The following is a 54,309-nucleotide window of genomic DNA, read 5'->3' as shown; positions in this document are numbered from 1 at the left end:
ATGATTGGATTGTTTTTTTCCTTGGTGTTGAGTTTAAGAAGTTCTTTACAGATTTTGGATACTAGCCCTTTATCTGATACGTCATTTGCAAATATCTTCTCCCACTCCGCGGGTTGTCTTTTAGTTCTGTTGTTTCTTTTGCTGTGCAGAAGGTTTTTATCTTGATGAAGTCCCAATAGTTCATTTTGCCTTTTGTTTCCCTTGCCTTCATAGATGTATCTTACAAGAAGTTGCCGTGGCCAAGTTCAAAAGAGGTGTTGTGTTGCCTGTGTTCTCCTCTAGGATTTTGATAGAATCTTGTCTCACATTTAGATCTTTCATCCATTTTGAGTTCATCTTTGTGTGTGGTGTAAGAGAATGGTCTAGTTTCATTCTTCTGCACGTGGCTGTCCAATTTTCCCAGCACCATTGGGTTGAATAGACTGTCCTTTTTCCAGTGGATTGTCTTTCCTGCTTTGTTGAATATTAGTTGACCCTAGAGTTGAGGGACAATTTCTGGATTCTCTATTCTGTTCCATTGATCTATGTGTCTGTTTTTGTGCCAGTACCACCCAGTCTTGATGATCACAGCTTGGTAGTACAACCTGCAATCTGGCATTGTGATGCCCCCAGCTCTGGTTTTCTTTTTCAATATTCCCCAGGCTATTTGGGGTCTTTTCTGATTCCACACAAATGTCAAGATGATTTTTGCCAACTCTCTGAAGAAAGTCCATGGTATTTTGATAGGGATTCCATTAAATGTGCCAATTGCCCTGGGTATCATTGACATTTTCACAATATTAATTCTTCCAATCAATGAACATGGAATCCTATAAATGACCTTATGTTCCTGGGCTCTCCTACAGGAGACCTCATCCTTTGGTCACATAAATTCACTTGCATCCCTTGCCCCATGGTGCCTGATGAGTCAGGCCGATCATGATTGTTGTGCCCAAGATTGCGAATCCGAGAAACCACCAAGGAGCCAACACCGATGCAAGTACACAAGGGTTTATTTACAAGTTCGAGCGTGGGTCCAAGTATACTCCACACAACAGAGCAGGAGCTTGGACCCTGAAGTGGGTTACAGCTGGGTTTTTCATGGGCTGGTCTAGGGAATTTTCAGAAGGGGTGGAGGAATGTTTTTTTCCCATTCCAATATGAGGGGAAAGGGTGGGGGAGTTTCTTAAGATCTGATAAGGGATTCTCTGAGCTCTGTAGTCTTTCTGATATGGGACTTCCTGCCAAGGGCGTTCTGAGCTTTGTTCTCATTCTAATATGGGGCTTAACTGAAGGAAGGTAAAGTTCAGCTCTTCTTCACAGGGCCTGAGATGGCTGTATTTGTGCTAATGCTGAACTTGAGGTGAATGGCCTTAATTTTCTCGGACTCCACAATGATCAGTTGCAGTTAAGTTTCCTGCCTCACCCTTGCTTCTCTCTGTTCCAGTACCTGGGGCCCCGTTTGCAAGCATGACCCCACAATAAGCGAAGGCCCTCAGGCGGGGGGAAAAGCCAATGCAGAAAGCCAGAAAACAGAAAGTGGAGCTGGTTAGGCTTAGGCCAACATTCCCTTCCTTTAGGGAAGGGGGATTGAGCAAACCTTTCTCCAGAAGCCTGTCAACCTGAGTCTTTAAGACCAGCAGCCTCGCTATCTGCCTTTAACTGGCTGACAAGTACCTGGTTTTGCTTTTTGTTACAAGAAGCGGTTACCGAAGGGAGAGATGTCACCCAGGAAAGAAAGGATAGAATCCACATTTACTCACCCTTTAAGGGGAGTGGCCCCCGGTTTGGGCACCAAAATGATACAGGAGAGCTTGGTTCTTGTCTCAAGGAGTCAAGGAATGAATCTAGAACAGAGGACACAGAGTGAGCAAAGTGATAGAAGTTTTTTAAGCAGACATGCAGAGAAAGTTCTCAGAATTGAGACGGCCCCCCTGACAGGGGTGCCACTGAGGGCTTTTTATGGTCTTTTATAGGAAACTGCTCAGGGAACTTGGTAAATTTCTTGTCAGTATCTGGATGGATATTTAGAACAAAAGTGGTGGATTTGTAACTATCGTAATAACAAGATGTTCTTATAAATATCATGAGCAAGGTGTTCCTTTGTCTCTGGTTGATCCCTCCTCCATAATATTTCTCTACATCTGGGATATCTGTGAGCCTGGTCAGGTAGCCCATGAGCTTGCGATTCTTGTGATGTCTTGGTTTGAGCAGGGACTGTATTGAAAACATCTTAATGACCTATTTCTTTTTAGTCTGGTGAGTTTCTGTGATTACTTAGTAGCCATGCAAGGGGGGATAGTCCCTAGCATTTTGGAGTTAGGGAGCCACGTTTATTTCTTCTGTTTTTGCTGTCTTATGTCTGTTTTCTTGGGATGGGTAGGAGCCTGACTCTGGGGCCTTTCCTTGATCTTTCCCTGCTTAGGCCCCCATCTGCCACTAATTCGTTCCTACATCAATTCCATGGAGGTCAATTTGCAAATAACAGCATCAATCAAATTGAGTAAAATTAGTAAATAGGGAATATGTTGCCTTTGAGAACCCAAAAAGACAAAAAGATTTTCGACTTCTGTGCTGAGAAGGTTAACAACTGTTTCTTGACAGTGTCAGGGACGGTTTACCAAATAATTTTCAGGTACTTTAACTGAAAATGATGTGGTGGGACTTGCATTGTGTATGGAACATTGAGGACCCATCCTCCTTTTGTGAGCTCTGGGATTCATATCTTCATAACGAGTGTGTCAGAAGACTCTCTTTGGAGGAGGTATGTCATCAATATAATGTCATACCTGTGCGTGTCAAGAAAGTTGGGTCCAGTTAAGGGCTTGCCCTCAAAGATTGTATGTGATGGATCCCAAAGCTGTTGAGGTACCCATGAGGTACCCCCATGGGTAAAGGTGTATTGTATCCCTTGGGAGGTGAAGACAAACTATGGCTGAGAGGCATTGAAATAGACAACGAACAGAATTTATTAGCCAAATCTGTAATCTCAGAATATTTCTTTGTTACTGATGGGATGGACTTGGAAATTTCAATAATGTTTGGTAATGGAGCCTTAGGGAATGGGACCTCAGAATTAAGGTTGCAGTAGTCCACCATGAGGTGCCTGCCTTCTTTCCAAGTTTATTAACAGGCAAAGTTTAATAGGTAAATTTAAGTTTTTAAACGGAGCAGTAGTAGGGATAATCACTTCTTCAATCATTAGGTTTTCCCAAAGTTTCAATCATTGAAGGAAGGCGTAATACCAGCCTTGGACCCAGAACCCTGAGACCAAAACCTGAGCTGAGATAACAGTCGGACCCTGAACTGACTGAGCCACCCAGGTGCCCGAAGGAAGTCCTATTTTATTTTTAATTTTTATTTTGCACTGGGCTATATTAACTGTTTTAATAGATGAGGGGCATCCATGGGGATTCACTTTTGTCAAGCCAATTTGTTACTACCAAAGTCTTTTTTTATTATTATTATTTTTAAGGTAAGCTCCATGCCCAGCATCAGGCCCGAACTCACGACCTTGAGATCAAGAGTCACATACATGCTCTACCAAGTGAGCCAACCAGGTGCCCCTGTAATTACCAAAGTCTTTTATTTTTTTTTTAAGATTTTTAAAATTTATTTTTTCATGACAGACACAGAGAGAGAGAGACAGAGAGAGAGCAGTAGAGACACAGGCAGAGGGAGAAGCAGGCTCCGTGCAGGGAGCCCGATGTGTGACTCCATCCCAGGTCTCCAGGATCATGCCCTGGGTCCAATGCGGTGCAAAACCACTGAGCCACCGGGCTGCCCCCAAAGTCTTAATTTTAATTTATTACTCACTTGGGCAGAGCTTTCTCACCCAATGTGGGATATTTTGAGGCAATGGGTGCTATGACTGTGAAGATTTACGCAGGACAGTAATAGTTTGGATGATTAAGGTAAAACTTACCTATTTGTCCTCCACTTCATATTCAGTAACTCTACTAAAGGGTTATAATGAGTACCTTGGTTAAATTTTTGGGGTCTCCAGATACAACTATAACTTGAGCCTCAGGATTAAGGCTGTGAAGCTTTACCAACTGACACATTTAAGGCAAATATTAAAGAATCAAAAAAAAAAAAAGAATCTGTGTTAATAGCGGCACAAAGCCAATGTGTGTCTTTTTGTTATTGTGCCCAAGATGGCGTATCCGAGAAACCACCTAGAAGCCAACACTGATGCAAGCGCATGAGGGTTTATTTGCAAACTAGAGCTTGGGCCAAGTATACCCGACACAGTGGAGCAGGAACTTGTACCCCGAGCGTAAGAGGCGTAGCAGTTTTATAGGGGCCAGTGGCCAATGGGATTGTAACACACACAGACTTGCACAGTCATGTCGGTCCACACGCAGGTGGCCAATTGAATTACAGTTTACCCTACAGTGACCATTTGAACTAGCCTATCACTCTGGTCAGAATTGGCGCGCGGGATTGGCAAGCAAAAGGCGGGGTTTACATTCTTTGCGGTTTAGGGGTTCCGCATTCCTATATGAGCCCGTTTCCAGTAAGGGTGTGCTCAGTGGCTTTACTAGGGTGGGGGGAGTGCAATAAGTAGGTCTTGTGGGGGTCATACATGAGATGGCGGGTGTAGCACAAAATGGAGTTAGCCCTGCTCTGCTTGTCCAGGGGTAGGGGATTTTTGTTAAATTCCTTGGGTCCCACAGTTATCATATGAAATTTTTAGTAGATTTTGAATTTCCAATTGGATCAAGTGGTGGATCCTTATTTTAGCTTTGCTTCAGTTCCTCACTGTCAGGTTTCTTCCTTCCTCTAGACACTCAGTATACACTTCAGTGATTCTCCTACATTTCTTCTCATCTGTATAAATTTCTTTCTCCAAAAATTTTCCAGTTAGCACCCTCAGGGTTAGGAGCCTCCCTCATGGTATGATGGCTTTATAGTGCTTAAGGACCCTGGGCTTCCAATTAGTTTGAATCAACCCCTTCACTGTGCTACAGGCATGCCGTAAGTGTTTTTTCCCTATAGCCCCGACAATAGGGATCTTTGTTACAACAGAGGAAAAGGTAGCAGAAGGGTGCTGGACCCCTAACCCAATGGTCAATGGATCAAGACCATCCTGTGCTACAATCCTGCTTTTTCTGCCAATGCCATTTTTTCTTCTCTTTTCTCTTTGTACAAAGATTATGTTGGGTTTCTGGCCACATAAAGTCATAGCTTTCAGTTTCTGTCTCTGTCCAGTCATTCCTACTGCAACTCTTCTGGGTAGTTATGGGAAAAGTTCAGGAACCCAGTAGCCAGGCTCATAGGTGGGTGTCTATTCCTCAAGAGAAGGCTAGTCAATCTCCCACAGAATGGAGTTCACATCCAGTAAGGTCATTTTGTCTATGGTATATTTATTACCTAAGCACTTATCTCTTAATTTCTTTCTAAGCACTGCTGTAGCTGTGCCCCACAGCAGGGCTCTTGAACAACATGTTTGAACTGCAAAGGTCCACTTAACGCAAGGGTGGATTTTCTCTTTTTGGACAGATACAGTACAATAGTATAAATGTGATTTTTCTTAATGATTTTATTTTCTCTAGCTCTATTTTAACAATACAGTATATAAGACTTGTAACATACCAAATGTGTGTTAATCGACTATTAGGTTATTAGTAGTTACATTTTGGGAAATCCAAATGTATATGTAGATTTTTGCCTGTGTGAAGGTTTGGTGATGAGAGGGTTAAATTTTTCAGCCTCATCCCTAACCTTCTAGGAGGGGAGAGGCATCAGAGATTGAGCTCAATCACCATGGCCACTGATTCAGCCAATCACGCCTGTGTAATGAAACCTCCATAAAACCCCTCAAAACAAGTTCTAGAGAGTTTCTGGTTGGTGGGCACATGGATGTGTTGGTAGGGTGGCACCCTGGAGGAGCCCTGGAAGTTCTGTGGCACCCACCCTCTACAGTGTCCTATGCATCACTTCCCTTTGGCTGTGTCTGAGGTAGATCCTTTATAACCAGTCATTGTAAGTAAAGTGCATTCCTAAGGTGAGTCGTAATCATACCTGAGGGGTCAGGGGAGCCCCCACATTTGCAGTTGGCAGAAGCACAGGTAGCCTGAGCACCCCCCCCCATTCCTATCTGGCATCTGAAGTGCACATAGTCTTGTGGGACTGAGCCATTTAACCTGTGTGGAATGTGATGGTAACTCCAGCTAGGCGGTGTCATTAAATTGAATTTTTAGATACCCAGTTAGTGTCAGAATTGGTTGGTGTGGAAAACAACACATATTTGGTATCCGAGGAAAAAAACCACATTCTTCTCATCTTACTATTTTTATTCTGTTTGTTCCTTCCATTTTTCTATTCCTGTTTTCCCTTTCCTGCTGTCTTTTCCTTTCCTGGGTTCACTGTTAGAGGCGCCACTTGCCCAGGATGGGGAAGGGGCAGGAGGAGTGAGCTGGCTGAGGTCTCAGGCAACAGAGATGCTGACTTCCGGTTCTCCTGTCTCCCCCAGGACCTTGGAACCCTTCCCCCCATGGTGCCGCACATCAGAGGCTATTTTGTTGAGTTCCTCAGACTTTCTGACTCTGTGAGCCTTTTCGATCTGAACAATAGGCTTTTCTTCTCCCTGACAGGTGCTATTAAATTCAGTTTCTAGAAAGTACTTCTACCCCTGCCTAAACGAATTTAACAAACATTTTTAAGGACCTGAGCGATAGGTAGCCATCTCCCCGTGATATGCAGGGAGTGTTAAGTCCGCAGAGACCTGCTCCCAGCACCACTGAAGACAGACGACCCTGCTGTGAGTCCTGTTGGTCTTTGTTGGTGCCACCAATTCTTCTACCTACTGCTCACTTATACAAAAGATCTCTATCTTAAAGGGTTAATAGAAAAAGAAACTGAGGGACACCTGGGTGGCTCAGTCAGTTAAGTGCCCTCCTCTTGATTTTGGCTCAGGTCATGACCTCAGGGTCATGAGATCAGATCTTATGTTAGTTAGGCACCGAGCTGGGTGTGGTGCCTGCTTGGGATTCTCTGCCTCTCCCTCTCCCTCTGCCCTTCACCCTCTGGTCATGCTGTCTCTCTCAAAAAAATAAAAAATAAAATAAAATGAAGATTTTTTTAAAAAAGATCAAAACAAACTGAGGGCAGACCCCTCCTATTTGGATTGGTGGAGTTATTTTAAGTTTCATTCCAATCTCCTGATAGTGACCAACCCCTGCGTTTTATGGAATATAGGCTATTTATGGGAGTTGTGAAGTAGGCCACTGTGTAGACAGGCCTCAGCTCCTGTGACATCATGGAATAGCATGAACTTTGAACCAGGTTTTGGATGCTGTCACTTACCACCTTCGTGCCAGGAGCATCTTGAGGTCAGCACATTCCCCTAAAGGGACTGCATAGATCCAGAGCAGCAGGGAACTGCACAGAACAGGATGCAGAAGAAACCAGAAGTAGAACCATGAAAAGACGGGACAATCCGGTGAAAACGATGGACATGTATTTAGCCACCCAGGATCAGGGTGATGTCCAGAGTAAAAGAGTCTGTGGCTAGGAGTACGCAGTGGACTTGGTGGATAAGAGGTTTACATGTGCATTGCAGGTCATTGTTACCTGAACTAGGATAGTCTGTGACCTGGCTTGTGAATTCAGTCATTTGAGAAGTAGTTCAAGTGATCTTATAAAACCAACTTGAAGAATCAGTTCCCCTCACTTTTATGAGGAGAAGACAATAACAAGTGGCTCTCAGAAAACAGCTGGAAAAAAAAAAAGAAAAGATAACAGCTGGAGCCTGGATACACAGTGGCATCGTGCCCCGACAAAGCTGAACAGAGTGTCTGCTACTTTGGCACCCCAGTCCTGCATGAGACCCCCAGGACACCACAACATTCTATGATGGGATCAGGGTCTTCAAGGTCCACACCATCCCTATTCCTCTTGCACCTGAACTCTTCTGGTCCCAAGCTTCTCAGAAGGCTTCCCTTCAAAGTCACCGGAGGAATGGTCCCCTGAGTCCACACAAAGCACTACTGGAATGCCAGGCGCTGCAGCCTCTCAGGCGGGGAGCCTGCTTCTCCCTCTCCCTCCCGTCTCCTCTACCCCCCACTCCTGTGTGCAGATACTCTCCCTCTCAAATAAATAAGATCTTAGAAAAAAAAAGAAAAAAGACTGGAGGACTCTATTTCAGGGTGGTCTTGGGAGTTAGCCTTTTGAGTTCTCAAACATATTTAATGGGAATATGGGAGGGGAACAGTCGATGAGCATTAAGCACAAACTCAGTATCCATTGCTGTTCCCCAAAATTAGTACCATAATAACTTGTAAGTTATTTTAACAACCAAGAAGGATCACAGTTCTCAATCTACATATCGCAGTCCTTCTTTGTTGCAGGGAGGAGATCATTGGGCCACAACAGGTTAGAGTTAGATATAAGCAGATGCCCATATCTTTAGGTCCAGAACACCAACTAGGGACCCAGAGCCTTAGGGGTCCTTGAACCTGAAGAAAGGAATAAGAGAAACTGGGAGGCTCCGTGGTTTCTGCTTATACCAGAAGCTGTGGCTCAGGGTGCAAGTGAGTGTGGCAAGTCAATCCCAGGGCTTTGGAGGGCAGCTGAGAGAGAAGACACACAGATCACTGGGCTGGGCCAGGTTCCACCTGCTCTGGGGTCTGAGTCCGAGGGGGCCGACCCATCTCTGAGGACTGTCCCTAAACTCAGTTCAGTGACAGGGCAACTATTTCCTGTTGAGGGAAAGAAGCTTAAGTTGACTTGCATCTAACTTGGGTTTACAACCTCCAGATGACATTAATTCATTCAAGCATATATTGAGTTCCTGCTATGTGTCAAGCTCTGTTCTAGAAGTTAGGGATATGGCAGTGAACAAACATCAGAGAACCTGCCATTCTAATGGAGGAAGGCAGACAATCTAGGAGGAAGTAAGATAATTTTAGGTAGTGATAACTGCTACCAGAAAACAAAACACATAATAGGGGAGAGATTTGGGGAGGAAGAACTCTGGTTAGGGAGATTCCCTAACTGGTTAGGGAAGTGATTTCCAATGGACCACCTGTGAGCAAGAATTTGTTCTCATTGCTAGGACAATAAGGGGATAGAATAGCCCCTTCTAGGAGAGGTATGTCTCTAATTATATATACACAATTGATAATATGATTTAAAGATTACTTATTTGGTTAGTTTGGTTCATTTTAATAATTTCCAAGAGCCTCAGTAATTTTCCATAGACTGACTAAGTTGAATTTCTGGACTGCAAATGTTGAAAGTCAGACTCCAGAATGGAGTACCCATCCCAAAGTGCTGCCGATGGACTCCTGACCAGAACATCGTCCAGCAACTAGGATGGCCCTATTACCTATTACAACATCATCCTGACCCACAATTTCACAAATGGTGAGTTAAAATTTGAACTGTGAGTACTTCTGTATTCCTAGTCTTAACCCTTTATTAATTTATAATCACAAAGTTGGAGATATTCTCACTTGTGTGCTATATGATCTTGAAGTACAGGAATTGAATAAAACGGTTGGAAAACCTATACATAGGACCCAGATATGCACAATTAATAACTTAATTGTTTTATTTGTATTAATATAATTTAATATTAAATAGTAATGATTCAATACTAATGGCGATCATATAATGACTACTTACTCCATGGCAGGCAGGAGGCTAAGGAAACAATGTGCCTCAGCACATCTAATCCTCAGAACTGCCCTTTGAGTTCAGTAGCATCCCCAGGGTGAAAAGAGTATGCAATGTTAAGAACCCCTAGCTCCAATTACTAGCTGCATGACCTCAAGCAGAGCATTCCTCAGCTCTGAAATGGGAATTAAGATGCTATATACCACATAAATTGTATGTGTGTGAAGATTAAATGAGATAATGGTTATAAACTAATATTGAACGTGCTTAATGGGAGCTTTTAGAGTTACTGTTGTAAGTCTAAAATGTTCTTACTGAGTAGAAATTTGGTAGTCATTCAGTTCCATTTTCTTTTTGCTCTCCATGTTTTTATATGACCAGTCTGGAAGGCTTCTGGCTGAATGTATGCCTGCTTACAATTTATCACAAAAAGAGCCTCGTGTGCACTTCCAGCCATTCCCCCAATCCCTGAAGCCGAAGGGAAGTAAGTATACGTAAGCCAGCTGGAAGGACTGTGTGAGCTAATGAGAATGTTTATAGCAGTGTGTGAAGAGTGAAAACAATAACATTTTGCTGTTTTTTCTTTAAGGTTTGTTTGGAGCATATATATCTGTTTTAAAAAGATTATTTATTTATCTATCTATTTATCTATCAGTCAGAGAAAGAATAGTAGGGGGAGCAGCAGGCAGGCCCAACACAGGACTGGATCCCAGGACCCTGGCATAATGACCTGAGCCAAAGGCAAACATTTTAATTGACAGCTTCCCAGATGCCCCTGGAGCATATATATCTTAATAGATTCAAACACACTACAGAGAGAACAAATTTTTTTGCTACACATAACTTTATTTTTCCTTTGGGTTAAGAAGCTTTATTACAAATTTGACAGCATGACCAAAACAAATAACACATGGATAATTACCATAAAGCTTTATGGATCTAAAAATATTTGCCATGAAAAATAAGTCACTGTGTATCTCTCGTTTTAAGAATCACAATGAGGAGCACCTGGGTGTCTCGGTTGAGCATCCAACTCTTGATTTTGACTCAGAGCATGATCTCAGGGTCATGAGGTCAAATCCCACATCAGGCTCCACATTCAGTGCAGAGACTGCTTGTCCCTCTCCCTCCTCAACTTGTGTTCTCTCTCTCTAAAAGAAATAAGTAAACTCTTTAAAAAAGAAAAAATCATAATGATACCACAATTTAGATTTATTGCCCACCTTTACAATTAAATATTAAAACCTTTTGGGGGATCCATGGGTGGCGCAGCGGTTTGGCGCCTGCCTTTGGCCCAGGGCGCGATCCTGGAGACCTGGGATCGAATCCCACATCGGGCTCCCGGTGCATGGAGCCTGCTTCTCCCTCTGCCTGTGTCTCTGCCTCTCTCTCTCTCTCTCTCTCTCTCTCTCTCTCTCTGTCTCTCATGAATAAATAAATAAGATCTTAAAAAATATATATCCAGCAATTTTACTTCTGGGTATATACCCCAAAGAATTGAAAGGAGGGTCTTGAAGAATTTGTACAGCTGTATTCATAAGCACATTTATTCACAATAGTTAAGAGGCGGAAGGAACTCAAGTGTCCATCAATGGATGAACGGATAAACACGATGTAATATATAAGTACAGCAGAATTTTATTTCAGTCTTTAAAAGGAAGGTAATTCCTAACACATTGTAAGCATGGATGAACCTTGGGGACATTATGCTAAATGAAATAAGCTAGTCACTGAAGGACAAATACTATATGATTCCACTTGTATGGATCCACTTATACCCCTTGAGTTGGAGCAAGGTTATTTTAAACTGAAGTCATTTATGACACAGCAAATGCAGAAGCCTTTCTGGGTCTCATGTATCTGACTAAAGGCTTATCCTTCTGAGAGAGAAGCTGCCATAAATCCCTCTTTGGGGTAGTTTCACTCTCAGCCTGGACCACTTGCATCTGAGAAGTGGCAAACATGACAATATCATACTTTCCATTTGTTTTCCTAAAAGCTCCTTAGTCTTTTCCAGAGAAGCTCTTTCTTTGCTTTCCATCGCTTTCCCCTGTTCAGTTGGTATATAAACGTCTATCTCCAGCTCTTTAGGGAGCCTCTTCATCTGAATGCTCCTGCGTGAGTGTGTAAATTAATCTTGTCTTTTCTCCTGTAAATCTGTCAGTTAATTTTTTTTTAATTTTTTTATTTATTTATGATAGGCACACAGTGAGAGAGAGAGACGCAGAGACACAGGCAGAGGGAGAAGCAGGCTCCATGCACCGGGAGCCTGACGTGGGATTCGATCCCGGGTCTCCAGGATCGCGCCCTGGGCCAAAGGCAGGTGCCAAACCGCTGCGCCACCCAGGGATCCCAAATCTGTCAGTTAATTAATAGTCTCTAGATCACTGCATCTGAATTGGTAGGAAGTGTTTCCTCCTAGCACACTTACAAAGATATGTAGAGCGGTCCAATTTATAAAGACAGAAAGTTGAAGGGTGGTTTCCCAGGAGCTTAGGTGATAGAGGAATGGAGGGTTATTATTTACTGGGTACAATTTCAATTTAGTAGGATGAAAGAGTTCTGGGGATGGATGGTGGTGATGGGTGCACAATAATGTGCTTAATGCCACTGACCCGCATATTTTAAAAAATGGTTAAGATGGCAATTTTATGTATATTTTACATAAATATACATAATATAAATATATTTTTCCAATAAAAATAGATTATTTAAAAATGATAAAATCATGACTCATGCAGATACAAAAACGAACAAGTGTTAAAGATTTATTTAACCGGCTAGTGAGGAGAAGTCAATTGAATAGGACAGAATGTACATGTCCAGAGACAAGAATTATTTTGCATTGCTATCACTTGTCTTCTGAAGTAGCTTAAAAACCATGAAAGACTAGGAAATAGTGAAGACTAGACTGAACAAGTAAGATATGAGCAATGCATAGTTTTTCACGGAAGTATCCTCTTTCCACCTATCACAGGATAGGGTCTGTCATTCAGCCAGCTCATTCACCCCAGACCACACTAGATTCAAGTCAAAGTCCAACACAGATCAAAATTGACAGAGCTATTTCACTAAAAAAAAAAAATCCCAAACACAAATTCACAAAACGGTCTCTAAAAGAAAATTACAGACGAATCTCATTGATAAATACTGGTGCAATGGCATTGATAGTCATAATAGCATGTGACTAAGTGAGAAATACTAGAAATGCAAGGATAGTCCAATATGAGGAAATCTTTTAATAAAACTCACCATATTGGGGATCTCTGGGTGGCTCAGCAGTTTAGCGCCTGCCTTCGGCCCAGGGCTTGATCCTGGAGACCCAGGATCGAACCCGTATCGGGCTCCCTGCATGGAGCCTGCTTCTCCCTCCGCCTGTCACTCTCTCTCTCTCTCTCTCTCTCTCTGACATGAATAAATAAAGTCTTTAAAAAAGACAAAACCAAACCTCACCATATTGACACAAAAGAGAGGAAGAGATCCCACATGATCATCTCCATAAAGGAGAAAAAGATGTAAAGGAAGCATATACTCAATAACCTGAAATTTGGATAAAGGCATTTAACAAAATTTATTTCTGGGTTATTTATAGTTTGAAATTCAAAATAACTGTCAATAAGAGACTTCTGACGGAATATCAGTATTTAAAATGATAATCTATTTTTAATAAAATGAGATAATTTAGGCAGGCTATTGATTTTTTTTTAAACATAAAAATTTTCCTGTAGGGACACCCGGATGGCTCAGGAGTGGAGTGTCTTCTGCCTTCGGGTCACGGCATGATCCCGGGGTCAGAGATGGAGTCCCACATTGGGTTCCTTACAGGAAGCCTGCTTCTCCCTCTGCCTATGTCTCTGCCTCTCTGTGTATGTGTCTCTCAAGAATAAATAAAGTAAAAAATATTATTATTATTATTATTTTTTTTTTTACCATGTAAGTGACTTTAGCACTCCTAAGACTCAGATGCTTGGTGGAGATGGGCACTTGGGACAAGGGCAAGAGCTGGCTGGTTGCTGGCTTGCTGCAAGACCAACTGGCCATCATCACCAGAGGGGACACAGGTATCAGAAAGGCCATCATGACCAAGATCTTGCAGCTGGGGTGTAATGTGGTCATTGCGTCACGTAACTTTGATTGACTAAAATCTACTGCAGATGAACTGAGCCCACCAGGCTCAGGTCACTCCCATAAAATGCAACATCTGCAAAGAAAAGGCGGTGAACAATTTGGTCAAATCCACCTTAGATATTTATGGTAAGATCAATTTTTTGTAAACAATGGAGGAGGTCAGTTCAGGTCTCCTGCAAAACACATCAGTGCAAAGGGATGGCATGCTGTGATCGAAACCAAATTGATGAGCACCTTCTACATGTGGAGAGCAGTTTACAACTCCTGGATGAAAGAGCATGGAGGATCCATTCTGAATAATATTATCCTTGTTTAAAATGGATTTCCAGGACTTGTGTATAGTGCAGCTGCCAGAGCAGGTGTTTACAATCTCACCAAATCCTTGGCTGTAGAATAGGCCAGAACGGAGTAAGGAGCAACTGTGTTGCCCCTGGCGTCATTTATTCCCTGACTGCTATTGACAACTATGGCTCTTTGGCAAAAGACGTATTTGGACGGTTAAGAAAATTCCAGCGAAGCAAATTGGAGTTCCTGAGAGATCTCCCTATTGGTCTGCTTCCTGCTGTCTCCTGTAGCTTCTCTTATCACTGGAAAATTGGTGGATGGGGATGGGGCCAGTCTTTGTATATGGGAGTATTTGATATACAACTGGCCTTAGCGAGCGGGGGATATTTCTGTTGTCAAAAGGATGAGGGAGTCTTTCAGGAATAAAGCCAAGCTATGGAAACTACATATGTTTTTTATCCCCAAATGTCTTAGTATCTCCAGAATGGCCTTTGGTACTTTAGAGTTATAATAATTTGTACGGAAAAATCACTTTCTGCCTTTTGAATGTTATCAGTTATGCCCAAGCAGAAACTATTCCTGAAATAAATGCATTCTTAAGCCCCAACCAATGTTGTTTAGCCTGTGTTTAAAGACTTTTTTATGAATGAAATTAACATACTTTATTTATTATTTTTTAAAGACTTTATTTATTTATTCATGAGAGACACACAGAGAGAGAGGCAGAGACACAGGCAGAGGGAGAAGCAGGCTCCATGCCGGGAGCCCAATGTGGGACTCGAACCAAGGATTCCAGGATCACGCCCTGGGCCGAAGGCAGGCACTCAACGGCTGAGCCACCCAGGTGTCCCTCTAGAAAATGATTTTTTCACGCTATACGTCCACCTACCAAAAAGTCCTATTCATTGTGCATCATGGATACATCAGGGATTGGCATCTCAGTAATCAGTATGGGCCTTACCCTCACTGGGTGTTTTATTGGTAGTGGATTTTTTTCTTTCCTATGTGATGCATCTTACAAATTCTTTTTTTTTTTAAAGATTTTATTTATTTATTCATAGACACAGAGAGAGAGGCAGAGACACAGGCAGAGGGAGAGGGAGAAGCAGGCTCCATGCAGGGTGCCCGACGCGGGACTCGATCCCGGGCTTCCAGGATCACACCCCAGGCTGCAGGCGGCGCCAAACCGCTGCGCCACCGGGGCTGCCCGCATCTTACAAATTCATCTCTCTCAAAGCTATCCGATGTTTGTGAAGAGAGGAGCATTTTATTTTAAAGATTTTATTTATTCATGAGAGACACGGGGTGGGGGGGAGAGAGAGAGGCAGAGACACAGGCAGAGGGAGAAGCAGGCTCCATGCAGGGAGCCCGACGTGGGACTCGATCCGGGGAATCCGGGATCATGCCCTGGGCCCAAGGCAGGCGCTCAACCCCTGAGCCACCCAGGTGTCCCTGAGACAGAGAAGCATTGCGGAGGGTTTGTTGCTGCTGGATTTGTGGGAAAGCTCTGAGAGTGGAGGTTGGAGGACGAAGAGTTAGCTGCCAGATTCTCCTGCTGCCTAAACCTTAACTGTGACAGGCAGTTTCCCTCACTTTGCTGAGCCACCTTTCACTGGAATCTTCTCCAAAGAAGCTCGTCTTTTTGTCTTAGCTATCTGTAGTCAACAATCTGGATACTGAAGACTAGATCCTTCTTTTTTTTTAAGATTTTATTTATTTATTCATGATAGACAGAGAGAGAGGCAGAGACACAGGCAGAGGGAGAAGCATGCTCTATGCAGGGAGCCCGATGCGGGACCCGATCCTGGGACTCCAGGATGGCGCCCTGGGCTGAAGGTAGGCGCCAAACCCCTGAGCCATGCAGGGATCCCCTGAAGACTAGATCCTTCAATAATACAGTGAGCTCTTGGGAGAGCTTCCTTTATTTATGTTCATCAGTTGGTTTTTGTTCTTGGGTCAATATTACTTTATGCAAATATCTGGTAAAGTTAGTATCTTTTAGCATTCTCTTATTTTGTTGTTTCTTCTAGATTAAAGTTATAATTATTTAGACAGATTACCAAAAATATTCTGATTATAACAATAAGTTAAGAATTTATATCTTTTCAATATTTGCTTTCTGCCCATTGACAAGTCTTTAGTTTTGTTAATTTTATTCCATTACATCAATAATTTGCTATTCTTAATTTTATTTCACATATTTATTATTAATGTCATCCCTAGTGATAGCCTGGTTAGGGTGTGGTTTCTTTCACGTGTCTAAGTTACTTTGCCATTGTACATTTACTATTCAGTTCTTGCTGGATATACTCAACATTCCCATCCAGTCACATCAATAAAAATATTCTTATTATATTAGCCTTTAAAAAATTTTTTTCTTTTAGCTTTCTATTGGTAAAAAAGGTAGAATCATGACTCTCATATAGAGTTATAAAGTGAATATGTGAGGCAGATGTTCTAGCCAATTCAAAAGAAGAATCCAAACAGTGCAGTTATATGACATAAAGGGATGGTGAGATGAATTATGAATAAAGATAAAACTGCTTTTCCACAGGTGGAAATTAGTGGAAAGTCACTACCAGGCTAGATAGAATTATATATCTATCAGTTACCTACAACATACAAGGAGTTACAAAATCGCACAAAGATAATGAACAGGAATCTGAGCTGATAATCTAGAATCTGATAATCTAAAAGGATATACATTATAAAGGATGCATAGTTTTCCACTGAAATACATGGGTTTTTTTCTATCTCTTTTTCTTTTAATTGCTATTGAGAGCACCAGCATTACATGTCATATTGCATTGGCCACAGCTTTCCCAATGTTGATAGTGTGTATGCTTGTCCTAATTCAAACATCAACAAAATACTGATAGTGCTGCTCGTTCTGTCTTTGTTTCTCTTGGTTCTCATGATATGATCCGTGTCCATAGGTATAGTCACTTTGCCATTTCTAATTCTGATTAGTTCTTTTTCTCTTCTTTACAGTCTGCCTATTTTTCTCCTAATGCTGTTTTTCTGCTAATTATTTTATCTTCAAGTGCTCGTAATTATGCCCTTTCTTCTGCTGCCTTTGTGGTTGATTTTATTCTTATTAAATGAATTGTAGAGTTTAATATGTTCAGTGTTCTTTAGTAATTGAAGAATCTGACTATGAATTTGCCTCTAACTAAAAACTTTACTTTACAGCAATGTCCACAATAGCCAAACTGTGGCAGGAGCCTCGGTGTCCATCGACAGACGAATGGATAAAGAAGACGTGGTCTATGTATACAATGGAATATTACTCAGCCATTAGAAACAATGAATACTCACCATTTGCTTCAACATGAATAGAACTGGAGGGTATTACACTGAGTGAAGTAAGTCATTTGGAGAAGGACAAACGTTATATGGTTTCATTCATTCGGGAAATATAAAAAATAGTGAAAGGGATTATAGGGGAAAGGAGAGAAAATGAGTGGGAAATATCATAGAGGGTGACAGCACATGAGAGACACCTAACTCTGGGAAACAAACAAGGGGTAGTGGAAGGGGCGGGGGGACGGGGGGACTGGGTGATGGGCACAGAGGGGGGCGCTTGACGGGATGAGCACTGGATGTTATACTATATGTTGGCAAATTGAACTCCAATTACAAAATAAACAAAACAAATAACTTTGCTTTAGTCTCAAGAACTTTGATGTGTCCCTCGTGCCAAAAGGGAAAGAACACTTTCTTCCCCTGCTTTTCTTTCCAGCATTTCCTTTTGAAAATTTGTGATCCTAATCTTCTTTGTTCTTTTCACACATATGTAATCTTTTAAAAAGCTGAACAAGCCTTTTGCCAGTTTTGCATTCTAGGTGTGTCTTTCTGGAGCCACCTCTGTGAAAGGTGAACACAGAGGAGTGTGGGGTTCTGTCTCCCTAACTCTGTGGAAGTTTTGTCCAAGCACTTGGCTCCAAGTTTTAATTTTTCCTTTGGACTAAGACAGTTGTATGTATGTAATGGATTGTTTCTGCCTAGCTATCTAAAAGGGTGAGATTTCTTTATCATTCCAATTTCTTTAGCTGAATGCCTGTGATATGCATCATGGTCTGGTTTAATGCTTAATAACAAAACTTTCATTCTTGTCTACATTTTGTGAAGGGGTTGTACTGGGTTGACAGGAGATTTTTTTAAAGAGTTATTTATTTATGATAGACAGAGAGAGAGAGAGAGGCAGAGACACAGGAGGAGGGAGAAGCAGGCTCCATGCTGGGAACCTGACGTGGGACTCGATCCCGGGACTCCAGGATCCCACCCTGGGCCAAAGGCAGGTGCTAAACCGCTGAGCCACCCAGGGATCCCCTGACAGGAGATTTTATTTAATTATTTCTCCCCCCGCAAAAAAAAATTTTATTTCTCCCAACAGTGTACTTTTTTAATTACTTTATTTATTTATTTATTTATTTATTTATTTATTTATTTATTTATTTATGAGAGCCCAAGAGGGTGGTGGGGAGGGGCAGAAGAAGAGGGAAAGAGGGTCTCAAGCAAACTATATGCAGAGCGCAGAGCCTGGAGCCCTCTGCAGGGCTCAATCCCACAACCCCTGGGAGAAACCAAGAGTTGGACGCTCAACTGACTGCACCACCATGCAGCCCCCCAGCAGTGTCTTTTTGCTGTCTTAACAATCTGTGTGTTATGGTTGTTATTATCTAAAACTTATAAGAAAGTTAAAAGTCAATTTAAGTGATTGTCACGTTATATATACTCTGGTCCAAAATTTTGAAATCTTTTAAAGACATCTTGAGAAACATTTGTTGCTTTTATTTATTTATTTATTTATTTATTTATTTATTTATTTATTTTGTTGTTGTTGTTGCTTTTATTAAGGACCATCTAGTACACTTGTGATTGGGACCTTATAATCATGACGATTACATTTTTCCAATGGTTGTTACTGATACATACTAGCACCACTGATGTCTATATGTCAATCTTATGTGACACAACCTGGCTGAACTCTATTATTCTGTAGGTTTGTCTAGGATTGTCTTGGATTTCCTGTGTAAAGAGTCATATGATCTACATTTATTAGCACTTTTGTTTCTTCTTTTTCTGTTCTCATACAACCTTTTTCCTTGTAAAAGTGTGACAGGATGTCCAGTACAGTGTTGAATAGAAGCGGCGATATGACATCTGAGTTAGTCCAGGCCCCACAGGAACCAGATGCTAAGATAGGAAAATGTGCAAGGATTTTACTAGGGGAGTTGTCTATGAAGGAAAATGAGGAAGGAGCCAAGGAAGGCTTGGAGAGCTACAGATGGACATAGGCGATGAGGCAATTAGGGAGGCAAGGTGAGGTGGAAGTGTGCCAGATCCACCAGGCACTCTCAAGCAGGTTCAGCAAAGTCCTTGGCAAGTCCTCAAACCAAAGTGTCTCCCAGGAGCTAGTCTGTTGCACGCAGTCCTTGGTGCAGAGCAACACATGTGAGGTGTGGCCCTTGCTCCAGGCTGCCAGGGATTCTTGTGGGCAACAGGGTGGGCCCTGGATCAGTGACACTCCCTGAATTGGACGTGCAGGGTGCATCAGGTGTGCAGGATGTGAATGGTGGCTCTTATTTGACTTTAAAGGCAGTGTATATAGAACACCACTACTAAATATCAGGTTCAGGAATTTTCTTCCTATCCCTTACTTGATTTTCCTGTCGCCATTGACACAGTTAAATAATTAATGACATTAACCCTTCTTAAGAGAACGATTTGTCAGTGTTTCATTGTTTAGGACTTTTACATCCAGCTTCAAAAGTGAGGGGATCCCTGGGTGGCTCAGCGGTTTGGCAACTGCCTTTGGCCCAGGGCGTGATCCTGGAGTCCTGGGATTGAGTCCCGTGTCGGGCTCCTGGCATGGAGCCTGCTTCTGCGCCTCTCTCTCTCTCTCTCTCTCTCTGTCTCTCATGAATGAATGAATGAATGAATGAATGAATAAATAAATAAATAAATATCTTTATAAAAAAGTGAGATTGGCCAATAATTGCCAATATTCACTGTTCCTTAAAAAGGGACATATTATATTTCTCAGTTTTCTTGCCAACGCCATAATAGCATCATAGGAGTGGATTTCATAGCTTGGTGAGATTACGAATGAATGTTTCCTGTCTCTGACTTCTATAGATTCTAGTTTTGTACTGTCCAAAAATGTAGCATGTAGCTACATGTAGCTATTAATTGAAATTAATTGAAATTAAATAAAACTAAAAATTGAGTTAGTCCCATGAGCCACATTTCAAGTGGTCTGTTGTCACATGTGTCTCATGGCTTTCACATCAGACAGCACGGGTCTAGAAAATCTCTGTCACAGCACAAAGATCTGCTCTGTAGCCTGGGTGGCCTTGGAGGGTAATGGGATGGGGCTACACTTCCCTAGGAAGTGTAGGAAGAAAGCCTAGGAAGCCTAGGAAGAAAGGAGGGTTTAGGCCGTGGAAAGAGTATAAGTGACCTGAAATTAACCTGATGCTTCATGAGTGAAGAAAGAAAACCTCCGGTTAAGGACCATCCTGCTAAAAGATAAAAGGGTCAACCAGGAAATTAAGGAAGAATTAAAAAGATTCATGGAAACTAATGAGAATGAAGATACAACCGTTCAAAATCTTTGGGATGCAGCAAAAGCAGTCCTAAGGGGGAAATACATCGCAATACAAGCATCCATTCAAAAACTGGAAAGAACTCAAATACAAAAGCTAACCTTACACATAAAGGAGCTAGAGAAAAAACAGCAAATAGATCCTACACCCAAGAGAAGAAGGGAGTTAATAAAGATTCGAGCAGAACTCAACGAAATCGAGACCAGAAGAACTGTGGAACAGATCAACAAAACCAGGAGTTGGTTCTTTGAAAGAATTAACAAGATAGATAAACCATTAGCCAGCCTTATTAAAAAGAAGAGAGAGAAGACTCAAATTAATAAAATCATGAATGAGAAAGGAGAGATCACTACCAACACCAAGGAAATACAAACGATTTTAAAAACATATTATGAACAGCTATACGCCAATAAATTAGGCAATCTAGAAGAAATGGACGCATTCCTGGAAAGCCACAAACTACCAAAACTGGAACAGGAAGAAATAGAAAACCTGAACAGGCCAATAACCAGGGAGGAAATTGAAGCAGTCATCAGAAACCTCCCAAGACACAAGAGTCCAGGGCCAGATGGCTTCCCAGGGGAATTTTATCAAACGTTTAAAGAAGAAACCATACCTATTCTCCTAAAGCTGTTTGGAAAGATAGAAAGAGATGGAGTACTTCCAAATTCGTTCTATGAGGCCAGCATCACGTTAATTCCAAAACCAGACAAAGACCCCACCAAAAAGGAGAATTACAGACCAATATCCCTGATGAACATGGATGCAAAAATTCCCAACAAGATACTGGCCAATAGGATCCAACAGTACATTAAAAAAATTATTCACCATGACCAAGTAGGATTTATCCCTGGGACACAAGGCTGGTTCAACACCCGTAAAACAATCAATGTGATTCATCATATCAGCAAGAGAAAAACCAAGAACCATATGATCCTCTCATTGGATGCAGAGAAAGCATTTGACAAAATACAGCATCCGTTCCTGATCAAAACTCTTCAGAGTGTAGGGATAGAGGGAACATTCCTCGACATCTTAAAAGCCATCTATGAAAAGCCCACAGCAAATATCATTCTCAATGGGGAAGCACTGGGAGCCTTTCCCCTAAGATCAGGAACAAGACAGGGATGTCCACTCTCACCACTGCTGTTCAACATAGTACTGGAAGTCCTAGCCTCAGCAATCAGACAACAAAAAGACATTAAAGGCATTCAAATTGGCAAAGAAGAAGTCAAACTCTCCCTCTTCGCCGATGACATGATACTCTACATAGAAAACCCAAAAGTCTCCACCCCAAGATTGCTAGAACTCATACAGCAATTCGGTAGCGTGGCAGGATACAAAATCAATGCCCAGAAGTCAGTGGCATTTCTATACACTAACAATGAGACTGAAGAAAGAGAAATTAAGGAGTCAATCCCATTTACAATTGCACCCAAAAGCATAAGATACCTAGGAATAAACCTAACCAAAGATGTAAAGGATCTATACCCTCAAAACTATAGAACACTTCTGAAAGAAATTGAGGAAGACACAAAGAGATGGAAAAATATTCCATGCTCATGGATTGGCAGAATTAATATTGTGAAAGTGTCAATGTTACCCAGGGCAATATACACGTTTAATGCAATCCCTATCAAAATACCATGGACTTTCTTCAGAGAGTTAGAACAAATTATTTTAAGATTTGTGTGGAATCAGAAAAGACCCCGAATAGCCAGGGGAATTTTAAAAAAGAAAACCATAGCTGGGGGCATCACAATGCCAGATTTCAGGTTGTACTACAAAGCTGTGGTCATCAAGACAGTGTGGTACTGGCAGAAAAACAGACACATAGATCAGTGGAACAGAATAGAGAATCCAGAAGTGGACCCTGAACTTTATGGGCAACTAATATTCGATAAAGGAGGAAAGACTATCCACTGGAAGAAAGACAGTCTCTTCAATAAATGGTGCTGGGAAAATTGGACATCCACATGCAGAAGAATGAAACTAGACCACTCTCTTTCACCATACACAAAGATAAACTCAAAATGGATGAGAGATCTAAATGTGAGACATGATTCCATCAAAATCCTAGAGAAGAACACAGGCAACACCCTTTTTGAACTCGACCATAGTAACTTCTTGCAAGATACATCCACGAAGGCAAAAGAAACAAAAGCAAAAATGAACTATTGGGACTTCATCAAGATAAGAAGCTTTTGCACAGCAAAGGATACAGTCAACAAAACTCAAAGACAACCTACAGAATGGGAGAAGATATTTGCAAATGACATATCAGATAAAGGGCTAGTTTCCAAGATCTATAAAGAACTTATTAAACTCAACACCAAAGAAACAAACAATCCAATCATGAAATGGGCAAAAGACATGAACAGAAATCTCACAGAGGAAGACATAGACATGGCCAACATGCACATGAGAAAATGCTCTGCATCACTTGCCATCAGGGAAATACAAATCAAAACCACAATGAGATACCACCTCACACCGGTGAGAATGGGGCAAATTAACAAGGCAGGAAACAACAAATGTTGGAGGGGATGCGGAGAAAAGGGAACCCTCTTACACTGTTGGTGGGAATGGGAACTGGTGCAGCCACTCTGGAAAGCTGTGTGGAGGTTCCTCAAAGAGTTAAAAATAGACCTGCCCTACGACCCAGCAATTGCACTATTGGGGATTTACCCCAAAGATACAGATGCAGTGAAACGCCGGGACACCTGCACCCCGATGTTTATAGCAGCAATGGCCACGATAGCCAAACTGTAGAAGGAGCCTCGGTGTCCAACGAAAGATGAATGGATAAAGAAGATGTGGTCTATGTATACAATGGAATATTACTCAGCTATTAGAAATGACAAATACCCACCATTTGCTTCAACGTGGATGGAACTGGAGGGTATTATGCTGAGTGAAGTAAGTCAGTCGGAGAAGGACAAACATTATATGTTCTCATTCATTTGGGGAATATAAATAATAGTGAAAGGGAATATAAGGGAAGGGAGAAGAAATGTGTGGGAAATATCAGAAAGGGAGACAGAACGTAAAGACTGCTAACTCTGGGAAACGAACTAGGGGTGTTGGAAGGGGAGGAGGGCGGGGGGTGGGAGTGAATGGGTGTCGGGCACTGGGGGTTATTCTGTATGTTAGTAAATTGAACACCAATAAAAAATTAAAAAATAAAATAAAATAAAATAAAATGGTAAGAAAAAGGTCAAATTGTCTCGAAGGGTGCCGTTCAGATATGGCTCTCTGTGCTTCTAGTAGAGAAAGACCCTTAAATCTAGTGTGTCTTTGTCCTGCCTGAGAGGAAAGATATTTTCTTTCCAATAGAAAAAATACCGCCCAAAAATAGAAACTCTCAACTTTACTCCCGTGGATGATAGAGCTGATTACGAGACTGCAAAACAAAGCGGTGAGATCCTAAATGATGTGAGTACCTGTCATTCTAAAATTACCCGATCATGAAATGTCATTTCCAAAGATTTTCACCTACTTTAGCTCAGCGTGCAGTCATTGTCTGAGACACAGACTGTAATCATGAGATGATGCTAGCATTTTCCCGAGCAACATTATGATTTCTTAATATCAAGTATGTTAAACCTCTGGCTTCTCAATTCCAGAGTAAATACCAGAAAGATTGGAATGATGCCAAATCACAGTACACCCTCACCGAGACCCCCTTGCTGCACACTGCCCAGGAGACAGCCCAGATGCTGGACCAGGTATGGGTTTCAGCCAGATGCCTGATACTCCTGGGCGGGGGAGGGGGAACCGAGGACCGGAATGTAACAGTGGGGAGATGTATGCACATGACCAGCGCCCTTCTGACTCCTTAGGTTAAGCTCTGTTGTGGCTCTCTGTCTTTTACTATCTCTACAAGGAAGGCTGGGAGAAACAAAAAGCTACGGGCTACGGGTTACATTTTGCCTCCAGACGCGTACCATTTGTTCACGCCCATCACTCTGGTGACATTCAGAGCGAGGTCATTTATCCTTCTAGGAGCGCACGCTGGGGGCTCCTGGAGCTAGGAGGCCTGGGGATGTTTGGAGTCCTCTACCCTTCTGGTCCTCTCTGGGCTTTGAGAGTGTTTGTTTTGTTGGCTTCTTTAAAAGCTATGGTCTGAGTGTTTACTCTCTTCTATTCCCTCACTTCTTTAAAATCTCTAAGCTTTCCAATAAAACATAGGCAGAATTAGAAAACGAATGTATTTTTCCTACTTTTAAATCGGTATTTCTTCATATTTATTATGTCAGTGCTTTTTGTTCTTTATTCTTGGGGAGGCAGGTGACAAAAGGCTGAGGGGCTGTGTGTGCTGATGTTTCAAGCTCCCCTTTTCCTTGAGAGCTTGTCACAACCGATGGAATCTCTATTTTTTTTTCTCCCACCAGCTGAACTACAAAGCTGAACATGTAAAACAAAGAGGTCATTATGTTGGTGTTCGACGATGAGAGATGATCCTAAACTGGTTTGGTTTGAGCGCACAGGCCAGATTCAGAATGACAGACTATACAGAGAGGACTACCATAAAACAAAGGCCAAGATCAATATATAGCCGCTGATATGGTGTCGGTGTTGGCTGCCAAGCATGGGCAGGACCTCGTCAGTGATATTGATTACCGTAATTACCTGCACCAATGGATGTGTCATCCTGACCAAAATGACATTATCCAGGCAAGGAAGGCCTCTGACCTACAGAGCAATGTAAGTAATTTTTGTTTCTTAATGACCTAGGAATGTATGGTGTACTCAGAGAGTTACAGGCAGTACTCTGGAAGCACCGGGCTTTGAAACTTTGAGCCATAAATACTGAATTTGTTCCCAGAAGGGAACTGAGGCTGAATCTTTTGTAGAGAAAAACCAGGAGCAGTGATTGACAGCTTTGCCTTTTTGACGACTTATTTCCGAGTATCGTTCAAAGCCAATTTTTTTCATTGGTTGTTTTTTTTGTTTTTGCATCATCTTTGACATCACCAACATCTCACATTGGCCTGGGAGATTATCAGCTGATTTAAAATAATAAATGGCTTGGGGTGAGAATGGAGAGTAAATGGGGGTTGTAGTTAGTGTAGGCAAAGACCTGGGTATGCCCTTTGCCAAGCGTCTCTTCTTCAGGCGTTGATGTAGGACTTGCTTGCAAAGAATCAAAGCAAAAGAGAAACAAAATCCTGATAAACTACCTGAGGGCCCAGAATCTGCTTGCACAGAGCTTTGGGTGAGGGTAGGGAAGAGAATACATGACCTAGGCCACCTTGCAGTGAGGCCTGAGCCCAGACGTGTAGCTGCCGCCAGCAGTTCCTAAGGAACAGAAACTCCATGCATCGACCTGATGCTCAGACATACCCTGGAGCTAACCCACCTGGTCTTCTCATTACCACTTTGGAAACAGGAAATCAGAGGCTGCCTGCCACCAGGTGGTGAGCTTGAACTTGCCACCTCCCTGTTGCTGCAGCAGAACGATGGTCATGGACATTTAACCAGATCAGCAGCTCCATTGTGGTTGATGTGGGGTGGGGAGGGGGAGAGCTAGGCCTGGCCAGGGGCATGTGTCCCCTACTCTACCACACAGGAGCATTTAGTTGTATCACTTCCTTTGTGTAGTTAGTCTAAATTTCCCACGTACCAAGTAATTAAATATAAATCCTTCTAAAAACCCACCCTCCCTGGTAAAACCCTTCCTTGGACTCAATGCTAGATACAATGGCTCCCTGCCCGTAGCTCCCATAGCCCTTGAGTGTTCTTGCTGTTACACTCTCCACTTATAAAGGACTTCTCTTCACACCAGATTCCTTTGTACTTATCTCTGAAAGCACCTAGTACAGTACTTTGCTCATAATAATAGGCTCACAGGATACCTCTCTGGTGAACAGGTGAAATCATGATTGCATCAAGAGATGACAGTCACTAGAGGGAAATCCTTAAAAAGCTCCTGAAAAAGTTGCTTCAGACCTACAGTCTGGAATCCTGTGCCTGAGTCATTTATGCCTGCGTTGTATCTCTCTTCCTGCTCTCAGGATGTCTACAAGGCTGACCTGGAGTGGCTCCGTGGCATTGTCTGGATACCCGTGGACTCTGTGGACTACGTGAGGGTTACGAAGAACCAGGAAATGGTGAATCAGGTACACAAACCCTGTTCTTACCTAATGCCTGGCCGCCTTGCCTGTCATGTGGGGGCAGGTACCCACTGGAAGGAGACCAGTCTTAATCATCTCTGTTTCCTTGCAGATAAAATACAAGAAGGCTGATCTCGACAACTGTCCTAACTTCACAAGTGTGGTGGATCCTCCAGAGATTGTTTTGGTGAAGATTAACTCAGTCAGTCAAAGTGATGTAAGTTTTCTTTGTGTATAGTGATGTGTGCATGGACTGGGGAGTTCATTGTGTGTCATTGACTGCATTTGCTCACCTCCAGGTAACTGCTTGTAAGAAAATGGACAGTGGGGCAGGAAACTAGAAGATCATCTCTGGTGGGCATGTCTTTAAAGTCCCTAGTAAGAGATGTACTGTACGAACATTTTTTTTTCAGAGTGAGAATGCAGGTTTTATTTTTTTTATTTTTTTAAATAATAAATTTATTTTTTATTGGTGTTCAACTTGCCAGCATACAGAATAACACCCATTGCTCATCCCATCAAGTGCCCACCTCAGTACCTGTCACCCAGTCACCCCCAACCCCTGCCCTCCTCCCCTTCCACCACCCCTAGTTTGTTTCCCAGAGTTAGGAGTCTTTCATGTTCTGTCTCCCTTTCTGATATTTCCTACCCATTTCTTCTTTTAAAAAGCATCCATATTCTTGTCCAAATTATTGTATTAGGCAAAATGAACTGAAATCTAACCAATTAGTTTGTTTTAAATCTCCAAATGTAGACTGGTTATTATCTTTTTGGGTAGAAACTATGAAACTTTATTTTTTTATTTTTTTTAAAGATTTTATTTATTCATGAGAGATACACAGAGAGAGGCAGAGACACAGGCAGAGGGAGAAGCAGGCTCCACGCAGGGAGCCCGATGCCGGACTCGATCCCGGGTCTCCAGGATCATGCCCTGGCCTGAAGGCGGCACTAAACCGCTGAGCCACCCGGGCTGCCCCGAAACTATGAAACTTTAAATATGCATTTATATTGACCAAAGATGTGGATTGGTTTTGTCTTGTTTTCTCTTGTTAGGTAAAACATAAAGAAACATTTAATAAAGTATTGAAGGGCAAGTATCTATTTTCTCCAGATACACCATATATCACCCACTCCAAAGACATGAGAAAACTCTACAGTACTGTAAGTTCTATTTTATTTGATTTACAACTCAGTTCTTAATTTTAAGCTCTTAATTCATCTTCTTGGCTGATTTTGTGAACAACTGAACTTAAAAGACCTATCATTGCATTTAATCTTCTTAGAAATAACTGCTGTTGTTTATTAGAAGTAGCATTTATTCAGCTGGTATTTTTCTTTTTGAGCTCCAGTAATGGGCCAGGCATTGGAGGAAGTGCTACGGGGCTAACACTCAGTAAGAGAAGCCCCTCAGGAGCCCATGCCAATGAGGGAGATGGACAGGCAAATAGATAATAAGGTAGCAGGTGCTATACCAGCTGTAGGTGCGCAGAGGACTGAACACCCACTAACAGGGAAAAGAGAGGAAAGGCCAGTCCCTCTCTGGCAGTCATGTATAAATATCTCCAGCCAACAGACGGAAGACTAATTTAATTCAGCTGATTTAAGGATGATGTGTGTGTGTGTGCGCGCGTGCCCTGTGTCTGTGTGTATGCCCAATGGGAAGCAGTCTTTGGTGATTCTCTACCTATGTGAAAATGTATTTCCACTTTTACCATAACTTTAAATACAGTTATTCTCTGTTATAGATGTCCTAGAACACCCTGGTGTTTGTAGATTCAATCTGCAGTAAGATAGAAGATTCTCCCATACTCTTAGGTAGACGCAGTAAGGGCTCTTGGCCTTTAAACATAAATATTTTACCTTGGTTTTACCATTTTCTTTTTAGCAATACCTGAAGGAAGTTGACTGCAAACTTGCTGACACATATTCCTTTGTTCCAGATACTGTACAAAGGGGCTTGAGAAGGGACCAACGCTTACGGCTGCACCTTGCATAGGCGCTACATTCCCATCGTGGGAGCTAAGCATGCCAACTATGTGAACAGCGAGGTCAGTGGTGGTTTTTCCTCCGTGCATTTAAGAGTCTTCTCTGGGGAGCTGGTCCAAAAATCCCAGAGATTCTCAACTAAGTTGTGCCTACTTCACAGCTTAAATACAAAGAGACATATGAGAAGCAGAAGGGCCACTACCTGGCTGGAAAAGAAATCAGTGAGTTCCCTGGTGTGGTCCAGTGCCTGGATTTCCAAAAGACGAGTAGTGCAGTAAGCAAAGCAAAGCTCACTGTGACGGAGGATTTGTACCCTGGAGGGTGCTATTAGGGGGTCTGTTTGTGACCCGTTCTTCGGTTGAGAGAGGCATGGGGTGGTGAGGAAGGAGTCATTCCTTCCCTGAGATTCATCCCCACCCCTGCCAGTTACCATTGGTAACTATGGGCTTTCCTCCCTTTCCTTCCCTTCTGCACTTCCAAACCCACAGTGAAGTACCTGTGTTTGGAAAAAGGAGAAAGCAACAAGGTGACTACTTACCCCTGTGTTTTGAAAGGAAGGGACATTGGGAATGAAGAATCTATTTAAAAAGTATCTTCTTTAGCCTTTGTTCATCCTAAAGGTACTGATCTATACTAGGGATAAGACCCCGAGAGAGATGGATCTGAATAATTAACATTTTAATCCTTCTTTTTGTCTTTAAAAAAAGGGGGCTTAATTGAACTACAGAAGAGATTATGCGGATACCAAAGCAAATGTGCACATCCCCATCGATATGATGAATCACGGGCTGGCCAAACACTGTCAGTACATCCTCCGTGACCTAGAGTACCAACACTACTTCCACCAGTGGATGTCTCTCCCGGAAGAACCCGGCGTAATTCGGGCCCACAGCATGCAGGACATCCTGAGCAATGTACGATGCCCTTTCTGCAGCTTGACTTAGTTACACCTTCACTCAACCGTGTCTTGGCCCCCTATGCTCCACTTGTCCCCGTTTTCATAAATTGTACTGCTTTTTAAAGCACAGTGGCACGCGTAACCACTTTTTGGTGTGAGAATCCCCTCTGAGCCATGTGACCCCTGTGTTAAATATTTAACCTGTTTTTTACTCCAGACAAAACTTTAGCTCTTCCTCTCCTCCTAGGCTTCTTTAGGTCGGAGCGGGAAAGCCCTCCAGCTGGTGCGGGGCCCACCCTATGACTGCTAAGCACTCAGCACAGCCAATGGCTGATGGGAAATTATCAAAATGCCCGATTGTAAATTCAGTTAGTACCTGTCACCTCTCATCATCCCTTCTTTCCTGCAGAACGTGTATAAGGATGACTTGAATCGGCTGAAAGGCATGGGATGCTACATTTGGGATATGCCTCAGATCCTCCAGGCCAAGAAATCCTGTGATCTCCAGAGTCAGGTGAGATCTTCCCAGAAGGACTGGCTCTCTGTGGATCAGTGAAATCGTGGTGCTTTCAGTGGGGTGACAACCAGGCCAGCCCTGTGCCCGGGTTAGAGAAAGCTGCTCTAACAGTACGTGAGCCACAGAAACCAGAGGCCCCTGCCTGATACAGCCTCTCCTGGTGACCTGCTCTGGTGTGGGACCTTCTCGGTTTTGGTCTCTCCAGGGGTTTAAGCATTTGAGGTTTACCCAGAACGTTTCCTGTGAGGTGTTTCAGAGTGAACCACCCTCAAGCATCTATACGGAAGTTGCTTAGGTTAGCCTGCAGAGAGTAGAATGCAAATGCATGCTTTGACCTTTGGGAGGTAAGTTCTGAAGTAAAAAAGTAGATATTTGGAAAATGTCCCCAGGATATGGTTTAGCTCTCCTAGGGCAGGTTCACGGACGGTTGAGGCACTCAGGGATGGGGGTGCATGCATGGAAAAGGCAACAAAATGGTGAAGAAGATCTGGCAAAGAGCCAGGTTTTGACAACCCTACAAAGTTGGCAGGAACACAGAACGACTGTGTCTCTGTTAGTATTAAAGCAGGAACCCAGAATGAAGTAAAGGCTCATCTAAGTTGGCACAAACTGCTCATGCTGATGGCAGACGTGTATTTTACCATTTCCGGTGCCTGGTTTTTCTTTACAGATACGGGTACATGGCAGCAGGTAAAGAAAATCTGCAGAATTAGAACCTGGTCACAGATACACCACTTTAGGTGACTGCTCTTCAAAGTGGCATTAATGCCAGTGAGGTGCGTCTTCTTGGACTTCTCTCCCGACACAAGCCATTCCTGTCCTTCTGTATTTTTGAACAGCAGAAAAGAATAACCCATCTTTTTTGTGTGTAGGTGAAATGTAAAGAAAATTATCATCAGATTAAGGACAAAGATACAACAGTCCTAGAAACAGTGGATTATGACAGAACCAAGAACCTGAAGAATCTTTACAGCAGAGTGAGTTATTTTTCTCTTCTTCCCTGGAGACAGTAACGGAATAGTTGGGATAAGCACCTTACCGCCCAGGTTTTTTCAGGCACTTCCAGTTTCCTATTTTATCTCCTCAGTAGTCCTAGTGACAATTCATTGAGCCCGAAGTGGAATATCACACCATGCTGTGCATTGGCACAGATTTGGGAGCTCCTTCCTTATTGCAGGTGAGCACTGTTGAAACTAGGCTACCCTCACCCTGGACTTGTCCTTCCCTGGCTTCTCCAGGGACAAGGGGCGTACAGCCTACAAAGACACTTTTTTTTTGTCTCCTCTGAATTGGTTAATTCAACAAACTTTTTAAAACTTTATTTTGAAACTCTTTTAGGTTTCCAGAAAACTTGCAGAAAGAGTCCAGAGAATTCCAGCATAGTTTTGTCTGTAATACAATCATGGAAACTAAATTAACCTTGTTGCAGTGTAACTTACAGACTTCATCCAGATTTCACCAGGGTTTTTCCACTAATGTGCTTTTCTATGTCAGGCGCCAGCCTGTCATCCCATTTTGCATTTAATTCATATGACTCATTAGCTTTCTTCAATCTGATCATTTCTCAGTTTTCCCTTGTCTTTTTCTGATTGTAACACTTTTGAGGAATACTTTCCGGTTATTTTGTGGAATGCCCCTCCATTTGGTTTTATATGATGTCTTCTTATGATTAGATCAAGACAGTCCATTTTTGGCGAGTTTAACACAAAAGCTTCTCTCCGGCATCATGGCAGGTGGGACGTGATGCCGGTAACTGGTGATGTTGAACGTGGTGACTTGGTTAGGTGGCTGGCTGCTGAGCTTCTCTACTGTAATGTCGTGATTTTTCCCTTTGTTGTTAATACATATCATGGAGGGAGATATTTTGGGACTTTGCAGATAGCCTGTTTCTCTTCAAATGTTCTCTCATGTATTTTACCATCTATTGATGGGTCTTGCCTGAAACAACTTTTAGTATAAAATATGCCTATTGGTGATTTTCTGTTTTTTTTTTCATCCCTCCTACATTTATCAATTGGAATTCTTCGGTAAGAAACCACTCTTTCTTCCTACCATTTGGGTTTTTTTTTTTTTACTTGTATCAGTAAGTAATTATATCTGAACTCATGGATATTTAATTTCTTCTACGTGATGTAGTCTAATACTGCTATTTATTTTGTTGCTCAAATCATTTCACCTTTCCCCATTGGGTGCCTTTCAGGGTGGCTCCTATAAGAACTTAACATACTCTGTCATTGTTTTTGAGTGCTTCCTTACATTCTGGCACCACAAGATGTTCATCTTGTATTTACCTGCTCCAGATACCCCCTCTCCAAGGAGCCCTGGTTTATGTATTAAGGATTGGCATTTCAAAGGCAAAAATCTCAGCACTAGGCGTGCTCACTGCTGCTGGGACCCTTCTATGGACAGAGCTTAGAAATATATTATGGATACTAACCTCTATATGCATACATATCAGTATTTATTTCTATATTTGTCTAATTATATGTGTGCTTTGAACCATGAGTTCCTATTGATGCTTCCTATATCATTCAACACTACAGACTTTAGACTTCTATCTTTTATTTTTCCAACTTGTGGCTTTTTTTTTTCCTAGAAAGCCTGGCCCTCATTACCTATGACATGTTTGCTTATTTGTTCAACTTTTTTAAAGGTTGTATTTATTTATTCATGAGACAGAGAGAGGCAGAGACACAGGCAGAGGGAGAAGCAGGCTTCTTGCGGAGAGCTCAATGCGGGACTCGATCCCAGGACCCCAGGGTCACGCCCTGGGCTGAAGCCAGACACTCACCCCTGAGCCCCCCAGGCGCTCCTATTTGTTCAACTTTTATCGGCACATAGTTTTGAGAATTGCTAACCCATATTCCTGTGAGAAACAAATGTAGTAACTACAGTATCTTATTGGTTATTTTTGTCTATAGCTTAATGAGTCAAAATACCATTTTCAAAAATAAACTAAATTGTTTTCTAACTCACTTCCTTCAGCATAGTCTTGTTATGCATTTGTAACACAGTTAGGTTTATTTGTTATGATTTCTATTCCATTGGCGTCCTCTTCCCCATTCAGCTTGATTCTGTTTTAATTTACACACAGTAAATCACTCTTTGTAGTATATAGTACTACAGGATGTTTTTTAAAACAAGATTTTATTGATTTGAGAGAGAGAGAGAGAGCATGAGCAGGAAGAGGGGCAGAGGAAGAGGGAGAAGCAGACTTCCCTCTGAGCAGCGTTCTCCAAGCTCATCTTGACCTGAGCTGAAGGCAGATGCTTAACCCACTGAGCCACCCAGGTGCCTCTGGACTATGGCTTTTAACAAATGCAAAGTCATGTATTCACCCCAGTGAAGCCACAGAAAATCTATCACCTCAAAATTACCCTCTTCCCTTTCCTTCTTTGAGACCCATAGAAGCATTTTCTGGACCTATTTTTAAAGAAACAAACTTTGAAAAACCTTTTCCAGAATGTCCTGCAAATGGGATTATGAAGTCTGCAGCCGTCAGGTCTGTTTCTTTGTCTTAGTAAAATCCACATGTGTACTCTACACATTGCTGTAAAAACCAGTAGTTTATTGGATTTATTGCAGAGTGTGATATTCCATTGTATGAATATACCACAATTTATTCATTCACAGTCCAAGGACACCTGGATTGTATCTAGTTTGTGACAATTATGAATAAAGCTGCTATATACATTTGAGTATAGGTTTTTGTGCATATGTAATTTTTGTTTTCTTGAGTAAATAAATACCTAGGAGTGGAAATCTTTCTTGAGCTCCCACTAGCTACAAAAATGTAAGATAGGATAAATAGATTTTAAGTTAGTGGTTTTCACCCTTCAGGAATTCCTAGACCTAGAGCAAAGGAACACAGCGTCAAAAACTTTGTTTTCGTTTCCATACAGTAAAATGTCACTCTTTGTGGCCTACAGTACTATAGCTGTACAAATGCATATTCATACATTCACCACTGTTGTCAAGATGCAGTGCTCCATGATAACTGCCAAACTGAAATAAGTACTATGGAAGAGAATAGAATAATGGACCAGAAAATTATGGTCACAGCATTAAACCCATTATTTACTGAGGGGGACTTGGGTCCTGCTGAGTATGAAGATCAGGGGTTGTTAAGCAGTGTCTGAAAAAAGATACAGGAAAAATCCCCTTCTAAAGATCCAACCAGAGTGCATTTTCTGTACTCACAAAATGGTTTATAACCCCTGTAGAACCCGTACAAGGAAGCTTGGGATGGAGTGAAGCCACCAGCTACATCCTGCCTACCAGTACCATGTCCCTGATGCATGCTAAGAACCAGAAGCATCTGGCTAGCAATGTAAGTCAAGTGCATTGTGATGGCCTCTCACCCACCCTCTACCTTCCCCAGTTCTCCGCTCCTAGAATTTTTCTACTGATTCATGTGTTTTATTTATTTATTAATGAATTTATTTTTTATTGGTGTTCAATTTGCCAACATACAGAATAGCACCCAGTGGTTATCCTGTCAAGTGCCCCCCTCAGTGCCCGCCACCCATTCACCCCCACCCCCCGCCCTCCTCCCCTTCCACCACCCCCAGTGTTAGGAGTCTTCATGCTCTGTCTCCCTTTCTGATATTTCCTACCCATTTCTTCTCCCTTCCCTTTAATTCCCTTTCACTATTATTTATATTTCCCAAATGAATGAGACCATATAATGTTTGTCCTTCTCTGATTGACTTATTCCACTCAGCATAATCCCCTCCAGTTCCATCCACATGTGTTTTATATATTATATGTTTGTGTATATTGTAAAAGAAAATCTAAAATTACAATGAGCTATCTAGATATCGTATTAAGGTTTATGAACTTCGGGGATCCCTGGGTGGCGCAGCGGTTTGGCGCCTGCCTTTGGCCCAGGGCGCGATCCTGGAGACCCGGGATCGAATCCCACGTCGGGCTCCCGGTGCATGGAGCCTGCTTCTCCCTCTGCCTGTGTCTCTGCCTCTCTCTCTCTCTCTCTCTCTCTCTCTCTCTGTATGACTATCATAAATAAATAAAAAATATATTTAAAAAAAGTTTATGAACTTCAACCCTTTATGCCCAGAATGTTCTTAAGTAAAGCCTTTTATTGTAAAATTACCTATAACCTTCATTGCAGTCCTAAGAAGCTAGTTCTCTTTCAGAAGTTAACCTCCTTTAGAGACTTTTACCTCTTAATTGTGAACCTTTTACATAGCATTTTATTTTATTTTATTTTTTAAAGATTTTATTTATTCATGAGAGACAGAGACACAGGCAGAAGGAGAAGCAGACTCCCCACAAGGAGCCCGATGTGGGACTCGATCCCAGATCCCAGGATCACACCCTGAGCCGAAGGCAGATGCTCAACTGCTGAGCCACCCAGGCGTCCCTTACATAGCATTTTAGATCAGTATTTCTCAAACCCTGTTTTTTACCAGTGAGAATGTTGTATCAAGTACACACACACACACACACACACACACACACACAGCTGACGTTTATGTGACTTCCTTCTGACATATGACAGAAGACTATGTACTGCCAAACTAAAGGCAATACACTCTGATCTTTTCAATTCTATTCCATTCGTTTAAATGCTAGTGGTCCAATAAAATTTTTCAATGCCTTCTGGCCTAGAGATGCGTATTTAGTAAAAGACTTTGTTAGACAGTATACGGAATTAATTTAATATTTACCAGATCCCACCTGATTGCCATACATTCTTTACCTCGACTTCTCTGGTGTATAAGAAGGATTTAAGAACCAGATTGCCTTGAGACCTTGCACAATTTCCTACATAATTGGCATATTATTTTATCTTCCCAGCGCCTATATAAATCAGTTTATGAAAAGAACAAGATGAGAATCCACATCGTGCCTGACATGGTGGAGATGGTTACTGCTAAGGAATCTCAGAAGAAAGGCAGTGAGATTGATTACTGCCTACACCTCTGTGAGTGGATTTGCCACCCTGACTTGCAAGTCAACAGCCACATCAGGAAAGTCACAGATCAGATCTACAGCAACGTAAGCCCACTGCTTGTGAAGGTCCCCCGCGCTGGCTCCACATGCCCATCCTGAGGGGAAGCAGACCCACCTGCATGTACCCTGGCCTTCTTCCAGCGTTGCTGTCCTCTGTACCCATGGGTCTGTCCCTGGAAGCAGGGCTCTGTGTGCCAGTGTTTTCACGGCACCCACAGCCTCATTGCATAACACCTTTCGAATGTCATTCGATAAAGTCCTCCCAGGCCCACTGGGTGTCTGTGTTTTTGGTGTTTGAGTTACGGTCAGTTTCTTTTTTCTAATTCCCTCTATCCACCACAATCTTTAGATTGTATACAAGGATGACCTCAACTGGCTAAAGGGCATTGGATGCTACATCTCGGACATTCCTGAAATTCTTCATGCCAAGCATGCTTATGTTCTATGTAACCATGTGAGTTTGCCCTATCTTATGGTTTTTTTTTAAAAGTGTATTTCCTTTTCTACGTAGTCTAAGTCAAAGGGGGAGTTATGTACATTGTCACAGACCAGCTATGTCTTAAATGGTGTTGAGGATGGCTGATCTGGAGAAGAATGCTAAGGAGCAGGGAACGGCTGTTTCTTGGAATGCGCGTAGCTCTCTATTCAACAACACGGTCGAGCTGTCCTGTTGTCCTTCCCTGGAACCTCTCTCTACATTTGGACTATTTCAGATCTATCAAGCACATGATTCTCCTATTAGGGAAATCTCACTTGTGAGGTGTTTGTGACGCTATAGACAGGACCTATTTATAAAGAGAGAATTTGCTAAGCAAATTAACACTGTAATAAAGGTTTCAGTAAAAATGCGTAAATGTTCCTAGAAGAGCAGTTGTCAAGCCTGCTAGAAGGCTCTAGAAGCTCCATAGGACTATAAGCATCGATTATGCAGATTGTCCTAAAATTCAAATGCCTCCTGGTCGATTGAATATGTGCTAATGAAAGTAAATGTCATGAGTTAAAAGCAACCAAACCCTCCATGAAAGCAGCAATTTCTAGAACCGTAAACAGTCTACCACAGGCTTCTTTTATTCCTCTTGGCAGATCAAGTACAAATCTCACACACAGAAGACCAGGAATGGCTACAAGTTGGTCACAGACACACAAGTCTATGTGCAGGCTGTGAAAAGTGGGAAACAACTGAGTGATGTAAGTCCCCGTGGGGAAGTCGTGTGGACAGTAATAAATGGGGCCACCACTCAAACAGAAGTGGCAAAAAAAAAAAAAAAGAAAAGAAAAAGTAAGTGGCTTTTGCTAACTGGGAGACCAGAGTTAGTGTCCTAGATAGTACTTATGGTTCTGCTCATATTTCCTAAAACCTGGTGTGTTCAATCAGTTCCCAAGGTGGAGGTAGAAATGCTATAACTATGGAATACTCAGTGTTTTAGAGTTTTTTGCTTTAAAGTTGTTTTTTGAGGCCTCGTGTCAAGAGCAGCAGTTGTATCTTGCTGGTCAGCCCTCTGGAAAATTAGAGCTGGTCATGGCAGGGTGAGGAGGGGGCAGGCCGTGCAGTGAGCGGTGTGGGTTTCGTGGGGCCCCTCGTCCGTGGTCTGGGAAGGCCCGGTGCCCAAGCCTCGGCCCCATGCCACATCCACTCTCTGACTTGGGGGGCAGAGCCAGCACATGGCTGCTCTTTTATTTTCTTTTAACTAAGCCCGCAAATTAGTAAGTAAATATCAAATCCCACCAGCGAGTTAGAATGTAAAAACCCATTGTTTTGAAACTTAGAGCCGTACCATAGCCGCTGTTCCCTCCCTTTGCTGAGCCATGTCCTCTGCTTCTCTCATGCTGCGGGGTCCACATGCCACTTGCGAGCCTGTGGACAAGACAATGATGGATCAGTTGTTGAGGCAAAGGGAAACCTACCTACCTACTTCCCTTCCCCTTCCCCTTCCCCTTCCCCTTCCCCTTCCCCTTCCCCTTTCCCTCCCTCCCTCCCTCCCTGCCTTCCTTCCTTCCTTCCTTCCTTCCTTCCTTCCTTTAAGAGAGACTTAGGTTTCCATTTACTTTGCTTCTTTCCAATGATGCTGCTGTGATCAGAATCAGCTGACCCCTCTTCTATCTGACACAGGCCATCTACCACCATGACTACATGGATAGCGTCAGAGGCAAGGTGGCTGCAACTATGAAAACCATGGAACTGGATGGGCCCTTCATGCACACAAGCTCCAGAGTGAGGTGAGCAGTGAGAACCCAGTGCAGGGGGCAGCAGAAGTCTAAGGGGCGGCCTCCGAGGGCCAGGCCACTGGCTTTTGCAGAAACCTCCTTGGCTTGTGCTTTATCTCAGCCTGACCTTCTCAGTTGTCAATGCTATTCCATTCACCTGAGTTAAAAAACAAAGAAAAAACCCAAACAGTACACAGTCTGTCTTCCCTCCTGGTTGGTGGGATTCTTACACCACGCAAGCAATGGGCATTCTTAGAGCAACATTGCATTTACATTTACAAGATACGAGGGAGAAAGAAAGCCAACCTTTCTCAAACAACTTAAAACCAAGATGACAAAGAGAAGACACATAATCATAAGGGACTACTAGTAGTAAGAGAAAGGGCTAGAAATTACTGTTGGAATTCAGAAGAGAAAGACCTGGATTCCACTCACGTACTTAATATCCCTTTTGGGTGTTACCTGCTCAGGCAACATTGGTTTCCCTCTTTGATGTCACTCTCCTGTACTGAATATTGAAAAACATTTGCTCTTTGATGTCTCTGATACTATTCCTACTCCTGGATCTCCCCCCCAAAGACAGGCTATTTAGGATCATGGTCAGAAACTCCTTTCCCCCATCTGCCAGGGATTGGGGAATCGTGACCTCTTCATGGCCTGACACTGTGTTTATTGGAGGAATGGGGTTCCAGGGATGTGCCTTATCATTATGACTGTCTCCGGGACTGTGATGATGTGAATGCCACCTAAGGGTTCACGACACAGGCGGCACTGACTGCCTGTTCCCTCTACTGCTCCCGTTTTCTTGCTCGATTCCATGCAGGTAATTGGGCATACGTTCAAAACATAGAAGAATTATTTCCTATGGGCCCCTTCACTCATCGTTCACTCGCTCACTCTCTTTTTTAAGGTTTTATTTATTCATGAGAGAGACAGAGAGAGGCAGAGACACAGGCAGAGGGAGAAGCAGGCTCCCTGCGGGAACCCGTTGGGGACTCAATCCCATGACCCAGCGTCACACCCTGAGCACCCCCAGGCATCTCTCTCACTCTCTGTCTCTCTCTCTTAAAGATTTGGTTTATTTACTCGACAGAGTGGAAGCGAGGGAGCATTAGCGAGGAGGGTGGGGGTCGAGCAGGGAGACTGATGGGCTCAGAGATGTGACCTGAGCCCAAGGCCTGGGCAGTGGAGCACGCAGGCACCTGTCGGTTTCGAAGCAGGGGGTCAAGGATGATGCATTAGTTACCTGGCCCTTTGAACTCCTCTGACTCCTCATGACATCGGCCTGGTAAACAAGAACACGCTGCATCCCGACCGAAAGCCTGGCATGGGCCGCGTGCGATGCGCATGACTCGATGGGCCCCGGCGCAGCCTGACCCCTCGCCCTCCGCAGGACCTGTACCCAGGTGCCGGCCGACGTGACCAGCGCACAGGATACTGGCTCCCTGGTGACACAGCCGCCTTCCAGCATTCCAGGGAAAAGCACTACCAGATCACCTATGTAGGTGCCTCCCCGCACCACGGCCTGCCAGGGGAGGGGCGCTGACCTGGGCCCCTGGGGGCCGGGAGTGTGTGTGGAGGCCCCCGCTGAGTGTGGTCATCACGGCGCCTTTGCCTCAAGAAGCGTAGGAGCATCCCTGTGACCCCAGGCACCCCATGGGCGGCTGCAGCTGCCTGGGGACAGGATGTTGTGTGCGTCCCTTGGGCAGACAGGACTGCTTGTGGGCTAGCTGGCTCCGATACTGGCCCCACCACATGCCCTCTGCACACTGAGCAGAAAGCTGGGGGTGAAGGGGCTCCTGCTATCTGGGGCTTCCTAGCCCAGTGGCTCCCACCACCCTGCAGGGATGCTGGGGATGCTAGGGAGCCCCATGCAGGGCAGAGCCCGGGGGCGCTGCACACAGCCTGCAGCCCTCTTCTGCTGCCTTCGGAGTCTTGGGACCCAAGCTTGCCGGCCAGCCAGTACACAAAACCAAAGACCCAAACCTACAGTATCCAAATCAGACACTTGCAGATCCAACCACCTAATATGTCTTTTTTTTCTGGTAAATCCATCTGGAAAGCCACTTGTTGGCCTCAAAAATAGTCGCTCCTCTCTTCCCTGCAGGTCCTAACTTCCAAGCTGTGCTGGGACTAAAAACACAGGCCTTCCCCCACCTAAAATGAATAAACACCGCTCAACACCTCGACATTTAATAGTGAAGCTTGCAAATTCCAAAGATAAATAGAAGATCCTTAAAGCAGCAAGAGACAAGAAATCTCTAACTTTTATGGGGATGAATATTAGATTAACAGCAGACCTCTCCACAGAGACCCAGGCAGGCCAGAAAGGGCTGGCAGGATATATTCAGGGTCCTACATGAGAAGAACATGCAGCCAAGAATACTTTACCCAAGGCTCTCATTCACAATAGGAGAGATAAACAGCTTCCAAGATAGGCAGGAACTGAAAGAATATGTGACCAGGAAACCAGCTCTGCAAGAAATTTTAAGGGGGACTCTTAAAATTCCTCTTGGAGAGGAAGTCCAATGGAACAATCCACAAAAACAGGGACTGAATAGGTATCATGATGACACTAAATTCATATCTTTCAATAGTAACTGAACGTGAATGGGCTTAACGACCCCATACAGAGGCACAGGGTTTCAGACTGGATAAAAAAGCAGGACCCATCTATCTGCTGTCTACAAGAGACTCATTTTAGACAGAAGGACACCTACAGCCTGAAAATAAAAGGTTGGAGAACCACGTACCAATCATATGGTCCTCACAAGAAAGCAGGGGTAGCCATCCTTATATCAGATAAACTGAAATTTATCCCAAAGACTGTAGTGAGAGATGAAGAGGGACACTGTATCATACTTAAAGGATCTATCCAAGAAGAAGACTTAACAATCCTCAATATATATGCCCCGAATGTGGGAGCTGCCAAATATATCAATCAATTAATAACCAAAGTTAAGACATATTTAGATCATAATACACTTATACTTGGTGACTTCAATCTAGCGCTTTCTACACTAAATAGGTCTTCTAAGTACATGTCAAAGAAACGAGAGCTCGAAATGATAGACTGGACCAAACGGATTTCACAGATAACTACATAACTTTATATCCAAATGCAACTGAATACACATTCTTCTCAAGTGCACATGGAACTTTCTCCAGAATAGACCACATACTGGATCACAACTCAGATCTGAACCGATACCAAAAGATTGGGATCATCCCCTGCTTATTCTCAGAGGATGATACCTTGAAATTAGAACTAAATCACAACAAGAAGTTTGGAAGTACTTCAAACACGTTGAGGTTAAGGACCATCCTGATAAAAGATGAAAGGGTGAGCCAGGTAATTAAGGAAGAATTAAAAAGATTCATGGAAACTAATGAGAATGAAGATAAAACCATTCAAAATCTTTGGGATACAGCAAAAGCAGTCCTTGGGGGAAATATATCTCAATGCAAGCAGCCATCCACAAATTGGAAAGAACTCAAATACAGAAGTTAACCTTACACCTAAAGGAGCTAGATGAAAAAGAGCAAATAGATCCTACACCCAGCAGAAGAAGAGATTTGACAAATTAACATTCGAGCAGAACTCAATGAAATAGATATCAGAAGAACTATGGAACAGATTAACAAAACCAGGAGTTGGTTCTTTTGAAGAATTAGTAAGATAGATAAACCATTAGCCAGCCCTATTAAAAGAAGAGCGAGAAGACTCATATTAATAATATCATGAATGAGAAAGGAGAGATCACTACAAACACCAAGGAAATACAAACAATTTTAAAAACATGAGAAGCTATACGCCAATAAATTCAGCAATCTATAAGAAATGGACGCATTTCTGGAAAGCCGCAAACTACCAAAACTGGAACTGGAAGAAATAGAAAAACTGAACAGGCCAGGGAGGAAATTGAAGCAGTCATCAAAAACCTCCCAAGACACAAAAGTCCAGGGCCAGATGGCTTCCCTGGGGAATTTATTCCAACGTTTAAAGAAGAAACCAAAAAAAAAAAAAAAAACCCATACCTATTCTACTAAAGCTGTTCAGAAAGATAGAAATGAAATACATCCAAGCTCGTTCTACGAGGCCAGCATCACCTTAATTCCAAAACAAGACAAAGACCCCACCAAAACGGAGAGTTATAGACCCATACTCCTGATGAACATGGACGCAAAAATTCGCAACAAGATACTAGCTAATAGGATCCAACAGTACATTAAGGAGATTATTCACCATTACCAAGAGGGAAGTATCCCCGGACGCAAGGCTGGTTCAACACTCATAAAACAATGTGATTCATCATATCAGAAAGACAAAAAACAAGAACCATATGATCCTCTCAATAGATTCAGAGAAAGCATTTGACAAAATACAGCATCCATTCCCGATCAAAACTCTTCAGATTGTGGGGATAGAGGGAATATTCCTCAACATCTTAAAAGGCATCTACGAAAAGCCCACAGCACATATCATTCTCAATGGGGAAGCACAGGGAGCCTTTCCCCTTAGATCAGGAAGAAGACAGGGATGTCCACTCTCACCACTGCTATTTGACATAGTCTTAGAAGTCCTAGCCTCAGCAATCAGACAACAGAAAGAAATAAAAGGCATTCAAATTGGCAAAGAAGAAGTCAAACGTTCCCTCTTTGCTGATGACATGATACTCTACATAGAAAACCCAAGAGACTCCACCCCAAGATTGCTAGAACTCATACATCAATTTGGGAGCATGGCAGAATACACAATCAATGCCCAGAAGTCAGTGGCATTTCTACACGCTAACAATGAGACTGAAGAAAGAGAAATTAAGGAGTCAATCCCATTTACAATTGCACCCAAAAGCATAAGATACCTAGGAATAAACCTAACCAAAGAGATAAAGGATCCACACCCTAAAAACTACAGACCACTTCTAAAATAATTTGAGGAAGACACAACGAGATGGAAAAATATTCCATGCTCACGGATTGGAAGTATTAATATTGTGAAAATGTCAACGTTACCCAGGGCAATTTTCATGTTTAATGCAATCCCAGCAAAATACCATGGACTTTCTTCAGAGAGTTAGAACAAATTATTTTCAGATTTGTGTTGCATCAGAAAAGACCCCTAATAGCCAGGAGAATATTAAAAAAGAAAGCCATAGCTGGAGGCATCACAATGCCAGATTCCAGGTTGTACTACAAAGCTGTGGTCATCAAGTCAGTGTGGTCCTGGCACAAAAGCAGTCACATAGATCAATGGAAAAGAATAGAGAATCCAGAAGTGGACCCTCAACTTTATGGTCAACTAATATTCGACAAAGTAGGAAAGACTATCCACTGGAAAAAAAGACAGTCTCTTCAATAAATGCTGCTGGGAAAATTGGACATCCACATGCAGAAGAACAAAACTAGACCACTCTCTTGCACCATACACAAAGATAAACTCAAAACAGATGAAAGATCTAAATGTGAGACAAGATTCCATCAAAATCCTGGAGAACATGGGCAACACCATTTTTGAGTTCGCCCACTGTGACTTCTTGCAAGATACATCCACGAAGGCAAGAGAAACAAAAGCAAAAGTGAACTATTGGGACTTCATCAAGGTAAGAAGCTTTTGCACAGCAAAGGATACAGTCCACAAAACTAAAAGGCAACCTACAGAATGGGAGAAGATATTTGCAAATGACATATCAGATAAAGGGCTAGTATCCAAGATCTATAAAGAACTTCTTAAACTCAACAGCAAAGAAACAACCAATCCAATCATGAAATGGGCAAAAGACAGGAACAGAAATCTCACAGAGGAATACATAGACATGGCCAACATGCACATGAGAAAATGCTCTGCATCACTTGCCATCAGGGAAATACAAATCAAAACCACAATGAGATACCACCTCACACCAGTGAGAATGGCGAAAATTAACAAGGCAGGAGACTACAAATCATAGGATGTGGAGAAAGGGGGAACCCTCCTGAACTCTTGGTGGGAATGTGAACTGGTGCAGCCACTCTGGAAAACTGTGTGGGGTTCCTCAAAGAGTGAAAAACAGATCTTCCCTACGACCCAGCAATTGCACTGCTGGGGATTGACCCCAAAGATACAGAAGCAGTGAAATGCTGGGATGCCTGCACCCCAATGTTTATAGCAGCAATGTCGACAATAGCCAACCTGTGGAAGGAGCCTCGGTGTCCATCGAAAGATGAATGGATAAAGAAGATGTGGTCTATGTATGCAATGAAATATTCCTCAGCCATTAGAAATGACAAATACCCACCATTTGCTTCAACGTGGATGGAACTGGACGATATTATGCTGAGTGAATTAAGTCAGTCGGAGGAGGACAAACATCCTATGGTCTAATTCATTTGGGAAATATAAAAAATAGTCAAAGGGAATAAAGGGGAAAGGAGAAAAAACGAGTGGGAAATATCAGGGAGGGAGACAGAACATGAGAGACTCCTAACTCTGGGAAACGAACTAGGGGTGGTGGGCGGTGGTTGGCGGTGACTGCGTGACAGGCACTGACGGGGGCACTTGATGGGATGAGCGCTGGGTGTTATTCTCTATGTTGGCAAATTTAACACCAAGAAAAAATTTTTAAAAAACATAAAAACACACGGTTTCCCTTTTATTTTCATAGCTGCCTGCCAGCAGGTTTTTCTAGGCAACACTGAATTTTATTCCTCTCTGCACCTGGCTTATATAGCCAAGAAAATAATTGCCAAGGTCCTGTTTACTGGTGACATTTTGTCCCTGACTTTTTCTTGTACTTAATCCATGGAGAGTGATTTTCAAATGTAAGCAGCAGCTCCTTCCTGTGTGAGGAATGTACAGCTACTTTTTGTGACCCAGCAGCGAACTCGTTCTGACTCTGCCTTCCCAGTACAAATACAGAGAAGAGTGGGAACACATCAAGGCACACAGATACACACTTGGCCCTAAAGAAATCCCATTTGTCCATGTCCAGAGGGTGAACAATGTTACCAGTGAGGTACAGTGAATGTTGATTCTGCGGGGGGGGGGGGGTATTGAGTTTCAGAGGCCACGGCTTTGTACTATATGTTAGTTAGAAATCTCTGTATCATCAAGGAATGAGAGGGTCCTTTTTATTACCATTTTGGTGTTTGTATCCATCGGTGACGTCTTTTTGTATTTGGCAATGCCATTGTCAATCCCAATTCACAGATTATGATGTAAATTAATTCCTTTTTTGAGATTCGTTATGAAACATTTACTAATGAATTTGCATTTTAGTCTAATTCGTGACCCTGGTTTTCTATATACATGGTTGGCCTGTATATCTGACCATATCCAACCATCTGATAGAATGTGGAAGACTTTATGCTCAGAATTCTTCACCTAACTAAAATAAGTACCATTTCCTCTTTTTTCCTGTCAGACACTTCCTTGATCCTTAATTGCTCCTCTAATGGCTCTTTGTGTAGAATATTTGATTATTGATTAGTCAACAGTTGCCCTCATCTTCCCACACTAAATACCTGCAGTGGTTTTGCTTCCAGTGTAGAGATAGTATCGACAGTTTTTTTTTTTTTTTTGGAGTTCAATTTGCCAACATAGAGCATAACACCCAGTGCTCATCCCATCAAGGGCCCCCCTCAATGCCTGTCACCCAGTCACCCCCACCCACCTCCCTTTCCACCACCCCTTGTTCGTTTCCCAGAGTTCGGAGTCCCTCATGTTCTGTCTCCCTTTCTGATATGACCCACTCATTTTTTTCTCCTTTCCCCTTTATTCCCTTTCACTATTTTTTATATTCCCCAAATGAATGAGACCATAAAATGTTTGTCCTCCCTGATTGACTTATTTCACTCAGCATCATACTCTCCAGTTCCATCCACGTGTATGGACAATTGTACCACAGACTGAAAGACAAGATTCACACAACTCCTGATACACCTGAAATCCGCCAAGTCAAGAAGACACAAGAGGCTGTCAGTGAGGTGAGTATTTTCTTAAGAGAGAGGGCAGGCTGTGGCACCCCGGGAGGAATGTCAGCCATGTGGTCTCTGATGTGTGTGTTTTGGGCCATTTTTTCAGTTGATCTACAAATCAGACTTCTTCAAGATGCAAGGCCACGTGATCTCACTGCCTTACACACCCCAAGTGATCCGTTGCCGCTACGTGGGAGACATCACCAGTGACGTAAGCATCTCGTCTGGGTCTTTCAGAAAAGCTCATACCAAGGGGCTGTGTACATGTAAGCCAACTGGTGATCTTTGAACTGCCTGCTGCATTGAGTCCTTCTACACTGGGTATACAGCTTGGAGGTGAAATTGTGTGGAAGCGGGACCCCGCATTTCTCCAACCACGGAAACAGTAGTAGGAAGAACGTTTAGGAATTACAAGCATTGCTGGCCACCACTCTGAATTCAACACTGAACCATGACCGGCCCCTCACCCTACCTCGTCTCGTCCTGGGTCCCATGTAGTATCCTTCTCCTGCTCATCCCCACGCCCATACTCATTAGCAACTTCCTCCTCCCATGTTTGTTTCTCCTTAAATGTTTCCATCTCCTGAAAGGCCACTCCATTCAATCCATGCTTTCCTCCCATCAGTATAAGAACAACAAATAGCAATATTTTCCTTAGCTCAGGATTAAATTTAAAAACCTGTGATTCATTTGAGTGCAAGCCAACTAAGAGTATAGGGTGGACGTGTTCAACCAAAATGAAACCTGTATCAACATGAAGGTCTCACTACTCTTATTGGTTCCTGGTTTGCATTTAATCCTGGCCAGCTTTATTTCTGTTTCTGCCACACAGATTTAATATAAGGAGGACTTGCAGATCCTCGGGACTGGGCTGCTTCCTGTGTGACATTCCTGACATGGTCCGCTGCCGGCACGTGCGCAAGTTCTGGGCGAGTGCACATCTTCATGACACATAGCTACCCTGGCACAGCTTCCATTACCACGTCACCAGCCTCAATATAATTCTTTCAATGACTGATTAACTTGTGCTTCTGTTTTCTTTTTTTTCTTTAGGTCTAACTACCTGTACACTGATAAGGCGAGGAAGATGTGAGACAGATACCAAGTGGTGCTTGACACTCCAGAATACAGAAAAGTACAGGAACTGAAGACACAGCTGAGCAAGGTAAGGATGCTGAACCTGTCACTGCAACTGACTTATTCCTCTGTCAAACAGGCAACTGCGCTTAGAAAAAAAAAAAGTCTCCCCTCTGATGTAATTATGGAGTGCCTACCGTGTCTAACTAAGCAAGTCAGTTGACCTTGTTTTGCCTCAGTTTCCTTATTTTGTCCCCTTTTGGTAAGATAAGGATGTTGGTACTTGACTACCTGTGACTGGAGCTGCAGAGAGTTAATTTTATAAATTGGAAAGGCCTATGTTACACTATTGTTGTGGTCTCCAAACCAAATTTATTTAATTTATTTCAAAACTTGCTCTTTAATCCCTGTCATCAGAAACCCTAACCTTGGTGGTGCCATTTGAAGAGTCTTTCATGGCTCCCTGCTCTGCAGCCCACACACCAAATTCTGAACTATTTTGTTTCATTGTCAGTTGGCCTCGGGGCTTCCAGTCTATCACAGCTAGTTGGGTATAGATCTTGTGCTCTCCCCTCCATTCCTAGTTCCTTGAGGGTTGGACCCCGTCTTATTTAGATGTGTGTCCCATAGTGCCTTGGCTGTAATAGATGTCCATGTTGGCCAGTGATTAAATGTGCTTTCTAAAGGTAAGGGCATTCCACAAATGTAAATGCTTTTCCTATTACAGATGAGTTGGCTATTCTCGTTCAACTCATCTTTGTCGTGTAGCTTCATCAGACTTCACTGAGCGAAGCCACACATTGGCAGTCAGGCCACTTGACTGACTCCCCATTTTCAATAGTTTTAGTGGCTGCCTATTAGGAATCACTTATGCTCTTAGACTTAAAGATGTCCTGGCACACCAAAGGTTGCCTGCAGTGAGGGGGTGGGGGTGTGCAGCTTCCTACACTCCTAGTGAGCTAGCGGCAGAGGGTGATAAGTTCTTTAGCTTTCATAAATGCTAAATTGAGCCCATTTGCTTTGCTGAAAGCTTACCTGCGTCCCTTCCCCTGGCACCAGCACTTAGCCAGGAATGCCTAGGTTCTTGTATCTCAGCAAAGTGCTTCTCTGCACTGGCCATATATTAGAACCACCTGGGAAGTATTTCTAAACTCCCCTTGAGTGGGCTCTGACTCCCCAGCCTCACAGCAGACTTTCTGATTCTCTGCATGTAGGCATCTGCGTGCTTTTAGCTGCTCCATGATTCTAATAATGATTCTAATATGCAGCCAGTGTTGGAAAGCACTGCTTTAAGTAGCACGCCTGTCCTCCAGCTACCACGTCGTAAAACATTGTATGGTAACTTGAGATGGTTATTGGGATCTCTGAAATACCTTTATTTTTCTTGGCTATTTGGATTCAGAATTATTTAAATCTTCCATTTCTCCTTTTCCCAATTCCTGTTAGGATTTTGTGTGTCTTGTGCATCCACATTGAGGAATAAGACTGGCTATCCTTTAGTCATTCCTTTTCTCCCACACTTGCCTCACTGGAACAATGATGTGAGCATGATAAAATACTGAGCCACCTCCTCTATTTTTTAAAAGACTTTGAGAGGATTGGTATTCATTCTTTGAATGTTTGGTAGAATTTAGCAATGAAGCCTTCTGATCTTGGACTTCTGTTTGTTAGGAGGTTTTTGATGATTGATTCCATCTTCTTCCTCATCATTGGTCTGTTTAGATTTTCTATTTCACCATTATTCAGTGTTGGGGTGTTGTATGCCTCTAGGAATTTATCTATTTCTTTCAAGTTGTCCGGTTTGTGTAGCACATCATTGTTTATAGGAATCTCTTTGATACTTTGTATTTTTGTGGTATCCAGTATTCCATCTCCTCTTTCATTCTGAGTTTTTCTCTTTTAGTTGGTGAGTCTAGGTCTAGGTTTGTCGAGTTTGTTTATCTTTTCAAAGAACCAGCTCTTTCATCGATCTTTTCCATTGTATTTTTAGTTTGTATTTTACTTCTTCCCTGATCTTTATTTCCTTCCTTTCTCTAACTTTGGGCTTATTTATTCTTCTTTCTCAAGTTCCTTTAGGTGTAAAGTTGGGCTGCTTTTTGAAAATGTCCTTGTTTTTAGAGGTAGGCATTGTTATAAACTTTCGCCTTAGAACTGCATTTCGTAAGTTTTGGTATGTTACATTTTCATTTGTCTCAAGATTTTTTTTTTATTTTTCTTTTGATTTCTTCTTTGTCCCGTTGTTGTTCAGTATCCTACACTTGAAAAGAATGTGTATTCTGATGCTTTTAGATGGAATATTTTTAAGTATCTGGTCTACTGTATGGCCAGTGTTTCCATATCGATTTTCTGTCTGGATAATCTATGCATTGACATAAGTGCGAAATTAGAGTCTCCAGCTATTATTGTATTGCTGTTTCTCTGCTTAGGTCTGTTAGTATTTGCTTTATATATCTAGGTGCTCCTATGTTGGGTGCATATTTACAAATGTTATATGTTTTGTTGAATTGGCTCCTTTATCACTATATGATGCCCATCTTTGTCTCTTATTAAAGTCTGTCTTGTCCATATAAGTATAGCTACTCCTCCACGTTTCTTTTGGTTTTCATTTGCACAAAATATCTTTTCCTACCTCTTCACTTCTAGTCTCTCTGTGTCCTTACATATAAAGTGAGTCTCTTGTAAGCAGCATACAGATAGGTCTTAATTTTTATTTTATTTTTTAAAGATTTATTCACCTATTTTAGAGAAAGAGCAAACAAGCGTGAGCAGGAGGGGCAGAGGGAGAGGGAGAATCTCAAGCAGTTTCTGTGCCAAGCATGTAACCTGACTTGGGGTTCAATCCCACATCCCTGAGATCATGACCTGAGCTTAAACCAAAAATCAGATGCTTAACTGACTTTGCTACCCAGGTGCCTGGTAGATTTTGTTCTTTAATCCATTTCGCCACTCTGTCTTTTGATTGGGGAATTGAGTCTATTTACATTTTGACTAGTTATTGATTATGTATTATAGGCTTAGTGCTATTTTATTAATTGTTTTCTGGCTGTTTGTATAGTCTTGATCTCTTCCTTTCTTCCTCTCTTGCTCTCTTCCTTTGTGCTTTGATTTATTTTAGTGGTATGCTTGTATTTCTTTCTTTTCATCTTTTGCATATTTCCTATAGGTTTTTCCTTTATGGCTATCGTGAAGCAACTTCTATAACAGTCTATTTAAGTTGATAACAACTTAAGTTTGATCCCATTGTAAAGCTCAACATTATTTCCCCCCATGTTTTATGTTCCTGATGTCACATTTTACATGTTTTTCTTTTGTGTATCCCTTACTTAATTGTAATCAGTTATTTTTATTATTTGTCTTTTACCACATATGCACCTTTCCAGTGAGAACTATTCTTCATATGTGTTCTAAACACTAATTAGCACCCTTTCTTTTCAATTGAAAGAAATCTCTTTAGCATCTCTTGGGTTGTTTCTGCTTTTTTTTTTCTTTAACATCCTTTGTAAGGCTGTATTAATGGTGAGAAAGTCCTTTAGCTTTTGCTTGTTTAGAAAAGTCTCTCTCCTTCACTTCTGAATGATAACTTTGCCAAGTAGACTAGTGTCGGTCAGAAGGTTTTCTCTTTCAGCCGTTCGAATGTATTGTGTTACTCCCTCTGGTCTGCAAAGTTTCTGCTGAAAAATACCTGATACTCTTATGGCGGGGGGGGGGGGCGCAGGGAGAGGGGTGTGTTCTATTGTATGTAACGAATTATTTTTTTCTTGGTACTTTTAATGGTTTCTTCTTGTCTTTAAATTTAACATTTTAATTATTATGTGTCTTGGTGTTTATTTCTTTGGGATCCCCTAATTTGAAACCCTCTGTGCTTCCTAGATCTGGATGTCTGTTTTTTTTCTCCTGGTTAGGGAATTTAGTATTTCAGCCATTATTTTTTCAAATAAGATTTCTGTCCCTTTCTCTCTTTTTACTTTGGGAAGCCCTATGATGCAAATGTTAGTCCATTTTATGCTATCCACAAGTTTATAAGGCTATCTTCACTTTTTTTTTTCATTCCTTCTCCTTTGCTGTTCTGATTAGGTGAGCTCCCTGTCTTATCTTCAAGTTAATTGATCTTCTGCCCTATCTATAATTTTCTGTTGAAACCCTCTAGTGTATTTTTCAGCTCAGTTTTGTATTATTCAGCTCTGTGTCTTCTATTCCATAGTTTCCTATATTTTCCATCTTCAGGTGACATTCTTACTATGTTCATTCATTCATTCATGAATGAATACTGTAGGTCATTCAACAACCTGCGTTCCTTTTTAGCAGCTCTATTGACCACTAGATGTGTGTCAGACCTAAGACCTACCCCTCAGGCCAAAGATCTAGGACAAGAAAAGAGGCCTCCTGCTCAGAAAGACTGGGAATTTGCCCGAGTATGCTGTCTGTGCAGTGCCTTTGGGGTGGTAGCCTGCTAAAAACTGTCCTTCCAATTACCATAGTCCTGTGGAACTCAGGAATACAAGCCCCCCAGGCTACCAGTGACAGGCAATCAAGGGGTATCCCCTGTGGCAGCTGCATAAACCAGGGACCAGGTGTGTAGAAATCTTCCTTCCAGGATATATTGGCACTGTGAAGCACACCAGAGGGTTAAAGGCGATGATAGAATATGTCCTCTAAATTCTCTGAAAAGGATTATAGTCCGCCCCAAGATGCATTTTTAATTAGAAGCCTGCCCCTCAAGCTGCAGTCACAACGATTAGCTAACACGCCTCCTTTACAGGAAGACTGAGCTCCTGACTCTGTTTTCTCTAGCTATGCCCTGGGGGGTGGTTGCTATTGAAGAACTCTTTCTCCATTGGTTACAGTCCTAGGGGACCCACAAGAGTAAGCCATACCAGCCACCAGACCTAGATCTTAGAGGGGTGTCTCCTGGTTACAGTTTTAAAAATCAGACCCCAGACAGGGCTATGAGCTCCTTTCTGGGTGTTCTTTGTTATAAGAGTTTCATGGGATCAAGAGCACAAGCTTCCTTGACCTTCAGAGCCAAGTGACTAAGAGGTGTCCTGTAGGAGGCAGCTACAAATATCAGAATGGATGAAAGTTTGCCCTTTGTGACAACTTGAATGGACCTCAAGGCCATAAGCAATGTGAACTATGCAGACAGAAAAAGACGAATATCATATGACCTTTCTCATATGTGGAATTAGAATTCTTTCTGAGCGGGATCCCTGGGTGGCACAGTGGTTTGGCGCCTGCCTTTGGCCCAGGGCGCGATCCTGGAGACCCGGGATCGAATCCCACGTCGGGCTCCTGGTGCATGGAGCCTGCTTCTCCCTCTGCCTATGTCTCTGCCTCTCTCTGTGTGTGTGTGTGTGTGTGTGACTATCATAAATTAATTAATTAATTAATTAAAAAAGAATTCTTTCTGAGCATTAAGATATGATTAGATCAGAGCCTTAAGAAAATCTCCTTCTCAGACTTGTGAAAGATGAATGAGTGGTCCAACGGAGGAGGTGTTTTGGGAGGCTTTTGAAGATGTGTTGAGAAGAAATGATATAAGAGGCCGAACTAGGGCTGTATCTGTGAAAAAGGAGAAGGTGGGTCAGACTTAAAGGCTGTCACAAAGTTAGGAGCCCCGAACTCGTGATCATTTGTTGTGGGAATGAGGGAAAAGTCTAGGATGACTCCCCCAAGTGTCTGGTCTGCATGACGGGGAGATCAAGGAGTCTTTTAGCAAGGTAGAGAAAATAGATAAGGAAGCAAATTTGGGCTGGAGATGGAGATAATATAAAAAATTCTGCATTGAACATGGTTAAGTTCAGAACATTTTTGAAAATTTGGGCCTACGATAGCCAAACTGTGGAAGGAGCCTCGGTGTCCAACGAAAGATGAATGGATAAAGAAGATGTGGTTTATGTATACAATGGAATATTACTCAGCCATTAGAAATGACAAATACCCACCATTTGCTTCAACGTGGATGGAACTGGAGGGTATTATGCTGAGTGAAGTAAGTTAGTTGGAGAAGGACAAACATTATATGTTCTCATTCATTTGGGGAATATAAATAATAGTGAAAGGGAATATAAGGGAAGGGAGAAGAAATGTGTGGGAAATATCAGAAAGGGAGACAGAACGTAAAGACTGCTAACTCTGGGAAACGAACTAGGGGTGGTAGAAGGGGAGGAGGGCGGGGGGTGGGAGTGAATGGGTGACGGGCACTGGGGGTTATTCTGTATGTTAGTAAATTGAACACCAATAAAAAAAAAAAAAGAAAAGAAAATTTGGGCCTGACTTAGGAGAAACACTGGATATATCCATTTGGAAATCCTCCATCTCACATTAATGATTGAAGTCACAGGAACAGACGAGATTACCCAAGGGGAACGTATCCGGTAAAAGAAGCCAACCCTGACTCCAGCTAGTGGCAACCTTGGGGAAGGGCAGAACCATAGATGGAGGAGTTCCTAGGAAGGCCACTTAGGAGAGAGCACCAGGATGGGGAGCAGGGAAGAACATTTTCAGGAATGAAACAGCTGAGCAGTTTCAGTTGCTACAGAGAACCTTTCTTGCATTTGGTCGTTGTGAAGTTTTTGGCGGTCCTAAGGACAGTGACTACCTTGGTGTGGTTGCACGGAAGCCATACTGTTACCTTGAGAAATTAATTAAGGAGAAAAAGAAGAAATACGTAGTCGGCTTGGCTGTGAAAGGTAGAAAGAAACAAAATCATTGGTAGAGATTGGAAAAGGCTTAGTGAAGGAAGGGAGCAAACTTTGTTTGCAGATGAAGGACTGAAGAAACAGGAAGGTCGAAGATATAGAGAAGATATAGAGGGGAAGCGGATAATTGCTGGCAGAGGCTCCTAGAATGGGACAGGGGACAGCAGGACCCAAGAACACAGTAGGAGGCTTGAATCATGGGCAAGCTACAGAATGTGTCTTCGTTTGACACAAAGGAGAAAAGAAAAGAAAA

General features: G+C 42.5%; 2 protein-coding genes, 1 long non-coding RNA gene and 1 pseudogene across 4 annotated transcripts; all 4 read left to right on the top strand.

Annotated features, from left to right (window-relative positions):
* Positions 1-9,290: 9,290 nt before the first annotated feature.
* LOC144299289 (uncharacterized) lies at positions 9,291-17,537 on the top strand. Its single transcript, XR_013365997.1, has 3 exons — positions 9,291-9,351; positions 9,993-10,087; positions 17,209-17,537. It is a non-coding gene; the product is annotated as an uncharacterized LOC144299289 (long non-coding RNA).
* Positions 13,551-14,527, top strand: LOC144299611 (peroxisomal trans-2-enoyl-CoA reductase pseudogene; annotated as a pseudogene).
* A 6,666-nt stretch (positions 17,538-24,203) lies between the features above and the next one.
* Positions 24,204-31,121, top strand: LOC144299270 (nebulin-like). 2 transcript variants are annotated; one of them, XM_077874781.1, is made up of 9 exons: positions 24,204-24,355; positions 25,022-25,334; positions 26,645-26,749; positions 26,856-26,960; positions 27,797-27,904; positions 28,684-28,791; positions 30,037-30,141; positions 30,815-30,920; positions 31,017-31,121. In XM_077874781.1, exons 2-6 carry the CDS (start codon positions 25,194-25,196, stop codon positions 28,702-28,704), a joined length of 480 nt encoding a protein of 159 aa, XP_077730907.1. In that variant the 5' UTR covers positions 24,204-24,355; positions 25,022-25,193; the 3' UTR covers positions 28,705-28,791; positions 30,037-30,141; positions 30,815-30,920; positions 31,017-31,121. The 2 variants fall into 2 exon arrangements, with proteins under 2 accessions (XP_077730907.1, XP_077730908.1); XM_077874782.1 differs by lacking the exons at positions 30,037-30,141; positions 30,815-30,920; positions 31,017-31,121 and adding an exon at positions 28,890-28,996.
* A 3,261-nt stretch (positions 31,122-34,382) lies between these two features.
* LOC144299267 (nebulin-like) lies at positions 34,383-47,443 on the top strand. Its single transcript, XM_077874775.1, has 8 exons — positions 34,383-34,474; positions 35,965-36,165; positions 36,470-36,574; positions 37,204-37,308; positions 38,231-38,337; positions 46,164-46,290; positions 46,388-46,492; positions 47,335-47,443. The coding sequence occupies exons 1-8, from the start codon at positions 34,430-34,432 to the stop codon at positions 47,338-47,340; spliced, it is 801 nt and encodes a 266-aa protein (XP_077730901.1). The 5' UTR covers positions 34,383-34,429; the 3' UTR covers positions 47,341-47,443.
* The last annotated feature ends 6,866 nt before the right edge of the window (positions 47,444-54,309 follow it).

The sequence above is a fragment of the Canis aureus genome, chromosome 27 (genome assembly GCF_053574225.1).
Source record: "Canis aureus isolate CA01 chromosome 27, VMU_Caureus_v.1.0, whole genome shotgun sequence".
Lineage (NCBI taxonomy): Eukaryota > Metazoa > Chordata > Mammalia > Carnivora > Canidae > Canis > Canis aureus.
Note: the sequence above shows the minus strand (reverse complement) of the source record. Positions and strands in the feature narration are given on the sequence as shown.

Bases quoted from the DNA above. Each gene is read 5' to 3' on its own strand.
- LOC144299267 (XM_077874775.1), top strand. From the start codon at position 34,430: ATGTCCCTGATGCATGCTAAGAACCAGAAGCATCTGGCTAGCAAT. The intron at 36,166-36,469 runs GTAAGCCCACTG...CACAATCTTTAG, and splicing joins CAGATCAGATCTACAGCAAC to ATTGTATACAAGGATGACCT. The intron at 38,338-46,163 runs GTGAGCAGTGAG...TATTTCACTCAG, and splicing joins CACACAAGCTCCAGAGTGAG to CATCATACTCTCCAGTTCCA.
- LOC144299270 (XM_077874781.1), top strand. From the start codon at position 25,194: ATGGTGTCGGTGTTGGCTGCCAAGCATGGGCAGGACCTCGTCAGTGAT. The intron at 25,335-26,644 runs GTAAGTAATTTT...TCCTGCTCTCAG, and splicing joins CCTCTGACCTACAGAGCAAT to GATGTCTACAAGGCTGACCT. The intron at 26,961-27,796 runs GTAAGTTTTCTT...TTCTCTTGTTAG, and splicing joins ACTCAGTCAGTCAAAGTGAT to GTAAAACATAAAGAAACATT.